This window comes from Onychomys torridus, chromosome X (assembly GCF_903995425.1).
Source record: "Onychomys torridus chromosome X, mOncTor1.1, whole genome shotgun sequence".
Lineage (NCBI taxonomy): Eukaryota > Metazoa > Chordata > Mammalia > Rodentia > Cricetidae > Onychomys > Onychomys torridus.
The window spans coordinates 94,914,680-94,986,768 of NC_050466.1; the positions used below are offsets into that span (position 1 = coordinate 94,914,680).

Consider the following 72,089-nt stretch of genomic DNA (forward strand, 5'->3'; position numbering starts at 1 on the left):
AATACAAGGAGATGAGGAAGGGGTAAATGCAGATAATGGACACAAATTATGAAAGAGGATATATCATTTTTTTCTAGTTCTGTGTCATGGATTCTTTTATTTTTCTGGTGGACAAGTGAATAAAACATACTAGGTACAGAAATATAAAATTTAATGTGACACTCCACAGTTTGCATTTTGAATGCCTATTCTGTTTAGAAATTCATTGAGTTGTGTAGACTTTGAGCTGATTAATTTTGGTGCATGATATTATTTATTTGCAAGTTTTTTTAAAATAATAAAGTGTATTAAAACCAAACCAACCAACTAACCAAAGGGACAAAATTGGGCTGGGGTTGCCTTCTAGTGCCCAAGTGGTAACAACACACCAACAATAGATTTGTGGCAAACCTGATCCTGGGTGCCACCTAGCGTTGAAATTGAGGAAGTGACTACAGACGCAATGAAGTAAGCCCCAGTTTAGAATTTCTTGGAAGACAGGAAAAGACATAGCTAAATTATGGAGATTGGAACAAATGCTCAATCCTTCAGTGTACAGATGAGGCTGAATACTAGCAAGGATTAAGACTTTAATGGAGTCATGATATCTACTGAACAGCCAAAATGAGGTGCTAGAAACTGAGGGTATCCAAGCTCGGGATGGGCCAACATTCTTATGGAGAATTCAAAACAGTTAGTTTAGGGACACAATTTAATACTCTAAAACTGAAAGTTTACAGATACAGAAACAATGAGAAAACACAAATAATAAGCCAAAAATACATTAAGTAAGATCAAATACACGATAAACAGAGCAATATCAGAACAGACTAAAAGAATAATACTTTAGTTATCTCAAGGATAAGCTATTTGAAAGTCAGCAGTTGTAAGGAAATCGAAAAGAGTGATGAGACAAGAAAAATGCTTATGGAAACTTTGGGACAACATTAAAAGAGCAATATTGACTGTTGATGTTCAAGGGGGACACGTTAATTCCAAAGGAGAAGAAACGTTACTCAAATGCTCATAACAGAAATGCCCCAAGGCCTAAAGGGGATGCAAATGCCCAACTTCATGAAGATCAAGCCAATAGTCAGAATTAAGCAAGCAGAGATTTTCCAAGGCAGCAAGAGGAAAGAAACAGTTAACAACACAGCAGAATATTAGTTCGCCCAGGAGCAGAAACCTACCACCCAGGAAGCAATTGTATGGAATTTTCACGGTACTGAGGCAGTAACAAAACCCTAACGAACTTAGAATATCCCCAAAGGATAAGGGCTAAGAAATTAGCTCTCCACTCCTCCTGTCTTAGAAGATATGTTAAGGGGAGCTCTCCAAACTTAGAGAGAAACTTAAGAAAGAGGGAAGCTCACTGCTATGTGAAATGATATAGACAATTCCGGAATGGTGTAGCATTGTAAATACAGTATGGAAACCATTTATATCTTCAGCATGAAGATAAAATGAAGCAATTAGATTTTAAAAAGTCACATCAGTGTGTCAAGAGAGAGGTAATAGAGACAGATGTAAAGTGGGATATTAAAAATTTTAATAATCTAAATGTGACATTGCATGCCGGTGATCCCAGCCGTTGGAAAGCAAAAGCAAGGATAATCAAGACATGTGGGTACAGTGAGTTCTAGGCCAGGCAGGGCTAAGACCTTGTCTCAAAACCAAGGCAAAGCAATGCAAACAAAAAATTCCAAATGGTGGGGACGAACAGAGTACAAGGGTAGAATAAACGTATGACTATATTTCTTGCCTTTTCTCTTTATTAATCTTGTAAAATTGCTATCACTTCAAAGTGGTTTGTTATAGTAATGTTTTAAGTTGAACACAAGAAAGAGAACATGTGGTCCTTGTCTTTTGGTGACTGGAGTGTTTAACCTAACATCCTTTAGTATCAGCCATTTGCTACAAACACGTTGTGGAATGTATGTGGAAGTTTGAGAACAACTTGTAGGATAAGATTCTCTCCTACCATGTGGATCTTTGGGATTGAATTTAGTTCATTTACAACCCAAAGCTAGTACAACCCCTACCAAAATATCAATGATACTACTCACAGAATTAAAGAAAAACACAATGTGTATGAAATCACACACACACACACACACACACACACACACACACACACACACCCCAAAGCCATCATGAAGAAAAAAAAAAGAACTAGGTATGAGGCTTTACTCTATCTGGTTAATTGCCCTGGTATTGTTTATTTTTCCCCATGGCCTCCTGGGTGTGTTTATCCATCTTAAGTCTGAAGTAGTCCTTCCAACATCCTTTGTAGAGATGGATTAGTGAGTGTAAATTACTTTAGTTTCTTTTTGTTATGGCAAGTTTTTATTTCTTTTTTTAATTATAGTAGATAGCTTTGCTGGGTATAATATTCTGTGTTGGCAGTTGTGATTGTTCAGAACTTGGAAGACATCTTTCCAGGTCCTTCTGGCTTTAAAAATTTGTATTGAATAATCAACTATTGCTATTCTAATGGGTTTATCTTTAATGTGATTTGACACTTCTCTTTTGAAGCTTTCAACTACCCTTATACTATACTTTCAGAATTTTAACTGTAATATATTATGGAGAGTTTATTTTCAGGTTTTGTCTATTTAGAGTTCTATAGGCCTCTTGTACCTGGATAGGCATTGCTTTCTTTAGGGAAAGTTTGTTGTATAATTTGTTGAAAATACTTTTTCTGTGCCATTGGTATGATATTGTTCTATGCCCACAATTCTTAGATTTGGTCTTTTCATGGAATCTCAAAGCACTCACATGTTTATTTCATTTTTCATATGTATTTTAAAAATGTGTCATTGACTTTTACTGAATTATCAAATTTTTTTACCTTGTATTCTTATCCTGATACTTTATTTTCCACATAATCCATTCTATTAGTAAGGCTTTCCATTGAACTTATCATTTGAATTTTTGAATTTTTAATCTTGAACATACTTTTAGTTTATATTTTCTTAGGCAGTTCTGTAAGTCTTTCTTCTCTTTTTCTTCCTTTCTTCCTTTTTTGATTCTGTTTGTATGTCCATGTGCCCCAGCATGTGTATGGGAGTCGGAGGACAACTTGGGAGCATTGGTTTTCTCCTTCCATCATGTAGGTCATAGGGACTAAATTTTAGGTGTCAGGCTTGGCAACAAGTACCTTCACCCACTGAAGCCTCCTCACTGGCCCGATTCTATCTCTTTACTGAGTTCTGTTTTCCTATCATGAATTGTTTTCCCATTTCATTCAGTTCTTCATTTTTGTTCTCTTGGAATATGTTCATGTTTTCTTTGAGTTGTTTGACTATGTTTATAATCATTCTTTTCAGTCTTTGTTCAGAAGCTCTTCAGAGTCACTCTTTTTGGGGACTACTACTGTGGGCCTGGTAATTTGTGGTGAGACATGTTGCCTTATTTTTGTGTGTTTTTGTTTCAGTGCTGGGACTTGTACATCTGGGTAGGCTCTGGCCACCCTTCTTGGTTGAAACTCTGCTGCCTAGGAGACTTTTCTTTCATGACTGTTTTCATAGATGGCCCATGTAGTGCTTTCTACTACACATTGCATTTTAATATCATTTAGAACCATCTGAAATTGGACCGTAATTTTTTCTTCATCAGCCAACTTGCTGAGGGATTTCCCCATTAAGGTTATTCCAGCCTACATGCTCTTATAGGTATGGGCTGAGGTAGAAAGTATAATGTTGGACTGGGAGCCATGGATATTTGGTCTACTTTCTCATGTAACCTACTTGGGTCTCAGAGTTTGGTAAGTTTGATATCAAGTATATATAACTTATATTTGATGATGAAATCTTATGCTGTAGATGTGTAATTATGTGACTTGATGGTCAGAGAACATTCATCATGATAGATAGCTCAGATTACATCTGTGGACCATGCTGATGGTCCAGTAGCAACTGCCAAACTAGTTCATAAAAGGAGCATAGTAATGTGCACAGAATAGTAGGGTTTTGCTACAAAATTCTAAGTGCTATGGTATGTACTCACTCATAAGTGGATATTATATGTAAAGCAAAGGATAACTAGGCTACAGTCCACAGCCCTAGAGAAACTAGGTAACAAGGAGGGCCCTAAGATGGATGCATGGATTGCTCTGGGAAGGGGAAATAGATGAGATCTCCTGAGTAAACTCAGGGAAAGCGGGGTAGGTTGAGGAGAGGGGATGGGGGATGGGAACATGAGGGATTGGGATCATCGAGTTGGGGGAGGGATGGAGAGGTAGAGCAATGAAAGAGATATCTTAATAGAGGGGAGCATTATGGGGTTAGGGAGAAACCTGGTACCACGGAAACTCCCGGGAATCCACAAGGATGACCCCAGCTAAGACACCTAGCAATAGTGGAGAGGGTGTCTGAATTGGCCTTCTCCTGTAATCAGGTTGGTGACTACCCTAATTGTGATCATAGAACCTTCATCCAGTAACTGATGGAAGCAGATGCAGAGATCCACAGTCAGGCACTGAGCTGAGCACCTGAAGTCCAGTCAAAGAGAGGGAGGAGAGATTATATGAGCAAGGGTGTGGGGGACCAAGGCCATGATGGGGAAACTCACAGAGACAGCTGATCTGAGCTTGTCAGGGACTCTAGGGAGCCTGTATGGGATCGACCTAGGTCCTCTGCATATGGGTGACAGTTGTGTAGTTAGGATCTGTCCCTGGTGCATGGGCTGGCTTTTTGGAGCCCATTCCATATGGTGGGATGCCTCACTCAGCCTTGATGCAGTGGGGAGGAGCTTAGTCCTGTCTCAACTTGGTATGCCATGCTTTGTTGACTCCCATGGGAGGCCTTACCCTTTCTGAGGAGTGGATGAGAGGGGCATAAAGGAGGTGTGTGTGGGGGAACAGGAGGAGAGGAGGGAGGGGAAACTGTGGTTGGTATGTAAAATAAATAAAATAAAATAAATAAAAAATTCTAAGTGTTAGAGCTGTGATAGCAGAGGACCTGTTGCAAAGCCTTATATTGTCACAGGACACATTCAAAACCAGTAACTTTTCAAGTCTTGTGGTAAATAGCCAGAAGTAGCACAAGTAACAGGAAAGGGTTGCTTTCGTAAGATGCTTACAGAACATTATTCCTCATTTGATATAGGACTGGATTTAGAAGGGGTAGCTGGACAGACTCATACTGCTGGCTCTCCAGAAAAGTTTCTAATGTGGAAGACTTGAATCTGGGTTGGATTTACACTCCATTCTCTGATGTTCAAATATCTTGACAATATATCTACTGTAGTTATTGCTTCTGTTTAATTAACGTAGTACCACTAATGGAAAAGTCCAGTGTGATATCTTTGGAAATGTGGAGGCAATTGAGTGTTCTTTAGATTAAATTATGACAAAGGGACAGAGAACTGATGTATCACTGAGGTGCGGATGGTAAAAAAATTGTATATTGCTAGGCTTGGTGGCTGTAAAATGAACTGCTTCATGGGCTTTTGAACAGATATGAAGATAAAAGACTTGGCATATAAATAGCTACAGACTGGATTCCAGGGGATGAGTGAATTGGCTGAAATAGCTAAAGCAGCTGAAGCTGGTCTAACAGCTGCAAGGCAGTCATCACCAAGCTAAGCTCCCAATACTGTACTGTTCTTCTTCAAGGTCCATCTGTTTTCTGCACAGGATGACTGTGAGTTTAGTGGAGTTGTGGTGGAAATCACAACCCTTGTATCTTTCAAGCTCTTGATGATGGCATTAATCTCTGAAATCTCTCCAGAAAAAATCCAGTATTACTTTATAGTTAGAGTTTTTGGGTTTTGTTGTTGTTGTTTTTTGGTAGAGGAGGTTCTGAAGTCTACAAGTTGCTGAGTGTCTATACATGTAATGCATTTTAGAATGTAAGAAATAGCCACAGCATATATTCAGTAATCCATTAGACTTACTCTTTGATAGACCCGAGTTTAAACTCTGTGAACATTGGATCACTGTGAGATTTCAATTTCTCTGAAATAACTGTCATTTTAGAGCCCGTGTCTAATAATCCTCCAAATGTCTGATTTTTCATTACTGTAAAGTTACTTTATGATATAGTGTACCCAAGAGAAAGCAATGACACATTTCTCTTTCTTGAACTGGAGGAAGTAGGGTGGATATTATTTGCAAAATGCCCTGTTCAGTCTGGTGAATATTTGAGAGATAACAGAAGTCAGATAGCGAAAAGGGAAAGACTTGGGATATGAGATCTCAGATAAAGTAACATGAAAGAATGTTACATGAAAAAATTGTCTATAAGAATCAAGAGTGATGTATTTTGAAAATTATGTTATTTAAAAATACCATATAACAGAATAACAGAATGAGTATCTATCTATCTATCTATCTATCTATCTATCTATCTATCTATCTATCTATCTATCTATTTCTTTATCCATCCATCTATGTATCTATCTAGACCCAGCAGAGACACATGCTTAGTGAAGACCCAAGGACCTTAACCTTAACCTTACACTCCACACTGACCTCAAGGCTGAGATTATGCCTTGCTAATTAGTAATAGTCTGTCTTGACTAAACTGTGAAAACTGGAAAAGATGGTTATACTTGTAAATTCCTAATAACCCAAATTCATAAGATATCCAAAAAGAAGGAAAAGAAAAAAATGCCCATTATCAAAAGAAAATAAACTGGCATAAAACATTTGGAGGGAAAACTGACAACAAACACGTATGTCAAACACTTTTGTTATTTATATTTGAAAAAAATAAAATTTTAGGTTACTAAGTAATGTAATGGCATCTTCACACATATGTGTTATTTGTCCTCATTCCTCTCCGACATTGATAACCTCCATGCTTCTTCTCCCTTCTAGCTAAGTCTCTTCCTTCCCTCAGTTAGTCCAGGCTTCTGCTCTCTTATTGTAGGTATTCTATGACCTTCTTTATTTCCCACACCTTTAAGATTTCTTTGTTCCTTCTCACAACCCACCTACTAGTATATACACATAAACACACATATATGGAATTTCAAATTTATATTTTACTCTTGGGAGAAAATATGAGGTATTTGTCTTTCTGAGTCTAGCTTAATGTAATGATTTCCAGTTGTATCTGCTTTCCTGAAAATGATTTAATTTTTCTTAGCAGTTTCATAAAATTCCATCTTTTCTATTTGTTTGTTGATGAATACCTAAGTGGCTTCCATTTTTGGCTACTCTGAATAGTGCAGTAGTAAACTTGTGTATGCAAGTATTTCTGTGATATATCTAATAGAGTCCTTTGGGTATATATCTAAAAATGGTATTGTTCATATAGTAGTTCTATTATTTTGTTTTTTTGAGGAACCTCTATTTTTATTTACATAGCAGCTACACAAGTTTACATTCCCACCAACAGTAAAGTTTCATCTTTTCCCACACCCTTGCTTGCATTAAGACAGATATTTTAACACTTTCCCCCTATTTTAAAATGATTTTTGAAGTAAACATACAATGTAATGAGTTTCATTATAGCACTTAGATTCATATACTTTAGACATCTGTCTTAAAACTTCCAAAGCACTAAGAGAAAAAAATGCACAAATAAATAAAGGGAATCAGGAGACTCACATATGAGAAAAGGAAAAAGTAAACAAAGAGATAAAAACTATAAGGAAGAATCACACAATTTTTTGGAGCTGAAAACACAGTAACAAAATTGAAAACATCATGCCTTTAATCCTAGCATTTGGGATTAAAGGCAGAGCCAGGTGGGTCTCTGTGAGTTCGAGGCCAGCCTGGGCTACCAAGTGTGTTCCAGGAAAGGCACAAAGCTACACAGAGAAACTCTGTCTCAAAAAACCAAAAAAAAAAAACTTTTAAAAAGTAGGTAATAAAGGTCTAACATGAGGTCCATGACAAGAAAGGAAGCCCATACTTGATGTTGCCTAGATGTTCAGGAACTGGAAGCTGGATGGCTGTAGGGTAAAACCAAACATGACTGGCAAAAAAAAAAAAAAAAAAAATCAATGAAATGATTCTTAATGGTATTCTGCTAGACTCATAGATTGGTGCCAAGGCCAGTTGTCATCAGAGAGGCTTTCTCCAGCAGGTGATGGGAGCAGATGCAGAGACCCACAGCCAAACATTAGGTGGACCTCTGAGAACCCAAGGGAAGAGGAGGAGGAAGGATTGTCAGAGCCAGAAGGGTTGAGGACACCAGGAGAACACAGCCCCCAGAATCAACTAAGCAGGGCTAATAGGGGCTCACAGAGACTGAAGCAACAATCACGCAGCCTGCATGGGTCTCAGCTAGGTCCTCCGCATATATGTTATGGATGTGTAGCTTGGTGTTCTTGTGGGACCCCTAAAAGTGGGAGTGAGGGTGTCTCTGACTATTTTGCCTGCTCTTGAGGACCCCTTTCCTCCTCCTGGGTTGCCTTGTCCATCTTTGATATGAGGGAAAGTGCCTAGTCTTATTGCATCTTTTTATGCTATGTTCAGTTGATAACCCCTGGAGGCCTGGTCTTTTCTGAAGGGAAATAGAGGAGTGGATCTGGGTGAGAGGGGACGTGGGAGGACTGGGAGGAGTGGAGGGAGGGGAGGTTGTGTTTGGGATGTATTGTATGAGAGAAGAATAAATTTAAAAAGAAGAAAAAGGAAATAAAGAGGCAGCATAAATAATTACTGAACTCAAGGCCAGATTATTTGAAACTGTTGTCTGAGGAGCAAAGGCTAAAAAGTGGAGAATAATGAATGGAGCACCAGGGACTTCAATGATACAATCATGTAGGTCTCTGAAGAAGAAAAAGGTGACCAAGAGTAGTATCTGAAGAATAATGGATGAAAACTTCCCCAATTTAAGCAAATACTAATACGTGTAATTTTTGCAGATTCTGGACATCAATTTCTTGTCTGATACGTAGCTGGCAGCTGTTTTCCTTTGTTCTCTAGGCTGTCTCTTCACTTTTCTTTGTTGTGCAGCTTAGATTCCATGTAATGTCATTTGTTAGTTCTTGGGCCTATTTCCTATGCTTCTTCAGAAAGTCAATGCCTACATCTGTGTCACAGAATACTTGGCCAATGTTTTTCTCTAGCAGTTTCACAGTTGAAGGTCTTCCATTAGGTTTGTGATCTATTTTGAATTAAAATTTCTGCAGAGTGAAATAAAAATATCCAGTTTAACTCTTCTACATGTTGATAACCAGTTTTCGGAACATCATTTGCTGGGGAGGATGTTTATTTTCCAATGTGTGTTTTTTGATACATCTATTGAAAATCAGGTGACCATATCTGTGGGGATTTATTTCTCAGTCCTTTATTCCATTACATTTGTCCACATGTCTGTTTCTGTACCATAGTTCTCCCTTTCATGTATCTGTAATGTAATTTGATATGGAACATTGCTCTTTCTACTTAGGATTGCTCTGGTTATTTGGGGTCTTTTGAACTTCCATATGAAACTTAGTTTTTTTCTAGTTCTGCAAAGAATGTTATTAGAATTTTGATTGGGATTTCATTGAATCTGTTAACTGTCTTTCATAATATAGCCATTTTCACTGTATTATTTTTTCCAAACCATGAGCATGGGTGCCTTTTGTATCTTCTAGTGTTCTTATCTACTCCTACTTCAGTGTCTTTAAGTCTCCAATGTAGAGGTTTTTCACCTCCTTTGTTAGGTTTATCATAGGTATTTCACTTTATTATTTTTAAAAGATATATTGAATATTTAAAATCACATGTGTGTGTGTGGGGGGGCATATACACATGACTGCGGGTGCCTGTAAAGGCCTGAAGAGGTCATTGGATTTCATGTATCTAGGGTTAGAGGTGGTTGAGATCCACCAAACATGGGTGCTGGGAACTAAATTTGGGTCTCCTGGAATAGCAATAAACATTCCTAAACACTGAGCCATCTCTCCTGCCCTCTTATTATATTTTTGAAGTTATAGTGAATGAGATTTTTCCTAATTGATTGTTTGACAAATTCATTATTAGTATACAGTAAGGTAACTGATTTTTGAATGTTGATTTTTAAATTTACATTTATTTATTTCTTTGTGTATGGGTGTACACATGTGTCACTGCTTATATGTGTGTATTAGAGGACAGCTTGTGAGAGCTGGTACTGTCTTTCTACTATGTGCATTCCAGGGATCAAACTCAGATTATCAAGCTTGGCAACAAGCACCTTTACATACTTAGCCATTTTGCTGGCTCTGTATGTTATGTTGATTTTGTATCCTGCTACTTTCATGTCACTATTTTCTTTTTGAGAAAATATTTTTTTTATTTTATGTGTATGTGTGTGTGCCTGAGTGAATGTATATGTACCATGTGTGTTCAGGAACCTGAAGAAGTCAGAGGAAGCATCATGTCTACTGAAACTGGAGTTCCTGATTCTTGTGTAATAATAAAGAATCAGCCTTAATAGTATACTTCCCAGGGACTCAGAAGAGAAACTACGAACAGTGAGAACTATTTTTGGGAAATGAATCTAAGTACACTAAGCTCTTTGTTTCTCTCTACATTTATCTGCTGTCCCCTCTAAGTTCTATCTTAATTCCTTCATCTTAGTTCCACCCCATCTAGGTTCTCGTCCATCTAGTTCTTTCCCATATCAGCTCCTTTCTCATCTCTTTCTTCCTCATCTTGTTCTTCCCAATCTGGCTCTTCCTCATCTTCCATTTCGTTCCTCTAGTACTCTCTTCTAGTCCTTCAATCTAGTTCTTCCCCATCTCAGTACGTTCCTCTCCAATTCTTACTCATCTAGTTCTTCTGTTCTCTTTTTCTCTTCTCCGTCTAGCCCTTCTCTGAAAATAAAACTGACTTTTCCCCCTTTGACCCTTATCTCTCCAAGCTATCTCTGCTCCTGCTCCATTGCTAGGCAACTTCCATTACAGCTAGATGTACCTGTAAGTTGGAACCCTTTAGTTCTGAGTTAATTGTTAAGGGTGGATCTAAAGCTAGAGATAAGACTTTGGAAAAGAGAAAGTTAAGCTTAATTGGCACATCCAACAGGACTTCTCAAATGGGTAGTCTGGATGCTTAAGGCTGTTCTTACAGAATGCAGAGATATCTCTGATAAGCTACTTTCCTTCGTCTGGGGATGCACCTGGCCGGATGCTGCCAATGACGATAATTATAGGGATTCTTGAACTGGGGTTCTGGCTGAGCATAGCTGTCAGTGCAGAAGGTTATCTAAATATTCCTGGAAGTGGTTAGATAAGGAGTTAAAGGTCTATAAAGTTAGTAAGGCTGTAAGAAAAGAGGGTCTGAGCTAAATTGTGTAAAGCTATTACTTAAGGTTTACCTGACCTAGGCGGTGTCTCCAGTGGAATTTACCTTAATTCAGGAGACTTATTATGTGGTGGTTTGTACTGTTGTTCCTGATAGTTCTTGAATGTGGCTAAGGGAGCTATCTGATTCCTGTGCTAAAAGGAGAAGAAATGGATGGGCCTGAGGGAAGGAAATCTTTTCTGATGTTCTCCAAATACCTTGAATGTATATGTCCAAATAGTGATCAGTCCACACTGTTAGCCCTTCTTAGGGAAAAATCAGTTGGGAAAACTCTGAAGGCACACATAATTTTCATAACAGAAGACAGCTGATATATAACAAGCCAAATAACACCAAAGCTTTGGCTTCCTGTGAAGGAATTCCTTGATCCCTTCAGGTAGTGGCTTTGCCATAAACAGCTGAGTTCTTATAATATATTCTTGCAGCCTGTAGCACCTGATAATTGTGAGTCACAGTGTGTGTGCTGGGGACCAATATCAGGCACTTTTCAAGAGCAGTAAATGCTCTTCTTCTTTTAAAGGGTTTTGTCATTTAAATTAATTATTTTAATATTGTTAAACTGAAATAGACTTCTATCACCTTCTTCCTTCCTTTCCTCCCTCTAGTTCTTCCTAGCTACCTTTCTTCAAACTCTGTACATATCCCCCCCCCTCATATTGACAGTTTCCTTGTTATTGTAATTGTTATATGCATATATATGTGTATGCACAAATATATATAAATACAACCTGCTGAGTTAGATTTTACTGTTTGTGTGATATGGTTTCAAGGCTGACGGCTCTGTATTGAACAACAAATAAGGGGGCTCATCCCTGGAAAAGGCTAATTCTTCTCTCAGCAGCCATTAGTTACCTATAGTTCTTTGTCTAGAGGTGGGATCTGGTAAAATTTCCCCCTTCCACATTAACTTGTCCATTGATACTGACACTGTTCTTGTCTTGTTTATGTGTCCATTTCTAAGTGAGACTGTTTCACAGTAGACTTCCAGGTATTTTGACTCTTACAATCATAGATGCAGTGTTATGATATAGATGTATCCATTGGGGCCATTCTTCCCATGATCTGTTGATCTCTGCACTGGGCTCAGTTGTGCTTTTATATAATGGTATGTAAAGAGAGTATGGTGGTTAGAATGAGAATAACCCCCATAAGTTCATATATTTGAATATTTGGTCACCAGCTGGTGGAACTATTTGGGAATGCTTAAGAAGTGTGGCCTTGTTGAAAGAGATTTTTTATACGGATATTTATGTTTTAATTTTACATATCAGCCATGGGTTCCCCTGTCCTCCCCTCCTGCCCCCGCTCCTGCCTTCCCCCCAGCCCCTCCTCCCCATTCCCATCTCCTCCAGGGCCAAGACTCCCCTGGGGATTCAGCTCAACCTGGTGGATTCAGTACAGGCAGGTCCATTCCCACCTTCCAGGCTGAGCAAAGTGTCCCTGTGTAAGCCCAAGGTTCCAAACAGCCAGCTCATGCAATAAGGACAGGTCCTGGTCCCACTGTCTGGGTGCCTCCCAAACAGTTCAAGCTATTCAATTGTCTCACTTATCCAGAGGGCCTGATCCAGCTGGGGGCACCACAGCCTTTGGTTCATAATTCATGTGCTTCCATTCGTTTGGCTATTTGTCCCTGTGCTTTTCCAATCTTGGTCTCAACAATTCTCGCTCATACAATCCCTTCTCGTTCTTGCCAATTGGAGTCTTGGAGCTCCACCTGGGGTCTGGCAGAAGATCTCTGTATCCACTTCCATCAGTTATTGGATGAGAGTTCTAGCACGACAGTTAGGGCATTTGGCCATCCGAACACCAGACTAGGTCAGATCAGGCTTTCTCTCAACCATTGCCAGTAGTCTACAGTGGAGGTATCATTGTGGATTTCTGGGGGCCTTTCTAGCATTTTGCTTCTTCCTGTTCTCATGTGGTCTTTATTTATCATGGTCTGTTATTCCTTGTTCTCCCTTTCTGTTCTTGATCCAGCTGGGATCTCCTGCTCCCCTAAGCTCTCTTTCCCTCAAAACTTGCCCTTCATTACCCCCACTCACGTCCAGGTTGTTCATGTAGATCTCATCCATTTCTCTGTCATTGGACGATCCCTGTGTCTTTCTTAGGGTCCTGTTTTCTAGGTAGCCTCCCTGGAGTTGTGAGTAGCAGTCTAGTCATCTTTGTTTTACATCTAGTATCCTCCTATGAGTGAGTACATACCATGTTTGTCTTTTTGAGTCTGGGTTACCTCACTCAGGATGATTTTTTTTCTAGATCTATCCATTTGCCTGCAAACCTCATGATGTCATTGATTTTTCTCTGCTGAGTAGTACTCCATTGTGTATATGTACCACGTTTTCTTTATCCATTCTTCAGTTGAAGTGCATCTAGGTTGTTTCTAGGTTCTAGCTATTACAAACAATGCTGATATGAACATACCTGAGCAAATGCCCTTGTGGTATGATTGAGCATACCTTGGGTATATGCCCAAGAGTGCTATAGCTGGGTCTTGGGGGAGATGGATTCCCAATTTTCTAAGGAAACACCATATTGATTTCCAAAGTGGCTGTACAAGCTTGCATTCCCACCAGCAGTGGAGGAGAGTTCCCCTTGCTCCACATCCTCTCCAGCATAAGGTGTCTTCAGTGTTTTTGATCTTAGCCATTCTGACAGGTGTAAGGTGGTATCTCAGAGTCGTTTTGATTTCCATTTCCCGGATAATCAGGGATGTTGAGCAATTCCTTAAATGTCTTTCAGCCACTTGAGCTTCCTCTATTGAGAATTCTCTGTTTAGTTCTAGAGCCCATTTCTTAATTGGACTGTTGGGCATTTTAATGTCTAATTTCTTGAGTTCTTTATATATTCTGGATATCAGCCCTCTGTCAGATGTGGGGTTGGTGAAGACCTTTTCCCATTCTGTAGGCTTTTGCTTTGTCTTGTTGACCATGTCCTTTGCTCTACAAAAGCTTTTCAGTTTCCACAGGTCCCATTGATTGATTGTTTCTCTCAGTGTCTGTGCTACTGGTGTTATATTTAGGAAGTGATCTCCTATGCCAATGCGTTCAAGACTACTTCCTACTTTCTCTTCTGTTAGGTTCAGAGTAACTGGGTTTATGTTGAGGTCTTTGATCCACTTGGACTTAAGTTTTGTGCACGGTGACAGATATGGATCTATTTGCAGCCTTCTACATGTTGACATCCAGTTATGCCAGCACCATTTGTTGAAGATGCTTTCTTTTTTCCATTGTACATTTTGGCTTCTTTGTCAAAAATTATATGTTCATAGGTGTGCGGGTTAATGCCAGGGTCTTCAATTCAATTCCACTAGTCCACATGTCTGTTTTTATGCCAGTACCAAGCTGTTTTTTATTACAGTAGCTGTATAGTAGAGCTTTAGGTCGGGGATTGTGATGCCTCCAGAGGTTGTTTTATTGTATAGGATTCTTTTGTTTTTCCATATGAAGTTGAGTATTATTCTTTCCAGATCTGTGAAGAATTGTGTTGGTATTTTGATGGGGATTGCATTGAATCTGTAGATTGCTTTTGGTAAGATCGCCATTTTTACTATGTTAATCCTGCCTATCCATGAGCATGGGAGATCTTTCCATTTTCTGACATCTTCTTCAATTTCTTTTTTCAGGGACTTAAAGTTCTTGCCATATAGGTCCTTCACTTGCTTAGTTAGAGTAACCCCAAGGTATTTTATATCATTTGTAGCTATTGTAAAGGGTGATGTATCTCTGATTTCCTTCTCAGCCTGTTTGTCTATTGTATATAGGAGGGCTACTGATTTTTTTGAGTTGATATTGTATCCTGCTATATTGCTGAAGGTGTTTATAAGCTGTATCAGTTCCTTGGTTGAATTTTTGGGGTCACTCATGTTAAGTGCAAGTGGATCAAAGACCTCAACTTAAGTCCAGTTACTCTGCACCTGATAGAAGAGAAAGTAGGAAGCAGTCTTGAATGCATTGAATGCATACATATAAAACTTTCCCATCTGAACTGAGAATGCTTCCTCCAAGTGAAGGGCTCTAGCAGGTCCAAGCATGACAAACACAGGCCTAAGCATGGCAAACAAGGTGTGGACAGTTTTTGTTTCTTTCTACCCTTCTCCCCTTTGATAAACCATTAGATTCCATTCCTAAAGGTAGCCCTCAAGGTCCAGTCCCTTATTTGGCTACTCTCTCATTCCTGAGACAGAACACTAAGGTCCAACAATAAAAATTCATTACTTGGCTAATATGTCCAATCAGAACTTACCAACTCACCCTAGCACAGACTCCCCACTTTTCTCCTAAAAATCCCACCTTTGCAAAAAACACCTGCTTGCTTGCTGCTCACTGTTGCTGCTTGCTTTCTGCCTTTGCAGCCTCCCCCTCCAGGGTAATAAATTTGCAGTCCAGGACTGTCCTGTATTGATTCTGAGGGGGGCAGACATCCCTTACACTAAGAGCCAAAGCTCATCTAACAAAAACACCAATACCAGGCATGAGAGTTGTTGGTCAGGGTTGTCCAAGAGACTCCCCAAACATTACAGGGCTACTGCTATTGCCCTGGGTTGTCCCCTAGAGGTAGAGGGTAAATTCTTATTGCTGAAGACACCATACACTTCAGATGCAGTGCCCTAGTTCCCTGAGGACTAGCTTTCATGGTGTCTTTCTTCCAAACACACACAACACTTATTGAAAAAAAGAGGCCATGAAGTTGAAAGAGAGCAAGGAGAAATATTCAGGAAGGTTTGGAAGGAGGAAAGGGATGGGGGAAATGATGTAATACTAATATCAAAAAATGAAAGAAGCAATTAAAAAACATAGAAAAATATACATGAATAGTTTAAGGAAAAGTAATAAAATAAAACTTTAGCATCTAAATTCCAGACCAATGAACATTAAAAAAACCCCAAATCTCCTGGCAAGTTATAATCTTCATCTTAGAAAAATGAAAACTAGTTTGAAGAGTGAGAGCAGTTTTCTTTGTTAATTGTTTGAAGCCATTTTTAAAAGAAAATTAGAATTAAATATTAATTTGCATTATTCTTTCTCAAAGTTGTAGAAAACATAATCTGCTTTTTATGGGCTGGAAGATGTTATTTCTATATTCAATGGTATTTTTAATATTTAATATTCATGATGTCTGCCCATGTTTCTACAATCATTAATCTTTAAGCTAAGAATATTAAAAATAAAAAACATGAAACCCACATAGTTATTGGTGTTCAGGAAAGGGTATGGTCATTTTTGTTTCCCTATAGTGCAATGAAACTGAGCAATAACAGATGTTAATATTTCCCATCCAATATTCAGCAATATAACTTTCTACATTAAAAGACAACTTACTATCAGGACAGTTAGGCTGTATTAAATATTAAATATTTAAGGTAGCACTAGTGATATGCAATGAATTTCCTAGATAAACTGGCTAGTTACTAGGAGAAACTATAAAGATCAGGTACTTGGGATACAAATTTAAATGTATTTTTATTGAAAAAATACAACATACTTTGACCATATTTTCCCCTCTCTCAATTCCTCCCAGACCCTTTTCACCTCCTTTCCTACCTAACTTTGTATTTCTTTTCTTTCTCTTAAAAAAACACAAACAATACAAAACAAAACAAAACAAAATCCCAAGAAACACTGTAGATGAATTTCTAAACAGTCTTATTAGACAAAAAAACACAGAGCCAAATATAGGGGTGAAAGCCTTAGAGATCAGGGAAATAGTGATAGCCATCAACCTTACCTCTCCAGCTCTGCATCTACCAAAAGTTGAAGCCACTTCCTGCCTACCCATGCCTTGATTGCCTTGCTGTTCTGTCCTCTCATTAGCTCTTAGCCAAACTACCTCATTTCTTTGTCACTGCCTGTCTGTACAGACCTTCGGGTCTCTACGGTTGGTACTGGGATTAAAGGTGTGTGTCACCATGCTTGGCTGTTCCCTAGTGAGACTCTGCCTGCCATGTGATTGGATTAAGGATGTATGCTATCACTGCCTGACTTTTGTGTTTACTTAATGGCTTGCTATTTCCTCTGATCTCCAGGCAAACTTTATTTATTAACATACAAATAAAATATCACCACAAAACACACACACACACACACACACACACACACACACACACACACACACCAGAACAAACCAAAAAGAGAAATCAAAATAAAGAAGCAAAAGATCAGTTTGACAAGACACTCTAACAAGGCAAAATGAGACAAAAAGTCTACAAAAATGCCATTAAATTTGTTTTGTGTTGATCAACTACTCCTGGACATGGGAAGTAGTTGGTAATATAGGAAGTGAGACCCCACTGGAAAAAATGATTTTTCCTTTGCCAGTGGGTTTCACTTGCAGATATCTTCTTGGTTAGACGTGGGAAGATATTTTACATAAATCTGTTTAATAAAAATTTAGGTCATGATTTTGTTATTTATGATAGAAATATATTCTTATGAGTTAGAAGTGATGATGTAAGGAATTATATAATGCAGAGAAAAGTGAAACAATGAGCAAACAATTTGTCTTTTGTTTTTCTCTAGAGTAACCTTTCTATCTTTGTATCAGGCAAAGCCAACTGAACCCAGGTTTACACATGAATAGAATTAGAATATTTTCTGACTGTCTAGTGTGATGATGCTTACTGGAATGTATCCCTTGAGTTTATATTGCTGTGATACTAATTTCACCTTTCAAGCATCTATATTTTCCACAGTTGGAGTCATTGATGTTTTAGTAAGAGAAAGTTATTGAAAGATACATTTGATTATTTTTAAAGGCCAGTTAAAATATAATTGCATAATCATTTTACTTTCCAGGAGACTATATAGCCAAGAAAACAAACTTACAGTCTAAGAAGAACACACAAAAACAATTATGTTTATTCTGAAAACTAAAATACAGAATATTTGATTAAGATCAGAAATGTTTTTAGGGATACAGAAGTGATACTTGATGAATGAAATAAAAAGTTAAGTGTGTAATGAGAGCTAATCTGGATAGCTTATGAGATTTGACAGTGCTGCTGGTGACCAAAGGGATGTATGTGAAGACTGTGGAATGTTAACACTATAGGCTATTATTATTTTGCCATTAGGAACTGCAAATATGACTTTCCTAATTTCAATATTTAAGTGAATCTATAATATTCTCATGACATTCTTTTGACTAAACCACAGGCATGTGTTCATATAATTTATATATTTAAGCATATACTTTAATGTATTATCTATTCATCACCGTCATCATATATCTCTCTCTATTTGTCTATCATTTATGTCTCAACTGTTTGTGGTAAGGACATAATATACCTGTCCCATTACAAAAATGAAAGGCATAGCAATATTGTTAATGGAAGGCATAATTAAGTATAGTGAATACCTCCTAGAGATTTGTCACGTCTGCCTATTTATCACCTATACCTGAAACTTCGTACCTGAAAAGGGTGGCACAGATGTCTAGCAAATTAAGAACATAGATTCTGGCAACAGAATACCTTGAACTGAACCTTGGTTCAGAAGCTTGTTGGCAAAATGAGGATGCTAATAGTACTTACTCTAAAGGGCATATGTATTAATATATTTATGCAGCTGAAGTATTTAAAACAGAGTATAGTGACAGAAGTTGCCATGATATGCTTCATTCTCATCCAGAACCGGGCAGGTAAGATGGGCCTGGCCAAGTGGTACGTGCAGTTTGATGATGATGAGAAACCGAAGTTGATTGAAGAGGTACACTCCATGGTCATCATTAGGGATACCGAGCACACCAACTTTGTGGAGTTCTGGAACTTCACAATCGTCTACTGACGCTATGCTGGCCTCTACTTCTGCATTTGTGTCAAGGCCATCCACAACTTCGTGGAAGTGTTCAATGAATATTTTCACAATGTCTGTGAACTGGACAGGGTGTTTAACTTCTAGAAGGTTTATACCATGGTAGATGAGATGTTCCTGGTAGGTGAAATCCAAGAAAGCAGCCAGACGAAAGGTGTTGAAGCAGCTGCTGATGCTGCAGTCCCTGGAGTGAGGTGGCCTCTGCCCAGCCTGGTCTGCTGGACTAAACTGCCTGCTCACCTCCTGCCAGGCCCGAGGCTCACCCCAGCAGCCCCTCCCTTCCGCCTCAGAGGAAGGACCCAGTAGGGTTTAAGCTGCATGGGAGGAGGCTGCAACTCACTGCCTCTGGGCCCTGCTGTGATGGCAGAGGCCACTTTGATGTCCTGAGTAACTGTGCCATTGTCATGTAATGCTGTGAGTGTGCATGTGCACAGCCCCCAATAAATCTATGGTCCTCTCTGGTCAACAAACAAACAAATGAACAAACAACCCCCCCCAAAAAACCAACAAAACAAAACAAGAACCCCAAACCAGAGTATAATATATATATTAAATATTAGATACCTCCATGTAATGATGCAATTTGTAACCTCAAGGAATTGATAATTCTACATGGAGCACTTCCCTTTGGGAGAAAATACTAACACACATGGAGAAAAATGGAAAAAAATAGTAAGAAGTGAGTTCGTTGTATGATATAGGCTATAGGAAAAGTAGTAAGAAGTGAGTTGTATGGCATAGGCTATAAAGACATAATTCAGGAAGGACAATACATTCATTGTGAGTTTGCAGGTGACTGAAAGTTTTGTGGCATATCTATATGGCATGCATGGGTACATATGTGAGTAGAAATGAAAACACAGACAAAAGCTTAGATGTATGAATAAATAAGCAACATGATTATTGATATGCAATAGAATTTAACTGTAGCCGTATTTTGTTCTAAGTCTTTCAAAATTGAGAATTGATACAATAAATATGAATCAGCACGTTTAACAGCCTTTTCTAAATACTTTAAAATGATATCTTACTATATACTTTAGGATAAAATTTTAGTGTATCTAATTGTATTTGAATTCTGCAAAGGCCCACAAGAAAGGCAAAACAACTATTATTCTCATCCTACAGCTGAGGAAGTTGGAGTTCTGTGTGTATAGGACTTGCTCAAGGTTACATAACTGTTAATAGAGACCAGCTTAGCATGCAGGTGTCCTGGCTTCCAGTTTTGTACCCTTCTACCACACTATACATATTGCTGCAAAGCAGAAATGTAGAAAATGAGACCCGATGTCTTATGACAAATATATTCGATATGTGTCTCAAGCAAGAGGAAACAACATAGGTGTGGCCAGTTTTCAGATGTGTCCAACAGAAATCAATGAGTTCTAGTTATCTCTGATCCGTAGAGGTCTCTCTTCATTATGTATTGTGTTTATTTCCCTGAGGGGCACAGCAGTAGAAGTGAAATAGAAATAGCTCACATGTGGCAGATGCAGACAGAACTCCATTCACGGTTTTCCTTTTTTCCATCTCTAACTATCATTTATTTCTTCTGAGGTAATGTGACTTTTGAAACTCAGAGTTAAGAACAGAATGAACTTCAGCAAAACTTTGCCAATGAATATCATATTTTAGTCACAACCAAGCTGTTTCCAATGGTTTGTTTTAAAAACAAAGCTTCCGCTATAATATAAAAATTACTGCAAATAAATGCTATTACTTTCAACATGCTAATAAAAAAGCAGAAAGTATAAAACACAATAAATCTAACAATTAACTAACTATAAAGGCATATCATAGAACAAGATAGATTACATATATTTGTACATAAATGCACTTCTTAAGAGAATGACAGATATTCAAAATTTTCTTCTGATATCTAATATAGTAAATTTTGATTACAATAAAACTTATGTAGAAATGTAGCCTTCTTTCAGATGAATTTTAATTGGTTTTGCTCATATATGGGAACGCCAGTTGTCTTACTCATTAAGGAAGGATTATATTTTGGTTTGGGAGTGACTTTTTAATAGGAACCTCAATGAGCAAGAAAAACATTGGGGGCTTGAGTCCAGCGAGGGTAGAAGAGGATTGGAAAGAAGCTGGCCCTTGATCATACTTATCTTGTTTAGTTTCCAGACTGTAAACTGCAGGCAGCCTATAGAGCTATTTAGCTGAGTAGTGGTCTGTCCTAGCACTTGTGGAAGATAGGGCTCCACTTTGCCTCACTAGTCAGTGCTACAAAGGAATAGGCTGACCGTACATTTCTGTAGCTTCTGGGTCATCTCCAGGTCTCATCTGATGGCATGCATGTAAAGGGACATGTTAGGATGACTAATGACTTCTTGCAAATTTTAAAGCTATATTTAAAAGCTGGACTCAAAATTGTAGTTCATATCCTTGGTAACCCCTTTTATTTGAAGAGGAAAAAATCTTGATTTCATATTCAGTTTTATAGTTCAGAACCACAAATATTTTCCACCTTCTGGGGAATAATAATAAAAAAAAAACCCTATGGGTTAGTTCACAGCGATAAACTGAATTTTGAACACTTAGGATATCAAATGATAGGATTTGTAAATGAGATATATTTAATAATTTATAAGTTATAATGGAAAACTTTTAAAATTGTGATTTAGGAAAATGCTTGTTAGGGAAATTCTTTTTGTTGTTCTGCACTGGATATGGGTTTGAATTATTCTTTACATATTTCATCTCCTTTCTCTGGCAAGGAAGCTTTCTTCTTGGGTATGTAAGTCATACTGGACAAAGAATGCTTTCTAAATGTAGACAGTCTTCTCCTAAAGTTTCCACCTGAAAAGAAATATAGGAGAGGGTCAAAGCAACAATTCGATGCAGCTAGAGATAAGGTTATGACCACTGACTTCTGCATCCTCAGGACAGAATCACAGGGTCTAGTTTCACTGTGTAAAAAGTGAAGGTGGATAGTTCGTTGAATATGATACGGCATGAAGCTAATTAAAAAGGCAGCTGTCACAACTATGATCATTCCTATAGCCTTTCTACGGCTTGGCAGGTTTTTCTTCATTGAATTTTTTAGTAAGGTCAGAATGATCATTGTGTAACAGACAATTATGACAACAAAAGGGATGATAAAGCCAAGGAATAATGACACATAATGCAAGACCAAAACAGATTTTTTAGCTTGATTGTCCTGTGGAGGCTCAAAGCATTTAGTATTGTTCCTCTCATCTTGGTAAGATTTAACCATTAGAAATGGAGAACTAATCAAAATAACAAAAATCCAAATTCCAATACACACAAACCTGGCCTTTTTCTGTGTAACCAAATTAATGTTCTGGACTGGAAAAACAATGGCAACACACCGGAAAAAGCTCATGGCTGTCATAAATAAGATGCTACAATAGAGGTTAACATACAAGGCATAGGTACTGAGGCGGCACAAAAAGTCACCGAAGAACCATTTGCCTTTGTGAACATAATAGACCACACGGAGAGGCAATGTACATACGCACAGTAGATCTGCTATGGCTAGATTAATCATGTATACTTGGAAGGCTGACTTCTCATGATACGTTTTTATGAGGACATAGAGCACAAAGCTGTTGCCAAAGAAACCCACAACAGAGATCATAGAGTACATTGTGGAGTACACTTGATTGCGGAACTCATCGATCATGCCGTGGCATGTGTTATTACTGGCAGAAGATACTGTCAGATTTTCAGCTCCATCCATGTTCTCCAGGAATGTTTGCCTGGTGCCTACAACATATGAAGAAGATCTTATCAATTAAACTAGTTCTTTAAATTGTAGTGCACGTCAATTCACTTCATAGTGTCACTATACTTTTCATGTGTAATTAAAATATTTAATAGATTTTTATTATTCTTTGAAAATATATATTCATACATATACACAATGTGTGTTTTGATCATGCCTGGCCTCCACCTCACCGTCCAAGCCCCTTCCAGCACGTCTTTCTCCCAACTTCATGTTCCCTGTTTCTCTCCTTTTTAAAAATAACCCACTGAGTCCAATTAGTGCTGCTCACATGCACATCCACCACAGCTGGAAGCAATTGTTGTCACGTTATGAGGAGAGAGTCACTTGAACTTTGACCCCAGGAGGAAGGTCTGGGTCCTCCAGACAGGAAGAAAACTTTTTTCCTTCTCTAACATCCATTTTTTTTTCTGAGAGAATTCTTAATCCCCAAAACCTAGGTAAAATATCCTCCTCATATCATAGATTTTACTGCTCTAGCACTGTTCCATAAAATTTCCCTTGAAATGAATTTATGATTATTCACTTAGAGAAAAAACTTTAAATATACTAGTTATATATATGTATATATATATGAGTGTGTACATATGTATTTATCACAGTCATCAATCATCATCATCTAATTATCAATGTATTGCTTTATAAGAGTTTTAAGTTCTGTTAGCAGCTAAAATTGGTACAAAAATATTTGCTTTCCCCTAAAAGAGAACTATGTAACATCTTGTGGATGCAGGTCATACCCAGGGCTAATTCATGTTAGTGAAACTCACTCCTGTAGGAGAGATTCTTAATCTGGAATGAACTCTATTTAGAACCACAGAACACCACAGCAGGAGAAACCTAGTGGCCACATAGTTATAATAACGATGACAAAAAAGTTTCAGAGAGGTGAAATTTATAGTTGAAAATTCTGTACCATAATTTAAGGCTCTTGGGAAAGATATGGCCTAGTTGGTCAGAATATACTTGTTGGGTGAGGAAATTGTAGCTGTTCATGCCCATTCTCTTCTCAGACTTGTACTCAAAGCTTTGAGCTTAGCCACACATAGTTCTTTCACATCAAAAGATTATTTGGTCTATCCAAATTCATTCCAGAAGCTAACAACTTCTGATTAGAAACAGCTTAGGGATGAGATAGCATAGACATAGTCATTTCTTCAGTGTTCTGCAGATCCTTTTACTTACTTATCAAAGTGGAAGCTATTCAATACTTAGTCTCTTATTGATTTGACTTTTCTATAACTCATGCTCCCTGGTAAACAAGGTGTCTGGAAGAATGCTCAAGAATTCAAGTGCAACTAGTGTGGAATATCCACATAACAGGGACATGGATACAGACAGCTCTGGCAGTGTTGCGGGTGGGACAACTTGCCATGTTTCTGACCAGGAACAGTTTCATCTGCTGTTTGTGATGTGTCATCTATCCAGCTTGTCATTCCAGCTATCTATATTTTTTTAGCATTGAAAATTGCCATAACCAAGAGCTATTGATATAAGATTTTTTTTTTTAAATGAAGAGGAATAATTCTAAGGCTATAGAGGAAAAACTAGCCCACCATTCCTAATGCCTGCATTAGTTTTCAATTTGTGCTCCAGGTTTCTTTTCCTATTGGTTCTCTGAATTCAGGTAAAGGAAGGGAAACTTCCCCAAATTAACCCAATTTTTTTTGTTGATACTGTTTTAGGTATTTTCTTCAAACTGAGCCGTTTTATGCTATGAGGCACTAGATGGTGCTATTGGGATTTTTGATATAGCTTTTCCCTTTTTAGTTTTAGTCACAGTATTTGAGAAATCAATGTAGCATGCTTTTAAATATGTGTCTATAATATGATATACAACAGGATCTTATATTGTCACCATGAAATGATTACAATCACTTCCTGAATGATGAAGATTGAAATCTGTATGTACTGTGAAATGACTGCCACTAAGAAGTAGGTTAGTTAACAGCTCCACCTCAAGCCCACCTTGGTGGTACATTTCTGTAACCCAGCACTTGAAACGCTGAGGCAGGAAGATGGTGGATTTGAGATCAGCTTGGGTCCCATAGGAAGACCTTGGCTCAAAACCAATACACAGACCAAATTAAAACCACATCTACCACCTCATTTCCGTTCTATATTGTCCAGACTGAATTGCACCTTTTAAACTATGCCTTCTCTCGTTGTCCATCCAAAGATATTTCTATCCTTATACAACTCCTAGAGAATTTTCAGTCTGATTTGCACATCAGTGATGTGTTATCTTTCCTTTCAGACTCTCTGGTTGATAAATAAGACAGTGCCTTATACAGGACCAGTTATTCATCTTCTTTGTTCATAAATGCTCAGTGACAATTGGAATGATAGAAACCTTACCATTTGAAAGTATAATTATCCATTTGAAACCACTTAGAGTGACAGTCTCATTGCACTATAATTTAAAGTCTTTTCAACCTTAAACACTAAAGATGTGGATGTAGACAAATTGCTTCCTAAAGTACTAAGATTCTAAATTATAAAGCTTAATTTTAAGGGTTAAAAAATACCCACACTGTTGATATACAAATTATTTCTTTATCCATTGCGCATTGCAAATAAATTTGAAATTCTCAACTGCTTGAACAAAAGATGCCAAAAAGAGCTGATAAATAACAATGAAAAGTACACAAAGAAATGAATGCCATCTAATTCCATTCATAACCAGCAGAGCTCTTTGAAACAGAATAAACTTCCTTGTAAATTTCAGTAGTCAAGTTTGATTCTTTCTTTACACACAAATCAAACCAATTATTTATATTAAGCTATAAAAAGAAAATTATAGAATTTTCAAACAAGGACTGGATTTTAAAGGGGTAGAGATCATTTAATGTAAAGTAGTCATTTCATATATAGTGACATAAAATTCTGAACAGCACTTAATTAGGTTTTGCATAATTTACTGATTTCCCTAATGGTATGACCCCTAGGAAATGGATACAGAGAGTTCCTTTGGAAGCCTGTGATTTCTTAAGAGCCCAGTTCTGCCTTCAAACAGCTCACAGTTGAGGAAGGCAGTGGGTGCTGAGGAGTAATAACTCAGTTGTTTGGAGTTGCTTGTCATAAGTCTAGTAAAAGCCACCTTAGCACAAAGCAAAGGAATTATGAATTCATTAATGAAAGGAAGCAGTAAGCACAAATGGTGTCGACTTTATTTCAGTACAGATGATGAAGAATGTTACTTAAGAAAATTGCAAATTGAACAAACTGGGTTCATTCTGAAACTGGAGCCGTACCTCTCTCTGGCACTGCAGTACCTTCACAAAGTTTTCTTCGTATTGTGGCCACTGTTCTTATGTTGGAACATCAGAGTACACCCAAGCTGAAACCATAGATTACAAAAAGGAGTTAGTGACCGACCTCAAGAGCAGTCTGGAAGGGTCATGGGAACTTAGCAGCCTCAAGTACAGGTCCAGAGTGTGATGGCACATCAAAGCTATACTGACAGATTTAGGACTGCCCATTGGCTTCCATGGCTTCTTGTTTTTCCTTCATCCTTTTTTACATTTCCAAGGGGAGGGAGTCTTGGAATAGGAACCATGAGTGGTCACAGATGTTTGCTGATGTATGTGTTCAGCTTTTGCATCTAAAGATGAACATAGCGTTTTAAAATAATTCTTTCGGTGAAAACACATTTTCTCTATGAAGATTTAATTATAATTATAAAGTTCAAAGAGGGAATAATATGGAAATTCTCATCCAAGGACTTAGTTTGCTACGAATAGGAGTTAGAATATTAAACAAAATTTTCCTAATTTGCTTGGAGCACAATGTTGTTTAAAAGAAGAATGGCTTTAACAGAGCTTGAACTAGATTCCTGGACTCAGAATAGTACTTGTTGGTATTGCTCACTAGTTTCACATATATACTTCTGGAGAGCAATAGTTTTAGAGTCTTGGATACTTACACTTTAAGGGATGTATGTCCTTTCAACAAAACTACTGTTGCGAATCAAACAGATACAACAATTATGTCAGAAATGAATAAAGAAAGGCTTTCCCGAGGCAGTAGCAACCTGACACTTCTCAATTTTTGTTGTGCTATGGCGACCCTCATTCTTGTCTGCCAGCATGATTCCCCAGAGGCTGCCACTTTTTCTTTATGTGTGGTCCCAATGTTAATAAAATAAACATCTTCTTCCAGTTTATTTTTATAAAGTAGACACAGGCCGGAACTTTCCAAAGGAAATCTACTGACAAAAAATGGAAGTGAAAAAGAAAATAAAGGAAATTAAAAGGTATAAAATGTGTTCACTCTGTACATCGATAACCATTTTTCAGAGCGTCTCCAGCTTCTTCTCCCGGTTCCATTGTCCTCCTTTCTCCAGGTAAGGAGTCGACCCTCAGATCCTGCTATAGTCTGGGTCAAGTGTCTGTTGCCAATTGAGAATTACTCAGAGTTGGCTCTTAAATTTTGTTAATCAGGCAGTAACTTTTTTTTCTCATTTGCTTTTCCCATGTTTTAACACACTGATAAAGATACACTAAATGAATATTAAACATATAAAGTATTTCTGATCATAAAATTATGTGATTCCACTCATCTGGTCTAGAAAGAAAATTAATTTTGGCATTGTCATAAGTTTTTGTTTAAACAAAGCTGGAGTTTCTCCTTAGACTGCAGCAAAAAGAAAGCTTATGAATTTCTAAAATGCATATATGAGAAGTATAATCTTACAAATTTAACATACAAAGGAGTTATTTATCTCTGTGGTAATTGTGCAATTTTAATGTAGCATAACATTTCTATGAACAAATGAGTAAGTGTCTCATTGTCTGCAGCATAGTGTAGTTTCTTTTCCTCCAGGTTCACAACTGTGAGGCAATGCCAGTTTCTTTTGCTTTGCATACAGCAGGCAGTGGATACTCAGTCATTGCACCTCTTTGACTTTGAGTCTACTTGCAGACTCTTGTTTCTGGAATCAGCTTCTGTTAGTCTAAGGTGCAGCCACTTGGAACCATATGCAGTAGAGGTGTTGAATGAGAGAGAGAATTGGGTGATTTTTGTGTGTATGTGTGTGCTGAATGTGAAACCCAGGCCCTTACCAATGCTAGGCGTATATTCTACCAACAGCCTCGTCAACAATCTCTCTCTCTCTCTCTCTCTCTCTCTCTCTCTCTCTCTCTCTCTCTCTCTCTCTCTGTGTGTGTGTGTGTGTGTGTGTGTGTGTGTGTGTGTGTGTGCTTGTGTCTGTGTGTAGTATATACATATGCTGTGTGTGGTGTATGCATGCAGGTCAGAGGAAGGTATCAAGTGTCTTCTATCACTCTCTGCTTTAGTCTCTTAAGGCAGGGTCTCTCACTGAACCTGGAGATGTTCTTTTTTAACTGGGATGACTGGCCATCAAACTCAGGAAATCTTTCTGTCTTTATCCCTCTATCCCAAGTGCTAGGGTTATAGGTGTGTGTGGCTATGCCTGGGTTTTTACATGGGTGCAGGGATTTGAACTCAGGTTCCGATGGTTGTATAAGTGCTTTTACCCACTGAGCCATACTTCCCAGCCCTAGAGACATGATTCTGATTCAAATCATTTAATTTTTTTTACTTGGCTCATGTTCTGTCAATAAAGTTTATAGAGCCCTTATTCTTATAAAGGAAAGGGCATTTTCTTATAAGGGAGAGAGTATTTGCTTACTAGACTTTGAATACATTAAAAACAAGTAAGAGAATAATTAACAAAGTAAATAAGATATCTAAGAAATGTTGTAAGAACACAGGGGCTCAACTTATGTGCTTATAGTTTTGTAGATGTGACACACACACACATGCGTGTCTCTATATATACATACATATGTGTGTATGTATTTATGTATGTATGAATTAATTATATATTATTTTGACCTAAGGAGTCCCAGGGCTGGTATCTTCTACTAAAACAAAATGTCATTCTTGACCATCAACCCAATTTAATATTTCTCTCCTTTGATATGCACATGATGTGATATGTTGTTTGTACCTTTCTTGATGATTTTCATGTATTGATTTGTCATGGTCATCTGTGATCACTCAATATAATGTTCCTTATTGTTCTTGCTGGAGTTCCACTAGCTAGCACAAACAGAGCAGTAAGCACATTTCATTAATTAATTTTATATTTCCTGCTGGCCATAGTATATAGTGCATTTTAAATATTGGTTGATTTGAGTTAATCCATTTTCTATATCATTTTATTATGTGTGTTCAAAATGAGAGGGAATTCTTGTAAGGAGAAAGACCATGATTGGAAATCTGAAGGACTGAGTGCCAGCAGACCTGGATCATACCTCAGGCTGTGGTGGGTGATTAATTAAGTGATCTTTGGAAAATCACTTCCTCTCTGTCAAACCGTTACTTATTTGTAATACAATAGGGTTAGATTTTATGACCTCTAAAGTCCCTTCTAATTTACCATTCAATAAATCTGAAAGATCAGGACTATTTTTCTTCTTGAGAGCATGTAATATAAGTGATTTATAACTGCAGTAAAGAACACAGACATAAATTGTTTTTAATCTAAAGGAAGCATGATAGTTCTAGATATGATGCTGTTTTCTAAACTAAGTGATAACTATTATGATTAGAAGTTGCTCTATTTGCCAGGGCTCACAGCTACCCCTCTCTGTGCTTACTCCTTTTAAAGTTACACTTCTGGTTCTATACACTGAACTTTCTAAAATACACTACAGAGTTACATACATTCACTCTCTAAACCTGAAGATAGTTCTGTAAAGTAAATGCCACTGTTATCCCAGTTTCACATTTGGGAATACCAAGCCGAGGAGAAACAACTAGCTTTGGGCTTCATTAAACTCTGAAGTTATTGTTGTTTGTTCCTTTTTATCATCTCCTGTATCAGGTGCCCATCTTGCTTGATTGCATGGCTCCATGGTTCCAGGACCAGTTATTTATCCACCCAGATCTTAGCAGTTGCTTGAAATCTACTTTGCACAGTTTAGAAGAAAGAGGCTTGGGTTGCTGGGAAAGAATGTCTTTTCCTTAATGGGACAATATTTGTTCCTGAGCCTTTAAAACCTAAATAAACGAGTCATTTTCTTCCCAAGTAAAAAAGGTTTTTAAATTTGTTTTATTTAAACTAAGTGGAATCCATGATGTAAAGATCCCAAATTTCACTTAAGACAACTGTTATTTCCTGTGCGTTTCTGGAAAATTTCTTAATCTTCTGGGATCCAAAGTGCAGAATTAGGTCATTTTTTTAAGATAATTTTTGAGTTCAAATGCTTAGAAGCAAGCAAACTTGCTCCCTTCTCCCTAGTGATGCACATTGTCTCTTACATCTCTGCTGTTTGCCAGCTGTATCTGACTACCTTTGAATACGTTTCTTATAAGGAAGCAAAAACTGTTGATTAGATAAATACAATAAAAATAAATGTTTTTGTGTTACAAAATGACCACATAATTATTCATCTTGCTTGAGTGAAACAATACATTTGTTGACTTCTTGTATCCCATTCCCCCATTCCCTGACAACTGCCTTTTACTCTTCTATCCTGTGAATGTGACTGTTTTAGGCAATTCATGTATGTGGAATGATGCAGCAGTGTTTGTCTTTCTGTAACTAGGTTACTTTACTTAGCATAATGCCCTCAGTATATACTCATGCTATTAAAATTCCTTCTTTACTAAGGCTGAATTTTACTCCATTTCATGTATATACTGTCTTTTAGGTATTTTTTTGTCAATGGAGGCTTTCAGTTATAGTGTATATTATTATTTATAATAACTTCCTTGTTTTATGAAAGAAGACTCTTCTTATTTATCCTAACTGGAAAGAGTGCTAGTATAGTCCCCCCACTACCCCAAATGATGCAGTTGAGTTTCCCACATTGGGGAAATCACAGGGGTCAGCACATCTGGAGTGCAATGGATGAGTCTAGCCCTGGGAAGACCACCTTCTTGATCACTGTGTCTTCCTTGTCAGGTTAAGTATGAAGACTACTTCTTACAGAGAAGACAAACCGTTCTTTTTTCAAGAAAATAGAAAAAAAACCCTTAATTTTCTAAGTAGGTAAGAAAAATAGACATAGAGGTAAAACTATAGTAGTCTATTAATGAGAAGAGTTCTACATTTGGATCATAGTTGCATCTATACTTAGCTGTGTGATCTTGGGCAAGTTGCTTAATCTTTCTGATCGTCTGTTGTCACTTATGTAAAAATAAGGTAACAAAACTAAAGGCAAGGATCTCTCTCTCTCTCTCTCTCTCTCTCTGTCTGTCTGTCTCTCTGTCTGTCTGTCTCTCTGTCTGTCTGTCTGTCTGTCTCTCTCTCTCTCTCTCTCTCTCTGTGTGTGTGTGTGTGTGTGTGTGTGTGTGTGTGTGTGTGTGTGTGTGTAAATGAGTATAGCTATTGAAAAAGTAACAAGATTCCACTGCAAAAGAACCCAAGAGGGAAGCACTGTTGATCTGAAGAAGCTGTACCGTATGTCTCCAAATGTGGCAAAAACAATAGTACAAGTAACATGTCTCTGAGGCACACTTAACAAGTTGGCTGTTCTTAATGGACAGGGTAAATTGAAAGTTAGCCTGTGGCTATGTAAATAAATGGCACATGAAAGTTACAAATCGAATTAACATGCATTGGACAGAATTGGCTTTGCCCACACAATTAAAAACCTATGGTCTAATCATAAACAGAACAAGATGAAATGCTTCATGAAGCTTATCTAAATTACTCCAAACTGCTAGCTTAATTAATTTTAATAAATGTACTGAGATCCAACTAAATTTTTAATGGCTAGGGTTTGATACTGACTCTAAATTTACCTTTATTCTAGAAAGATGTTTTTATATAGTCTCAAGGTAAGTTTATACCAAATGCTAAAGCATATTAACAAGAAATTAGTCATTTTTATACAAACCAATTAGCTTAGTTTAAACTCCTCCCCTGCATAACAAAGCAATACATATAGTACAACTATATATATATAACATATAGTATATAACATATAGTATATAGCAGAGTAATTAAAAATGTTTTCTAAGTGCCTATGTGTCTATCTATGCATTTTACTTAGTTTAACTGAATCTATTTAGGAGAGAGAGAGTATATCTTATACATCTTACATTCTTAGCAAGTAAAATCCGGGGCTTAGGACACACTAAGCCCTCAGTAGGTGTTCTGTTTGGCATTGAATTGGTAGCAGGAATCACACTTGAGGATGACACCTGGTTCCTATTGCTCCAGGAATAATACAGCAACTGGTGTAGCCCTAGCTACTTCTGTGCTATTCATATCTTGAATAAAAGAAAGGGAATTATGCAGATGTTATCAACTGGTGGGTGGGGTTAGAATTCTGAATAACTTTGAAAAACTTAAATGAGACAGGTGATATTACTAAGGTTGCTAGCAAGCATATTTATGCAATTTGTTAAATACCAATCAAGAATGTGCTGAGTAGAGGAAGGAGGGTAGGAAGGGAAAGGAAGAAGGACAGAGAGGAAAAAGAGACAAGTGAAGAGGAGAAGAGGAGGGGCAGCTGAGAAGGAGAGGAGAGACAGGAGGGAGAGGAGGATGGGAAGGAGGTGGGTCGGTATGGAATGCAAACTTCAATTTTTTCATAAATCAGAATTGCAAAGTTAGTTGTGATTAACACTGTATCATTACACTTTCTCCCTCAGATCTCTTGATAGCCTATAGCAAGAGTAAAAGTCTCACTCAATGACAATTTTTGAAAGAACTATGAATATGTTATCATAATATCAAATTTGCTTCTCTAATGCATATTCTATTATAAAATACTACTCAAAGAGTAACCAAATAGTATCGTGCTTCAGGATTTCATGAGAATCCAAGACCACACATTATCATAGAATGAATCAGAAGGAACATAGCAATAAAATAATCCCTAATGACATATTGCTAAACACATAGATCAGTGCATTGCTCAACCCTCATGAGAGAAACTTCTTCTTTCAGTGAATGGCAACTACCAAAGAGACACACGACTGGACAGTGACAGAGAGTGAGAGACTTTGGGACACTCAGCCATAAATGTCTTTATCAAATTCCTCTTTTCAAGGCTTAAGGCTCTATGCAGAAGAGATTATAGGACTGTAAGAGCCAGAGGTGGTGCATGACTCCAAGGAAACAGGCCCAACAGGACCGATACATATATGAACTCACAGAGACTATGACAGCATGCATAGGACCTGCACAGATTCAAACCAGACAAAGTTCCAGCCCTGAGAAAGAGAGGTAGACACAAATTCCCACCCCTAACCCAGAACCTATTGAGAATTGATGCCTGTTGGGAAAGGGGAAACCGGTTTCTCTAATGGAATGACACTGGGGTATCAACCATACTCCAGAGCAGGCCCTGTGTCTAGCACCAAACAGACCCTGTGTTTTTATGAGCTCCTTGTTTTGCGTTGATATTTTTTAATCTCCCCCCTCCCCAAAAAGAATATAAAATTTAGTGGGAAGAATCTGGGAGGAGTTATGGGAGAGGAAAGAATATGATCTGAAAAGATTGTATGAAAAAGAAATTTTAAATAAAAAAGAAAAGGGATGAAAACTGTTTCCACACATTGTAAGCCAATGAGAATGAAATATGCGTTAGAATATTGAAAAGAATCTCAGAGCGACTCAGTAAAACGGAAGCTGCTGGAAGAGGCTGTGAAAAAGGATGCGATGTCCCTGAAAGAGGAAAAGAGGTTGTGGAAGCTGCAAGTGGAGGATCAGAGTAGTCAGTCATAGATGATGGGAAGAAGGTTCACTAAATCACAGCTTGTTCCAAAGTGTCGTAATATTTAACACTTTATATGGTAGTTAAAAAATTGACAATTAAAGCCGGGCAGCGGTGGTGCACGCCTTTAATCCCAGCACTGAGGAGGCAGAGGCAGGCAGATCTCTGTGAGTTCGAGGCCAGCCTGGGCTACAGAGCGAGATCCAGGACAACTAGGGCTACACAGAGAAACCTTGTCTCAAAAAAAAAAAAAAAAACCTTCCCCCAAAAGATTAAAAAAGGAGCTGGGGGAATCCTGTGGAGGACAGGGAGGAACACTGTAGGAGTCAGAGGGGATGGAGAACATTGCCCACTGAATCAACTCAGCAGAGTTTACAGGGCCTCCCAGCAACTGAAGTGGCAGTATGGGGATGCGGGGGGAGGGGGGGTGTTGCGTCAGGTCCTCTGCGGGCCTGTTATGGCTGTTAGCTTGGTGTTTTGTGGCACTCCTAACTAACAGTGGGAGTGGGTGTGTCTCTGACTCCTTTTGCCTGCTCTTGGGGCACTCTTTTCCTCCTGTTGGGTTGCCTTGTCCAGCCTTGATATGAAGGCTTTTGACATGTCTTATTGTATTTTGTTTTGTCATGTTTGGTTGCTGTCTTTTGGGGGCCTGCTCTTTCCTAAAGGGAAATGGAGCGGGACTGGATCTGGGAGAGAGGTGAGGTGAGGAAGAGGTAGGAAGAGTGAAGGAAGGGGAAACTGTTTTTGGGATGTATTGTATGAGAGAATAATCTACTTTCAATTAAAAATGTTTGTTTGGAATGAATTTGTTTTTATTAGACATGGAAGAGCATCCAGAGAACATCTAATGGAACCCCATTTTCTTTTTTGAACCCCATTTTCTTTATGACCCAGAAAGACAAAAGCATTGCTGGAAGTAACACAGGAAATTAGTGGCCAAGCCTGGACACTGGAATGCTCTGGTGATCCTCTACAGCAGCACATGGTTATGTTTCAGATGCCTCGAGGTATATCACTGAAAACTGATGCAGAAGACAAAGCCAGCACTTATTCCTTTCAAGGGTGTCCAAGGAGCGCTCAATTCAGTTTGAAGAACTATTCAGTAGTACAAAAATATTCCATTTTAGCCTTGTAGTCACTTTCCCATTGTTTATTGTGTGGACAGCTTATGAACATGGCCTTCTGACTAGCTCTTTTTGTCTTTTGATTTTTTTCCTTTGTTTAAGCCACATTGCGATATATGAAGTATTCTTTGTCCTCATCCATATCTGATGTAATTCAAACCATCATTAAGCCAATCTCTTATATCATATTCTCCATAAAATATTTCTCTATCCTTTGTGGTGATATGCTAGTTATATTAAAAGATACTTTATTAGCCATTTAATATATTTACATTCTCTGTTAGGTCTTTGAAAAACAATATATATCCTCCCCATGAAGACTTTTCTACCTTCCAGAGAAAGATACAGATGTATTAACAAGTTAATGTACAATACTATTACAGATACTGTAATGGAAATATAGACACACAGATAAACAGGGCATGATGGTTCATGCCTAAAATCCCAAAACTTGAAAAAGTCAGGAGGATTGTGAGTTCAACACCAGCCTGGGCTACATAGTAACTTCCAGGCCAATCTGGGCTACACAGGAAGTTCCTATTTTAGAAAACCCATATCCAAACAAATGAACATGAAACATAATAAACTACTTTATGAGCAGTGAGTATATGTGAGAAAATGCCTTGGAAAAGAGAATGGGAGGGCAACAAGGAGAAAGCAGTGGTATGAAACAGCCTGGCATGGTTTTGGGATATGGAAATTTGATTGAGCTGAAATGTAAGATGGCAGGTTATTTGTTTGCATGCACGTATATTTGTAAGTGTGGGTGTCTGTGCTTGACTGGAGTATGAGGATCAAAAGTGAGAAATCAATTTGGGGAATAGAGCAGAAACTAGGACACAGAAAGCTGGTAAAGGTCCTGTATACCATTCTATAAAAGCTGAGTTCATCTTGTTGGTAATAAGAAGCTTACAACAAGATGCAGACTGAAAAAGGAATACCGACAAAAGAAAAAGAAAGTGTGTCTAAGTGTGGCAGCTGAATTACTGTTTACTGTAGCCGAAAATGGGGCCAGTAGGTTCAACTATATTGCAAGTTCCTTAAAAACAGAGGTGACATCTTCACATTTCCTCTTTCAACTATTTAATTTCTCATTCTACTTCCCCAGTTTCTCTCTTGAGTGGTTAGCAAAATCTGCATTTACAACAGAAACACAATGAATGACTGGTAAGATTCTATGCTTTAATGTTAAAAGAAACTTACATTATTAACTCATCTATGGACAATATGCCCTTTGTTATTTCAAGAATTTTCACTAGTTTGAGGTGGAGGGGTCTTTGAGTTCACGTTCCAGTGGAACATGTGGCAAAACTGAAGACTGGAGTTGGAAATAGTGTGATGATGGCTTTCTCAGGAACACATAATTAGCCCAATGCAGTGACACACATCTTTCACCCCCAGCACTCAGGAGGCACAGAAAGACTATGTAGAGAGTTCCAGGACAGCCAGGGGTGCTGAATGATACCCTGTCTCAACAAGCAAGCAAGCACCATCCTTATTGTTTTTCTTAATCTCATCAGCAATGTATTTTGCAGATAGCCTTTTGAGGTGGTCATTGGAGTTCAGATATGCAAAATGCCAGCATTTGTTTCTCTATTCTTCTCTTTTTGTTTTGTTTTTGAGACAGGGTCTCACTATGTAGCCCAGACTGGACTTGAACTCACCATCCTTCTGCCTTAACCTTCTGAGTGTTGGGATTACAGGTATGCACTACCATGCCTGGCTCAGTTTTCTGTTCTTTGCTTTTCTTCTGCAGTATTTATCAACTTTCACGTGGCTGACAGAAATCTCGTACCAACTAACTACTTGCTTAAACTTTAGTCTCTCATTTTCAGCTGTCTATTCCACTGCTACCATCTTTTCTCTCAAGTTACCTCTCCAAGCAACTTTTCTGTTGTCTTTTTTCTTCATTGTGCAAGTAGCTTTCTAATTATGGGTGCATAGAATCTAGTAGTCACATTTGATGCCACCACCCCCTTATCTTTCATCAGACCTGTTGAGTCTTATTTTGAAATACTTGACTCTGTATTCTTAGTTCAGGATCCTTATCTCTTTATTCCTTGTCTACTTGAAGGAACTTGAACACTATATCCTTTTGTACTTCTATATAGCTACAGGTAAGCCTGGGAGCTTAAGACATCATTGCTTACATTTCAAGTTTGAAGTTGTCTTCTGTGAATGCTTCCATATAAATGTTCTACTACCTCATTCATCACTGTGCGGTAATTATTCTTTTTCTGTGAGTATTCTTGTTTACATGACTACTTAGGCAGATATGAGCCCAGTAATGAGAGTGAGTGTACTTTATTCAGTTTTGCTCCTATTCTTCCTAATTGGTCAGTTTCAGAAGGGTAACTGTAGTTTTGAGTGCTTTTTCATATTAGAGTACTTAACTTCCAAAGGTCTAGGGGGTAGAACAAGGACCATATTTTTTTGGAGTGGAATGTGGGTGCCATTATGGAGGAATATAAATAATTATGTAAAGTGGAAATAAAATTTGGATGCCTCTAAGGAGGTAGAGGCTATTAAAAATACTTGAAAAGTATTTTAAAAGTGCAGAAGAAAATGAGTTCAAAACTGACTAGGTCTGAGGCTGATAAGAATCTAAAGACCCAATGATGTGTTTGTCTATGGACCTGGGTGAGGCTGATGATGTGTTTTAAAAATAAAAAACAAGGGAGATCAAAAGATGAAATCAGTAGCTGGATGCACTTTTGTAATTGTTTTGGGCTCAATGCTTCCTCAAGACTTCCTTTACCTTTCTAGTAAATGATGGTCTGTGTGTGTGCTCTTGGGGGACTGCCAGTGGGGTGTGGTGGTGGCTAGGCTAGGGCCGAAATAGAAGGGGAAGTGGGGAAGGCTGTGACTCAGGGTTCAGTCTCCGCCGACAAATACTTCTTCTGTTTCTTCTGGGCAGAGGCAAGATCTAGGTAATATATTTTGTGAAGGTGCAGCTGAGTGAAGCCCCAGTTTGTTTGAGCAAGTCCCAAGTGCCTTCTTCTCCACAGTAGCTTATTACTGTGACATGAAAAATACTGTAGTGTTGTTAATCTTGTAAGTCTGAGGTTATGGACAGAAGGAATTTTGTATTAATCTTTTGATAGAGCAGCCACTCGCTAATATTTGTTGGATGGATATATAAATTAATAGGAAGATCAGCAAATATGAGTGTTTTATAAACTGAAAACACTATAGAAATACAAAAGTCTTATTTTTTTTTCCTACTCATATAAGAATGAATTCAGGTTTTACCTTCTGATGATGATTTTGGCTGCCTAATCCCTCACTTCTCTCATTTTGTACTTACATTATGCCTATTATCTGTACCAATAATATAGCCATTTATATTTTAATATCATACATTTTCAGCACATAGGGATATTGTGTCCCTAGTGAAATCATCTTGGGCAGAAGAAGAAAAGCCTGTTATTGTCTTCCTAAGCATTATGACCTCAAAGCCCCATCCCAGTGTTTGCATTTATAAAAGTATGTAATAAAAACACTTGTTGAGTGATAGGCTATTGATTGTTTGGAACAAGATAACCCATCGTTCATAAGGACTGACCTATATAAAGTCAAGCTGTAGCTACAATTCCATGGCTTTTCCCTGTGGTAATAAAAGATCTTGGGTCAGGGACAGAACGATATGCCTATACTATCATTCCAATAAGTAGTGTTTTTCCTCTTGGTATTTCCAAGGCTGTGGTTCACAGCATTTTCACTGCTATTGAAAGCTCTAGGCATGTGCTGGTGACAGCTCTCAGATGTTGCTTTAGCAAGAGCTTCTTCTTCTTAAGAAGACAGGTACTCTCCTGTTGGCTAGTTGGAATGCAAACACAGGACACTATGAAGGTCCAATGAGTCTTAGGTGGTGGCATTCAGAGCTGAGGATACTGTGTGTCTCACTGCACATAATAGGCAGATCAAAGCTGTATGTAAGACCTAATCAGAAGGGAAATGCAAGGCACAGAAAGGCTATGGAGATCTTGATGAATGCATAAGTGTGGGTATGTGGTGGTGGTGGTGGTGGGTACTTCTGCCCCTCGATTAGATGATAGAAATATGTTACAGAAAATCTACACACTTTTGAACATTTTGTAAGGACAAACTTGATGGCTCAGTGTCTTCCAGACTTAAATAATTATGTGCCAATTGACAGCAATTTGGAATCCCTTGAAACACTATGGCTATTGCTCACTGCTAGTTCTTAGTCATGCTCTTAGCCTCTTAGTTTTTGGACCCTTGAATCTAGGAAGCAAGTTATCTGTTATCAAGGGAATAATTTATGTTAAATAAAAATTCAAGTTAAGATTAAGCATAAAGTCTAATCAGTGTGGAATGAAAAGCAGCTTTTAATCCCGCATGAAACCCAGAGACTTCCTAGGAAGATTGGAACAAGTACATAGGATATGTCAGAGCTTCTGGAGTGTTGTTATTGTTAGCTAAGCTTCATTTAGCCTGTTTTAGTTCATGACAGCACAAGCATAGGCCTATGCAAAAACAAAGGCTACAGATCTGACCCTGAGAAAGCTTATTCAATCTTAGGCTTTAAAAGTAACAGTTGTGATGCCAAATTATATTCTCCACTCCTCTTTATAGACAGGGAATTAATGAAAAATAAAAAACCAAAAACCAAGCAACCAAACAAACACAAAATTAAACAAACAGACAAAAATCCTTGAGTGGCCCCGAGACTCCTTAAGTCTGTATCTCAACTCTTTCCTTTTCTGCCAAGTCTGTTAAAGTGGGACCTCAAATGTTTGGAATGTATTCATTCCACAAGCATTAAAAAAAAGACATTTTGTTCATCTAAAGGGAAACCAACCATTAGGTGGAACAGAACGAATAAGCAGAGTACAAGACTTAGTCAGAGGGCAAGCTATGTTTAACTACCCATCTATGAAGAATTCTGAAAGACAAAAGTAATCGTAATTTGAGGATGTTTTAGGACCACAATTGTAATATGGATCAATGTATGTATGATGTCTGCATTTCTCTAACTGGATTAAATGGTTTCCTCTATTGGCTTTTTGTGGGCATGAGGATATGCTACTACTTGCAATGGATCTGCCGGACTTTATAGTTATATTTATTCACTAAGGACCAACATATTAGCACTCTGCCTTGTGAATCAATCTCTTTTGTAGGGCTGAGTAGTATATCTCTCAGGTGTTCGTTCATGCTAGAAAAATTTTTCTCAGTAGTCCTTGAATTGTACTACATAGATGTTCACGTGGTCAGAAATCCAGTTGATATTGAGGTAAGGGGTAAAAGTAGCTGTAAGGTGCTTATATTTTACTATATGATTGTAAATATATGATATATATTGATTGTAAGAATCAGTGGGTTTAATGAAGATAGGCTAATAAAAGGTAGTATAATCAAGCAAGTTCTTCTTCAATGCTATTTTATTCTTAGAATTTATTTTGAAGCATACAGTTACTGGCATGCAGTGTTAGTGATAAGCCTGGGGCTAGATCACACCAACAGGCCTTTGCCCTACAGGTGTTGCACAGAGAGCAGGAAAGCAACTAGCTCTGCACTCTTCCACATGCATTCAGTTGTGCGATGCGTTTATTTCTGAATTGAATGCACTTTAAGCAAAACCCTTTGGATGGTGACTTGAAGTGTGAAGGTGCTTTTGCTTTTGTCTTTGTAATAGGTTTGGAAACAATACCCCTATTGTTATCTTAGGGCATTTTATAGGCAAAGAAACCAAGATATTCAGTAACTTGTTAGAAAGAACACAGCTGGTTGAACGCCAAAGTCAAAGCTAGGATGAACGCCTAGTTCTCTGGCCTAGATTTCTTCCTATTGAGAATTGCCACAGGACAGTTTGGAGTAGCTGCAAAGAACTTATGAATTCAAGATGGAAGATACCTTGAGGCAGACATTCCCAATGCTTGACTATGTTGGAGTATTTAATGGCCATTTTTGTGTTCACAATGTGTATGAGACACCAGCTAGTTATTGCTGGGTGAGGGAGTTAAAAATAAACCTACTTGAGAGAGAGAACAAGAAAGGGTGTATTTGAGAGGTTGGAAGGAGGAAGGGGAAAATGATGTAAATGTTTTTAATTTATAAACAAACAAACAAACAAATAAATAACCTGGTACCTTCCCCCAAGAATCTTGCCTTTTGAGAAGAATAATAATTATCTTTTCATGGGTCACACTCCTGTGGACTCTCTTCTTTCTTTGGCCTGAACGTGTAGGCACTGCGACACTGCCTGTTTCAGTCCTAGACTTGTTTACTGAAAATATTTTTTGAGTTTTTATTACCCCTTGTTATCACGCTCTAGATTAACATTGGTCTCCATCTCTTATCTGCCATTAACATCCTGGGGCCATTAATTTCTGATGACAATAAGACATTTCTCCTTGGATTCTTGCCATCTCCTCAAACTTAACAGGTTAAAACAAGAGCTCATCATGTCCTACATTCTCACTTTTATCCCAGGTTACCTGTTGCTACAAATAGCATTAACACCAGTGCCTACATTCTACAGTATTAGTATTTTGGAGTTACTTCTCAGCTATTCTAACAATGTCTGTAATCTAATCACTTCCCAACTTCCATTTACTCTTTCTTTTACAGGTCTTTTCAGTTCTTCTTCATCTCAACCTAAGCTTGAATTTTTATTCAAGTTTCCTTTCTGTTATTTTCCAGCCCAGCCAGTTCCTGTAGCCAGGTTAAGATTCTTGCTGCATCCCACAGGTGTTAATCTCACTCCTGAAGCTATTTCTGGTACCAAAATGGAATTCAGACACTGCAGTATCTTTTCCATTTACCACAGGCAAACTTATTCAACATAGTCTCAAGTTTTACCTCCTTTCTAGCCTTCTCCATGTGGTCTATATTTTACCACTGGCTTATCAGTTTAATTATCTCACATTGTTACATTCTTTATGTTTTGTAGTCACAGCAGTATTGTAATTTCCTCTAAGCATAGGGTCTATGTCTTATCTACTTTGGAGGTAAGACTTTGTTTGTACTAAGCTTGAACAATACTTGCTTTATTGGGTTATAATAAATTTGAGATATTTCAATTGGAACACAGAAATTGTAAAATAGATGAAAGTAAGCTAGGGACGTAGCTCAGTGGTGGAGTAGTTGCTAAGCATGCTCAGAAGCCTGGGTTCAATTCCCAGCGTTTTTCCCTCCCCCAAAAAGATAAAAGTAGAAGTCCACAGAGAGCTATGCTAATTGAGAAATTATTACAGTTACCATTCATGGCATCAAGGAGCATGCCGCTTGAGTGTCAGTGCTTTCCCTCATCACCAGTTCTTGGTACCCCAAATGCCAAATTATCAGTGCATGGACCATGGAAGGATCTTTCTTCTCAGGTAGAGAGTTTATAAATGCATTAGAAGTTTAATTAAAGGTAGGGGAGAGAGCAGGTAATGGGACGTGAAAATGTGTCACAGTAAATTAGGAAGACATTGACATGGCAGATTCAGCTTTGCCCCAAACTGTGAACTTTCTGTTTTAATTGATTGGATCATGGTCTAGATTATTTTTTTTGTGGGACCTGAATGACAAGCATAGTTAGGATTTACACAGAATGAGAAACAGTATTTTTTAAAAGAGATAGATGTAAATATAATATATGAAAATGAGAAACAGTATTTTTAAAGGACATAGATGTAAATTGGGCTTATTTACTATGTAGGCACAGGTAGCTTTTAGTCAAAATTGGTGTGTTAATTGTAAAATAATGACAGGAAAGAATTTTTCAGTGACTTAAATTTGATGCCACAGATATGATAAACTTAAAATTGTGTAGACACAAATTTCAGCTAGAATATACTGTGGCCATGATACTTAATAAAACATAAAATGTTTGCTATCATTCTTAAAACACTCTACAAACAAATCCAAGTTAGCTGCCCTCTAAATATATGATTTCAAAACAATTGTAGGGACAGGGATTTAGATCCACTGGATTTAAAGAGGCAGCACCTGCCAGTCTATCTGGATACTGTTGAAATAGTCAGCTAATCCTGACTGCTAAGAGGAAAAATGCTCTTGCTTTAAGCGTTTGATTAAATCATGTGATTTCTTAGCTCTGTGTTAACCTAGTGTGTTTTATTCTAAGTTACAAAGTAGATCGTAGGCATTTCTTCTGTTTATCTGCAGCCGAGAAGGCTTTCTTTTTGCAGTCTTTAGTCAACTGGCCAATTTCTAGCAGCGCAGTGTGCTTCAAGGAAATTGCTTAACCTGTTTGAGTCTCTTTTTATATTTGTCAAAGCGAAGGGGGAGGGGAAGGGGGAGGGGGAGGGGAAGAAGAGAATGAGAACCAGAGTGAGAATGAGGGAGTGAGGGAGAGGGAGAAACATCCTGCCTCAATTATAGAATGCTGAGAAGTTTAAATGCGTGAAACTTCATTGTGAAAATTCTAGGTCAGCTCTCAACTGTTCGGTTTACCTTCAGCAGTCACTGTACCCTTTTATTCCACATTAAAGGCAGCTAGAACTGCATTAGAGTAGCTCCGCTGCAGCCTTAAGATAGGAGCTTAAGGGCTGTTTTGCACTTTTGGAGGGTTGGGGAGTGTCACCTCGAGTTTGCCATATTGCGCCTGCAGCAGAGGCAGTGACAGGCACTTGTTGACAGGCTGATTCGATGATCAGATCTCTGGCCAAGCACCAAAGCAGAAAGAATTCAGCTTAGCAGCCTAATTTAAAGCAGATAAGGCAGAGCAGGTACCCTCAAACTCTGAGGTAAAATCTGGCATCAGTTGAACTTTACCCAATTTCCTTACCTGCTGATTCCAAGCGTCACAATGTAAGGTCCTGTCGAGCTTGCTCCCTGAAGCGAGAGCCAAATCTTCAGAAAATCCAAGCTGTAAGTCCCCTGGAGAGCTGGCCCTGGATAGTGAGCTTCAGAATAAATCTGGGTCCTCTGGCTGGTCCACTCCATTCACAGGGCGTCTGCTCTTTAGGAAAGCTGCTTTTCAAGAGGAGAGAGGTCAGGGCATGGCACGTTTGCTAGCCAGTATATACTGATTCTTCTTCCTCTTTCTGATTAGTCCTCAAACTGCTTAAACTACAGCAGTGTTTAGTTTCCCTGGTGCAAAGCGGGAGAAGGGAAGGAACAGAGAGGGAGAAAGAATAGAAACTGGAGACTTGCAGGTTATATGCATAAATGAGTGTTTATCTCTAGCTACTGCAATAGAAACCTCAGGAAGTCATGCAGCTGCTCTGAGGTGGGAAGTAAGGAGGAGTGTGTGCTGTTCAGCTTAGTTCTCTCTGATTTTTATGACTGGAGGGTGGTTAGGCTATTTGTAGGCGGGGAAAGATAATCCTAGTAGTATATGCTAATATAACTGGCATTATGTGAAACTCAATCTTAAGATAAGATATATTTCCTCTCTCTCTCTCTCTCTCTCTCTCTCTCTCTCTCTCTCTCTCTCTCCCACCCTCCCTCCTTCCCCCTCTCTCTGTCCCTCCCCCTACATCTCTCCCTCTCTGTGTGTGTTTCCCTCCTTCATGACATTTGTGAGTCTATAAAAAAATTTAAAAGACCATTTATTTTTGGTGCCTTATGTCCTAGGAGAAAAAGGACATTCCAATCTAGTATGTGCTTCTTAGAGCCCGAGGCAAGATTTTGATGTTGAAAACAAATTGATAAGACTATGAAGTAAACAGGACAAATGAACTACATGGAATTTTACTATCAAAATACCGTGTTGCGATAGACATGTATATCAACGCTTTGTAAACATAGCCTCATTATTAATAACTAGTTTGAAGGATTTGTAAATGTCAGGATAACAGTCCAACAATCATTTTCTGGCCGGTTATGGGCTACAAGAAAAACAGCGCTCCAATTTTGTCGCTTCAGGTAGCAGAGTGACTTTATAGCCTCCCTTCATCCTCTTCCACAGCATCTTTGGATGTGGTGGTGATGATGAGGCTTGGGGGAGAGGGTCCTTCAAGCATATTTAAAAGAGAAGATAACCTTTGGACTCAAGACCAGACTCTAATCTTATCCTTGGGAAGTTTACCAGCTGGTATTTTAATTAGTATTTCTTCAATGTAGTTGGGCTCCCCAGAGATCTATAAGGAACTTGGATAAGAGATACAAAATATGCACTTTTACTTTTCCTCTGGTGTGAGTCGTTTACAAGCATTTTGACTTACGGTAGAAGGGGAATTTATATCTAGACATTGAAGAAAAGAGCTTTAAGATAGCAGCACTATTGTAGGGGTGACAGTGAGGGGATGCTCCCCTACTTGTTTACTTCTTTAGTCGTGTCCCTGTTCCTGGGTGATGGGAAGAACAGTGTAACACTCAGCCCCATGGGGCCTTATACAGCTGCTTGATTCCTACTTATCGTGTTCTCTGTTATTGACTGTATTCCATTTTCCCTTTCCTATCCCTCACCTCCTTTATTGTCTTCTCCATCCAATTTCGTCTATCTCCCCACACTGCCTAAAAATGATGAACTGGGTAAATTGATACTTCTCTGCTGTTATCTCCCCACCTTTTCTCACTCTCCTAGATCTTTTCAGTTCTGACTTAAAAACATGGTAGAGAAGACCAAGTAAGGAGTGCTGAGTGAAATGGGGACTCGCATGTGTGTTACATGGGGAATCTGTGCCAGTAAAGCACCACTTGGGTAGAAGGTTGAGTGGTTTTCAGCCATGTGGTAGTCACACAGTAACTGCAAGTCACCAGATCTTCTCTGGAGATTGCACAAACTCAGAGCTGAAAGGGGCCTTCAAAATGACCTTGTTTAGATTTTATATTAATTTTAACTCAGACATGGCGTACCTGTTTTATTATTGATTTCTCCAGGTGTTAGCTCATGGCTTTATTTAGTTTGTTTAATAAATAATACAATTCAGCTTTCTCATATTGCAGATAAGAAAATAGGCCAAAGGAAAAGAGGCTCTCACAAGGTGTCCCCCACAAGCTCAATTTTTAAATTTTTATTTTTTTTATTGTAAAGAGAGTTTTTTTTCCATACAATATATTGTGATGACAGTTTCTCATCCTCCATCTCCTCCCAGATCCTTAACAACCCCCTGTGCCTTTAACTCCATTCCTTCTTTCTCCCTCTCTTAAGAAAACAGACAGGCAAATAAAAAAGGCAAACAAGGATAGGAAAGAGAACCAAACAAATAGAGAAAGAGCTTGAGAAATGAATATACACACATACTATGAAGGAAATAAAAGATGTCTGTACACACTTCCTTCTAGCCTCTTGCAATTTAGTTAGTTCTCCTCATTGCTTGCCCTGTGACATTACCAGCAGATTCCCTAAAACACACACACACACACACACACACACACACACACACACACACACACACACACACAGAGTCACACACACACACACACACACACAGTCACGCACATACACACACACAGTCACGCACACACACACACACACACACACACACACACACACATAGGGTGAAAAGGCACAATGTATCTATGGTTTTTGTTTACAGAAAAATCAGTCTGGCTTTTGAAATATGGCCTTCACCAATTAATTTCTTCTTTCTGCTCCAGTTTCCAGCCTGTAAGTACAAAGCAGTGCTGAGTTATAATTTCTAGTGAGTTAAGGACACTGTGATTGCATTACAGTGAGTGAAATTGAAAATCCTGAAGAACAGAATAGCATATACCACTTAGGACAGATTCTGACCATCTAAGCAGTTACTTAAACTTGAGTATAAATCAGTACAACATAAAAGCCTATCCTTTGTCCCCCTAGCTATATTTCAGGTGCTCAGTAGCGTAGCCACATGTGGATGTGACTACTGTATTTTAAAACAATGATTTAGAACAAGTGTTATAACTAATACCTGGCTTGTGGTAGAAGATGTCACTAGTATAATGTCATGTATAAATAAATGGCAAAGTTTCCCAAAGAACCCAGATCTCTCTCCTTTCAGTCAAGTGGAAACAATTTTATTTCAACCCACTATGGATTTATTTCTATCTTAGTATGTATATGTGAACACTACTCAAGGTGGAGTTTGTGTAGGCTTTGAAGGTTTTGCTTTGGTGTGGGGAAGAGGAAGGTGTTTCGTTAGCATGATGAGGGAGGTCCTTTGCATAGTTCTTTTCTTTCTTCCCTGATAGACCCAAATGAAGAAATACACATTGTACTGCAAAGAACAGGTTATGCAAAATAGAAGCTGTACTAATTATGATGATCTCTCCAGTTTTACCTTCCCTTACACAATGTTTTGTCCCTGTGTCTAGCTGGTGGTGATCAGTGGGGGCGCAGAAGTAAGCTGGTTTGGTGGGTCATTTTGGTGCCTGAGTCTGTTGGGTGTGTGTGGTCAGGAAATTTGAAAATAACCACCAGACGTAGGAACTAGAGTGTCTTAGTTAGGATTACTATTGCTGTGATGAAATATAATGATCAAAAACAACTTGGGGAGGAAAAGGTTTATTTCACTCACAGTTTGTTATACAAAACAGTGAAGGCAGGTATTCAAGCAGGGCAGGAGCCTGGGGACAGAAACTGATGCAGAGGCCATGGAGAGTGCTGCTTACTGGCTTGTTTCCCATGGCTTGCTCAGCCTGCTTTCTTATAGAACTCAGGACCATCAGCCCAGGGTTGGCACCACTGACAATGGGCTGGGCCCTCCAACATCAATCACTAATTAAGAAAATGCCCTATAGGCTTGCATTCACCCCAATCTTATGGAGGCATTTTCTCAATTGAGGGTCCCTCATCTCAGATGACTCTAGCTTTGCATCAAGTTGACATAAAACTAGCCAGCACACAGGGTCAGTTGGACTTGTTTTCATCTTAGCCTTTGATCCAAGGGAGTGACTGTAAGGCTGGAATTAGCCAAAGGCCATCTAATGACTAGAGGCTTTTCCTTAACTAGATGTATTATCTGCCTGATAACTACTTAAATTTTTGTCAAGTTTAAGGAAAATGAAAGGGAAAAAAAAGATAAATCATTGTGCTACAAATTCCTAGTAAACGAGATGCTATAACTGATCTCTTTTGAGAGTTATTTTAGGAAAGTCTAAGTCTGTAGCTCCTCAAATCCCTTGATAGTCAAAGTGACTTGGCATTACTTAGCGATTCCTTATATGTGGTTCATGGCAAAAGTCCTCTCATAGATGACTTTAAATTCAGATCCACTGAAGAGAAGAAGCAGGACTGACTTGCACAGGGAATTTCACCTACTGTAGGTGGGAGAAATTGTATGGAAAAGTCAGACTTTGAATTACACAATGATGGGCTGGAGGAACTGAGAAGTCTATCCTCCTGGGAAGATGAGCTCATCAAGGGGATGTAGAGAGGAAAGGTTGAGATTTCAAACTATGTTTCCCATGGTGAATTAGCAGCTAGGTTTACAAGACAAAGAACTTGGATCTGGATTTGACTTTCCCTGTAACTCATGAATTTGTACTCATGTAGATTCCATTCCCATAGAATGCTGGAGGTAGATAGAACCATGGAGGAAACTATGATGCAAATTAGCTGTAGTGTTATTATGTCTGATTTCAGGCTAAACCTAGCTCAATGTTCTTATATGGCAGATGAAGAAATGGAGTCCATGCTCTCTCAAAATGAATTTTGTCATCCCTGGATAAGCTATTCTGTCGATGTGTGTCTTAGTGTTCTCATTAGAAAAAAAGATAACACCAGTTATGCCTATTTCACAGAATTTAAAATTCAACCAAGGAAGGTATGGAGTTGGTAGAGTGCTTACCTAGAATGCTTGAAGCCCTAGGTTTGATCCTTAGTACCACATGTGTGATTGTGGTGGCATATATCTGTAATTTCAACACTCTGGAGGCAGAGGCAACATGATGAACTCAATGTCATTCTTGACTACATAACAAGTTTGAGGCCTGCATGGACTACTATTGTCTTTCTGCTTCTCTCTCTCTGTCTCTCTCTGTCTCTCTGTCTCTCTCTGTCTCTCTGTCTCTCTCTGTCTCTCTCTGTCTCTGTCTCTCTCTGTCTCTCTCTGTCTCTGTCTCTCTCTCTCTCTCTCTCTCTCTCTCTCTCTCTGTCTCTCTCTGTCTCTCTCTCTCCTCCAAAGGAAACAAGAGACCAGAAAGTATGGTGCAGATAAATTTTCTTCATTTAAAAAATGTTCATCATCTTCCTACAAAGTGCCTTCTTTCACTCCCAGTGTTACTTACATGACTTGTTATAAGGCTTTGAAGCGAGATGACTTGGGATCACAGAGAATATTACACTGACAGTGGAAGGGACCAAGGAACTACTTTATGTCTGGACCTATGTTTATCACAATGTCAGCATCTGCCAGGTGTATTTGTATATTCTCTGTCTTTGTCTTTGTCCCTTTCTCTGTCTCTCTTCTTTGAAGCTGTAGCTTAAGGACTACTGAAACATTATTTGTAAAACTAGTGTATGAAGGTAAAACAAACCACTCATTTGAGTTAAAGCTGGAGTTGTAAGATCAAGGTTTATTGTATCCCCTTTGGTGTGGCTTAGATCATAATAAGTAACTTAAAGGCTATGACAGCCACTTTCCCCTATTATAATGAATAAAAATAAGGGGGAAGTAATGATACTTCATAGCTAGGATGAGAATCAAAGTGGGATAATGCATGTTAAAGGCCTCGTGAACTGCAAATAGCTATAAAAATAATCTCATGAATATTTCCTAGTAGCAGGGGGAATCCCCCAGGGATGTGCTCATAAATTATCTTTGACCCGCTTTTCCTTTATCTCATCAGCAACCAGTAAATTCTTTAGAAAACAAGCAAAATTTGTTTAACATTTGATTTGTGGCTTAGTACTTAACCTAGCTTCACCTCTTTTGTCAAGAAGCCCTGGCTTTAAAAAAAAATACCAACAGGATGTAGTCCACTATGCAAGGCACTGGGTTCAATTTTTATGCCTGCAATAAGAAGCTTATCATATATTTAAAAAGACAAATATGCATCTACATTTTAAGTCTGGGTTTGTACCTCCCTGTAGAGTGCTTGCTTAGCCTACACAAGTTTCATTGTACCATCTCTAGCACCAAAATGGAAACAGAACTAGACCTGGGCAAAAGTTTTGAATTAAATCATTTTTTCAGTGACTGTATTTTTTTTTCCATTTTAGAACTACTCCTCCAGAACATGGAGCAAGAGATAGAAGGAACAGAGTTTAGTTACCTTAGTAGATAGTTAACAAGTTAGACTTTGAAGGTAGATCTGGGCTGAATCTTCTTTCTACAATTGACTGTTGACTAGTTCTGATTTTAGATAACTGATTCTGGTTTCAAGTCCTAAGAATTTTTCCACATCTTGGACTTTCTGGCTTGGTGATTTGAACAGGTGAGCTCTCAGATAATATTGGGCATCAATTTGTATACTGATTAGGATCCTGGTTTTTAAAAATATTTCCACAGCCACTTGATTTTTCAGGGTATATTTTTACTTTTGCTTATAGATGATCAGCAATAATTTTCTTTATCATTATCTTTTGATAAATATGTGAGTCTATATTCTGTTCAGAGGCATCTTAGTCTTGGCCAGCTGGAGCCGAGATTGCATGATTGAGGTTTTGACTTTAATTAAAAGAAAGAAACTCATAAACAAAATTTTTTCTTCTTGCATTTTAAAGAACAGAAAATATGATCTGTGCTTCATGGGGCTCAGCTAGATCTCTAGATGTATAATTGATATGTTTATGAAATCAAGATTCAGTTTGTTTAATTTCATTATGTCTGACTTAGGACATGCCATTGTGCATCAATCTTAAATGAATTTAGTTTACAAGCTGGGTTAAATCATATGGGTAACTGGGATGATTTGAAAGGAAATCACTCCCAAAGGGAGTGGCACTATTAGGAGGTGTGATCTTGTTGGAGGAAGTATGTCACCATGGGGGCAGGCTTTTTGGTCTCTTTTGCTCAAGCTTCCCTCAGTGTGGCAGTCAGTTGACTTCCTGCTGCCTCTGGTCAAGATGTAGCCAGCACCATGTCTGCCTGCATGCTGCACTCCTCATTATGATGATAATGGACTGAATCTCTGGAACTGTAAGCCATCACTTCAATGAAATGTTTTCTTTGTAGGAGTGGCTGCAGTCATGGTGTATCTTCACAGCAATAAAAAGCCTTAACATAAGACAGTAACTAACAGATAACTAGTTTTTAGTTGAACATGTTCCTCCTGAGAATAGGAAAAAAGAGAGACTGCAGAATGTCCAATAAGAAGTGGAAGTTTACATGGCTGTATTTGTTAAATCTCTTAACATGGGGTCTGAACTATTACTTTTCTCTTTCTCATTGTTAGCCAGATGAGGTTTGTGAAGGTGTTTTGAATCTGAGAGCACATAATTCTGAGATTATTATTGCTGTCATCTTAGTGTTGGTTATGGTAATTTTGAACATTCTCGTTTGCACCAAAATGTTATGGGTATCTCCCTCCTCTGAAAAATAGTTCTAATCTGCTTTAGTTCTAAATGAAACACATTCTTGTTTGTAATAACTATCCATTTTCTAGGCTTTCTTGAGTCCAGTATAATTTAAACAAGCAAACAAACAAATGAACTACAGCCAGGAGCAGTCCAAATGGAGGTTATGAGAGCTTGTCTTTTTGTTCCCAAGATAAAACCACCCTTTCATTTGACTCCTTTGGGGTTTTTAGCTGTCAGTCCTTCCCTTCCTTCCTGTTTTACTTGGGAAGTGCTGAGCATTCTATAGAAATAAGTATCCCATATTGCATAACTGCTGCCACCTCTCTGGAGAAACTCGGGCAAACCAATGTGAATGCTTTCTTACACAAAGAATAAAGGGAGCTAGAAACATTGCTCCCATCAGTATGTCTGCTGGATGCTTTGTCTGCCAACTGCCTGACATTAACTCTAAACTCACTGATCCAACAGGGACAGTCCTGAGGAATTAGGGAATAAAAAGAGTCTTTCTTGACTTCTGTTTCATATAGAGCTATCTTTTCTTTCATTTTTATCCCTTTTCTAGTTTCCAACTATGCAGTGCTTATATTCCTTTTAATTTGGTCCCTTTTAACAATAAATATTTGTTAGAAAGTTACTTTTTGTTCTTAATTTACGAATTCACAATTGGAAAAGCTTTCTCTAATAACTGTTATTGAATAAATTGCACTGTTCAAGTTCAATTTCTACTTTTTATTTTGGCACATCAGAAATGAATGCAATCATTAACTTCAATTTGTGTGATTTGTTTTCTTTAGATAATTAGTGCTGTATTTTATCCCTGTGATATTGCTTATTTAAATGTTTATTAATGCTCTTCCATAGCTCAGTTAGTTGAGCAGAGTATTGTAGAGATGTCACCTTAAAAGTTCATTGAAGCTGGGTGGCGCACACCTTTAATCCCAATGCTTGGAAGTCAGAGGCAGGCATATCTTGGTGAGTCTGAGGCCAGCCAGGTCTACAAAGTGAGTCCTGGGACAATTAGGGCTGTCTCGAAAAACCAAAAAAAAAAAAAAAAAAGTTCATTGAAGGTAATAATTCTAGAATTTATACACATTTATTTAAAATACTTTGTTAAGTTTTTACATGAACATTGAAATGATATTTTTATAACTAATGATAACTGTGTATCTTTAAATCTCTAAATGCAAAAGAAGAAGAGGAGGAGGAAGGAGAGGAGGAGGAGGAGGAGGAGGAGGAGGAGGAGGAGGAGGAGAATAAGTAAACAATTATGTCATATGACTATGTAGACTGCCATACTTTTAACTCTGGGTTGCTGGAAATTAAAAAAAATGAACTCTTCAAGAATGAAATACATTCTCTATTTTAAAAAATATTTATTTTGCATCTCAGCTGTAGTTTCCCCTCCTTCCTCTCCTCTCAGCCCCTCTTCCTACCCCTTTCTGTTGTCATCCCCAATCCACTCCTCCTCCGTTTCTGTTCAAGAATGGGCAGGTCTCCCGCGGATATCAACAAAACATGGCATATCAAGTTGCAGTAAGACTAAGCACCCGCCCTCATGTATTAAGGCTGGGCAAGGTGACCCAGAATGAGGAGTAGGGTTCCAAAAGCCAGTAAAAGAGCCAGAGACAGCCCCTAATGCATTCTCTTTTTTTCATGTTTCCCCTAACTCCTCCAAAACCCATGCCCCATTTCAAATTTTCTTTTAAATAATATAATAATGTTTACAAGATTGACTCCTTTCCTGAGGCTAATTATATATATATGTATGTATGTATACACACACACACACACATATATATATATATATATATATAACTATATAGATTTTGTGTCATTACAGTGTATTCTAACACAATATTACTGTTTAACATTAAGTATTAATAATTTAAACATTGGTTAAAAGAAGAAAACATGACAACATAATTTTTGGACTTTTCCTTTTATGGTTCAAATTGTTCTAGTATTTCTATTTACAAAATGTTACTAAAAAGTAGATAATAAAATTTCTCAAAATCTAGATGAGTCTTGCTTTTATTTTGTTCTGTGCAACATATTATTTACAATTTTTATGCTTTATTTTCAAATGGTAGGTTTTCTAACTCTCAACAAACAGTCTTATTGTCTTAACTAGTAGTTCTTTTCATAGGCAGAATGAAATTCTAACTAAATGAAATTGGATATCTTAAGTTACTAACTCTTCAGTGTAAATGCATATTTAAATTGTTCTTTTTTTCTAAAGTGACTTCATTTTACTTCAGTTATATAAAATCCTGAGAGATCATAAAAAAATTAATAAAAACCTCCATGATTCCACTGCATTGAATTAACCCATTCTTTTTTCTTTTTCTATTTTTTTATTGAAAATAATTTTTTCATAGAATATGTTCTGATTATCGTTTCTCTCCCCCAACTCCTCCCAAATCTTCCCCAACTCCCTTCCTATCTGACTTCCCGCTTCTAACAAGTGTCTAAAGATAATAATAAGATAAAATAAAAACAAACAAATTGGAATAGGGCATAGGACAAAACAAGCAGACTGAAGAAAAAGAGCCAAAGAAAAACACAAGAAACACACGTAGATGTAGAGACACACATTTGTACAAAACCTGTGTGACTCCATTAGAGAAAACCCAAATTTTCCTTGCAAGCGTATCAGTTGGGTGAGGGACAGGGGCTTGTGTTCGCTTCCCCTTTTAGCACTAGAATCCTCCTGGCCCCCACCCACACAGGCCCTACTCTCTGAGTTCATATGTCTATCAGTCCTCTTGATTTAGAAGGGCATGTTTCCTTGGTGTCTTCACTCCCCTCTGTCTTTTACATTCTTTCTGTTTCTTCTTCTACATGGTTCCCTGAGCCCTGAAGGGAGGGAAATGATGGAGACATACTGTTTAGGGCTGAGTGTTCCAAGGTCTACCACTCTCTTCACATTGTCCAGTTGTGGGTCTCTTGTGTTCCCATCTGCTGCAAGAGGAAGTGATATGAGTATAGCAGAATGTTGTTTGGAGTCATTAGCAGAACAGTAGTATTTTTTTCCTCGGTCCATGCCCTATCCAGTCTTAGGTCCTTGGCCATATGGACAGTGTTGGGAATTGTGGGATATTTGATTGCACTGTGAAACCCTGAGACTGTGTTAAAACCAATCTTGGATCAGAGAGGCCGAGAAGCAACCATCTGACCTTCATTTTGGCGGGAGACCCAACGAGAGAGTGTCTCTCCACTTGTCCCAAACCAAAAAAACGACAGAGAATTCCCAAGTCCCTCTCTGTTTCTTCCTGTGTAGTTTTGGCTCCTCCATTCTCTCTTTGGCTAATTCTTATCAGTTAGTCATTGGCTTTGCCCCCTGATCCAAGGCTGATTTTATTAACACAGTCTTGGGGTTCACAGTGTGATCAAATATTCAGCGACAGGGGATGAGTTCTATTTCATGGAATGGACCTTGCATCCAATCAGATAGTGGTTGTTTACTCCTACAATATTTGTGCTACTATTGTACCAGCATATCTTATAGGCAGTTCGCCATTGTAGATCACAGGGTTTGTAAGCTGGATTGTGTTTTCTTTATCCTTTGGTAGCATGCAGAGTACCTTCCAGTGCCATGAACACTAGTCAGCAGGGCAGAAGTCTCTAGGTTGGCATCATCTTGACTTTTCTGTGTTCAATGAGTTGTGTAGGGCCTTACCATCAGTTTGTGGAGAGTCACCAATAGCCTTGGCGATAGCCTGGATTGTTTGGGGGTTTCCATGAGGCCCTTTGGCCAATAACTTAATTAGATGTAACCTATTCCAGGCATTGAAGGTATCATTTGGTGATGAGAGATGTCTGGTTGGGGCTTTGTCTCCCCCATTATTTAATGATTCCATTTAGATTTCTTTCATATCTAAATATTTTTAAGAAGCTTCTACTGTATTAGGTTTCCATATGACCCCTTAAATGCCCCTTAGGCTTAGCTGTTCCTCCCCACACTCTATCCCCCCCCCTTCCCATTTGATTTATTCTAGTCCCCCATATCCATCCATAACTATCTATTTCATTTCCCTTTCCTAGGGAGCCTTATAATTTCCCCCTACTCCCTTACTCTATACCTAATCTCTTTGGTTCTGTGGATTGTAGTCTGCTTATCAAAGATTTAACAGCTAATAACTATGTATCAGTGACTGCATACCATACCATAGTTGTTGCTTTGTAGCCCACTTTTAACATTTATGTGTATAATCTTTTATGTTTTTTTAAAATATATAAACATAGATATATTAATCAAGTGGGATTAGCTTGTACATATTGCTTTCTTATTTGACCTTAAAACAGTATAGTATCAATTTTTTACACTAATAGTTGTTCATACTTTTTCTGTATGTCTTAACTTATTTCTTTAAAAAATATTTATTTGTTCTATATGTATGTATGTATGTATCTGTGCCCATGTGTAGGTATGTGCATCATATGTGTAAAAACCTGCAGAAGTAGGAAGATGGCATCAGATTCCCTGGAACTTACTGTTAGCTGTCATGTGGGAGCTGGGAATTGAACCTGGGTCCTCTGCAAGAACAGTATGTGCTTTTAATTCATGAGCCATTTCTCCAGGCCTGACTTTGTTTCTTATCAAAAGTTTATGTTTTTGAATTGTAGTAGTTTTAAGAAATAACACTAAGTGTATCAGTCCTGTTATATCTGGAAGAAGCTTTTACCTTGGAGACATCTGTAAGAGACCTATATCTCTTACAGTCTTTCCACACTCTCTTCTGTATAGATTCCTGAGCCCTGACAGGAAGGGTTTGGGAAAGACATCCCCTTTAAAACTGTTTCACATTCTGTCACTCTCTGCCGCTGTCCAGTTGTGAATCTCTTTGTTAATTACCATTTATTGCTAGAAGAAACTTCCCTGTTGAGGACTGAGCAATGCTCTGTTCTATGGGTATAACAATAGATCATTAAGGATCATTTTATTGTTATGTCCCTTTAGCAGAATAATAGGTTTTCCTGTAGGCCTATGAGTTATCTAGTCTCAGATTCTTGGACACTTTAGCAATGTTAGATATGGGCTCTATTTCTGGGAGTGTGCCTTAAGTCCAATAAAAAAATAGTTGTTGGTCCTCAACAGAAGAATGGATAAAGAAAATGTAGTACATTTACACAATGGAATATAACTTAGCTGTTAAAAAATGGCATCATGACATTTACATGTGAATGGATGAAACTAGAAAAGATCATCCTGAGTGAGGTAACCTAGACCCAGAAAGAGAAATATAGTGTGTACTCACTTATAAGTGGATATTAGCCATTAAATAAATGATAATCAATGTACAATCCACACATTCAGAGAGGTTAGGTATAGAGGAAGGGACTGGAGGGGGGCATATGGATATCCCTGGGAGGGAGAAATAGAATATATTTCATGGGTGGACTGTGGTCAAGGGAGGCCTGAAATGGGAGGATCAGGTGGGAAGAGGAAGGGAGACAGAATGGGTTGAAGGAAGAAATATGGGGAGAGACAGGGGCATTTGAGGGATGATATAGAAATCTAGTGCAGTAGAAACTTCCTAAAGTATATGAAGGCGATTCTAATGAGGCCTCCTAATAATGGGGAATATGGAATCTCAGCTGGTCATCTCTTGTCAACAAAAGAGGCTTCCAGTAGTGGGATTGGGTTTCATTCAATTGAGTTGTTGAACAAGGGAGTCCTATGGAAATCCCTAAACAACTCAGGTGGTTGCTAAGACAGTGGGCTGCTCTCTATAAACAGACAGTGGAGCCCCATTGCCGAGGACAACACCCATACAACTCATTGAACATGGGGAAGTTGAGCTGGTGCTTACATGGAGCCTTCACCCCTACATTGTAGTGTCTTTGATTCAGGAAGCTATTTTGTAGGCTACCAAAGAAGAATTGTAAACACCAACCCAGTCACAAGACCTTGACCTACAATCTGTCCTCCCTGCAAGTTATGCTAGGGCAATGGTTGCACAGAACTTGTGGGAGTCACCAATCAATGTCTGCTCTGACTTAAGGCCCATTTCATGAGATGGAACTCATACCCAATACTGTTTGGGTGACTAAGAACCAGAAATTGGACACCCTAGAAACCTAGGGTATAACTCAATACTACTGTTCTAAAAAAAGTATCAATAAGATGACTCCTAAGGATATTCTGCTATACTCATAGATCAGTGCCTTATCCAGTCATCATCAGAGAAGAAATATGTCAACTCTATCAACTTCATGAACTATATAACCTTTACTTATCAGTCAACTAGAGAGGAAGGAGTTAAAGCTGTTTTCCCTATTGAATGAGAACTAAAGCTTATTTTTTCAAAACCTGAGTTGAACCCACTAAATGTGTCTATTTTATGATTATCTTTTTGTTAAAATATTCACTCTGTTTCGTTTTAGAAATGGTACTTCATACAGCACCTCAAAGACTATTATGACATGATCTTTCATTTTTTCACCAGTTAATAATGACTCAGTTTCTACTTTTCAATTATATTTTGAAAAAAACCTGATGGCCATTAACTGTATATTTCTCTGTTGTTGTGTCTTAGTTTGTGCACTTGTACATACTATAGAGAGAAAGAAGTACTGATTGAATGGACTTTTTTACCAGCTTATTCAGTCACTTACAAGCTGGTCTTAGTGACCATGTAGAGCCATGCACAAAACTCCAGACTTGGAAGCCATTCAGCTTTTCTTCAGACTCAGGTAACTATTGGCTACTAATGTGAACAAAGGCATGCTTTTTAATGAGCTATTCTTTTGAGAGTTCAAAACCGATTCTGTAATTATCTGAAGGGTCTCTTTTAAGCCTTTTCTTTCTGAAGCTGAAATATTTTCTTCTGCCCTTACAACCTGTTGCTTGTCCATTTCAATGGTTCCTCATTACTGCTGCCTGTTCAGTTGTCTGATTAGCATGTTCTCGTAACTCCTTTTGATTAAGGTCCAAGTGCTTGATTTGGTCTGATTAGCTTCCAGTGTATGTTTATGTACTTCAAGGAAGATTTCTTTGGAGTAGTTACTGTGGAACATGTCAGTCTTGGGTTGCTGTTATTTTAACTTCATTATTTTGTCCTTGTATTTTTAAAGTAAAATTAAAAAATTTGAGATTATAATATAATCACATCATTATTATACCTTGATCATCCTTTTTCACAGTCATTAACTATGTATTTTATTTATATTTATTTGTTTTCTTATTTATTTTGTGATTGTGTGTGTGTGTGTGTGTGTGTGTGTGTGTGTGTGTGTGTGTATGTGTGCCTCTTTGTCACAGTATGCATTGGAGGTCAGAAGACAACTTGTGGGGTCAGTTATTTCCTTCCATCGTGTGGATTCTGAGGATTGAACTCAGGTCATCAGGTTTGGTGGCAAGCACCCTTGCCTCTGGAGCCATCTCATCAGACAACAATTAACAATTTAACATTTGTCTTTGATAATGCACAGTATCTTACAGAGGTTATGCATTTCTTTGATGCCCTGTTGCAATTCTTTGACTCATTTGTTTTCTTGCTGGATTCCTATAACTAATGTGGACCATGGCTGATATTTTATAAGTTTATTAAGCTTTTAGATCTCTTTCTGACACTACTTCAGTTCTCTTATTCGAGTTCTGAGAGCTTTGTTCTGCTCAGAGACTCTGCTGCATTGTTACTATCTCTCAGTCTTTCAAGGAGGGCTTTAGTGCCAGCAATGAAGACCCTGACCCTCTGCCAACAGGGACCTATGTACCCAGATGGAGGATAATTCTGTTCCACCTCCTCACTGAGCGGACACAGAACCTCACAGACACAGGGGTAGGGGTCCTAAGGGGCCAGCTTGGCTTGGCTCAGCCACCAGCCTGAGGGATACTTGGTGCTCCAGTAACACAGAAGTGTTTTCTGTAATAATTCATATTTCAGGCCCAAGAAAGAATCTGGTTTTCAGTTTCCCAAAAATATTAGTTATCTACTGAGCCAGAGAGCAGTCCCATAAAAGGAATAAAAACGTCTGGCCAACTTTCCTGGAAAAAAATGTTTAGATGCAGAGTTTAGTACACCATTTCCAAGTGCTTGTTGACTGATTAAGAAGTGTAGAGGAAGCTATTTTAGGGAGTCAGAAATCAAATATGATTTATTTTTTCAAATATCACTTTCTTACATTCATTTCTGTGCACTATTCTCCTCCCCTTTTCATCTCTTTGGATTCTGTCAGTCTTCTTAGTGCTTACTCTTTACCATTTTACTGTTTTTGATGATTGACTCACTACATCTTTGGATAGGAGCTGATTTGTTGATTTTAACTAGGGGTTGTCTGGCTCCTATGATGATATATTGTCATTAGGCCAATGTTTCCTTGCTTATTTCAGCCCAGACTTCTTGTGGCAGTGTAGGATTTTGGTTCACACTCAGTCATTCACCAGTCTGGGAAGAGCTCCTCCCCTAAATGATCTTAACTGCCTCTCCAATTTTGATTGATTGCTGCTGTGTTTGCACTTACTCGTTTTTTTTTTTGCCTTCACACCTCTATCTAGTCTACTAATCAAAGGTATCAGGAGATACTAAAAGATATATTAACATTATAACATGCCAAGGGAATCTTTACATTATTCATTACAGCACTTACCAGTGTTTAATTGCTAGTAATTGACTTCCCCAGTAGACCATGAACTTGAGGGGAGCATCAGTGGCTTCAGCTACACTCAATGATTGGTACAGTATGTTATTGGTATGAAACTTAAATGAACAAAAAGCAGAAAAGGGGCTTGTAGTTGCTAAAGAGCTTATCACTTGTCCACCAAATGCCTATGTATTAAAACAAATCCAATAACTTTGCAATACAAAACTGGAAAAGAATGCCTGCCTTGAGAGTACCTTAGGAATTGGCAAGACCACACTCATCAAAGGTGAGCTCAAAGCTCAGGGTGCAAATTTATTGTAGGGATTTTCATTTGAGAAAAGAGCTCCGGGACATGTACTCACACAGGAACTTTCAGGGAATACCCTGTGTGCTGCCAGAGAGGCACTTAGAGTCTTTTGTAGCAGAGATTCAAACATCCTCAGGTGTAGGTAGCTTATAAGATAGCTTGACATCATCCATGTGATGCTTATTTTGCAGATTTGCAAAATGCAGGAGTTATGGGATCATGGAAGCTTCCACCAATATGTGGCTGGGTTAGAGTCCCTGAAGGGGCACCTAACAACATGATGCTGTAACTGTGATACTGAAGCCAAAGAAGCAGTGACTACTTCCCAGGAAGCAGAGACACAAGGAATTTGGAACATCTGTTGAGGGAATATGTAGGCATCATCCACAGCCAGCCCAATAGAGTGTCCATGTAAGATGTACTCAGTAGTCATTGGCAGGTTGTGCGAACTCTTGGGGACTTACTTGTTCCCTGCTATGGTATTTTGTAGACACAGTGATTTCATGTTTTTCCTTCTGTATTTCAGTTTCTTATGAGTATGGTGTCACCTTTCTATGTTCCTACCTCTCCCTTTTGTACTAGAATATTTACTCTGGCCACTGTATCCTGGAAAGGAGGAACTTGATCTTTTGTTCTCACTGGGGCTTCCAGTTGCATTTGCCTGGTGTCTCAGAGGATCAGAGTTTGGATTTGTACTTTTGAGCAATGCTGGAATAGATAGGACTTCTGGGATTCTTAGATATGGACCAAATGAATTTTGCATTATGAGGTGAACAGGAACAGAGGTGGACAGGATCAGAATACTGTAGTTGAGACCTGAAATGTTCCCAATGGGGATGTGCCTTGAAGGAGAGTTTGTAGAGATTGATTCTTTCACTTCTCCCTTACTTCCTGTTCCCTTGAAAAAAGCAAATTTGTTCTTTTGTGAGTCCCCAGTCATGGTGTACTGATTTGTCACAGGCAATGTCCTTCATCAGAGCGATACTTTAATTGCAGATGTTAAACTTGGATTAATATGCCTTTACCCAATGTTTATAGTTTATCTTAGGAATACTTTTGGAATTGAATATTTTATGGTTTGATACAAATGTATAGACATTTATCCATCATCATAATTCAATACAGAGTGTTTTCATTATCCTGAAAATCCTCAGAGCTGTACCTATCATCCTTCCTCTCCACTACCTCTTGGCAACTGCTGGCCTTTCTGTTTGTATAGCTTGTTTCTTCCAAAATGATACACAGCTTGAATCACACCATCTAGAGCTCTTTTGTATTGGCTTTTTTCACTTAATAATGTGTACACCATAGTCGTCTTCTTAGCTCAAAATACTCCTTGGATTCTTTCTACAAATAACATTAGTGTGCATGTGTTCGTGTGTGTGTGTGTGTGTGTGTGTGTGTGTGTGTGTGTGTACTGTATGGGGGTATATCCAAGTGTGTTATCGGATGCATATCTATGCATATGAACATAAGAGGTTGATTTTGGGTGTCTTCCTTTGTTATTTTCCACTTGATTTTTTTTTTTTTGAGATGAGCACTCATTAAATCTGTAGATCACTGGTTGGCTAGACAGGCTGGTAAGCAAGTAGCCCATCATCCTCCTGTCACTATCTCCCAGCACTGGAATTACAGATATGCTGCTGATCTTGCCTTATTACCTGGGTCCTAAGGATCTGAACTTGGGTCTTTGTGTTTGCAACGCAACCACTTTACCAACTGAGCCATATCTTTAGCCCTTACATTTCTTTTTACATAACAGAATTAGGCACATATAAATGTGTAACAAAATGAACAAACATAAATAAACCTAACAAAACCCAAATCATAAAAAATTCTCTGGTTTCACTTTTATCTTTTTGAACGCAATCACACAAATACTTGCTTTCTTACAAAAATGATACAATATCCACACTATTTCTGTAACCTGATTTTTCACTTATGAATATACCAGCACAATTTTGTGATTTTGATTTAATATTTTGTATATATAACAGAGTTGCCGAGTTCAAATTCAAATGCTATAAAATGGTGAATGTTTGAGTGACATATCTTCTCTTTTATCAATGTTCTCCTAGTCACTTAATTTCTAGTCTTTGCTTTACCTCAGGTAACTGATTACTACTTTTGTGCACATCTTCACAAATATTACAAAATTACATTTTATTTTCACTTTCCCTCACCTTTTAAAAAAACAAAATATGACATTCTAAATGTGTTGTTTTATATGTTTCTGTTCACTTCACAGTAAATCTTGTGGATCTTTGCCCAGCAACAGCCAGAATGGTTGTTTATATATGTTCACAGCACTTTTTATTTTATTGTATGAGTGAATGATCATTTGACTAGTCTTCTACTGCTGAATAATTAGTTATTTTGAGTCTTTAGGGATTAGAAATAATGATGCATAGTGTAATTTTAATAATATTCTTTATTTTGTCTTATAGATATAGAATGTTTTATTTAAGCAGTATCATATTGTTCAATATTAGCTCCTTTCAATATATTTTTTTAAGCTGGGGATCGAACCCAGGGCCTTGTGCTTGCTAGGCAAGCGCTCTACCACTGAGCTAAATCCCCAACCATCTTTTCAATATTTTATTAAACATCATGCTGCAATGAACAGGTTTCTAGTATCATTAGGCATATCTCTATTGTCCTAGAATGGCTCCCTACAAGTTGTTGTATTTTGTAGTAAAAATTCTTTTAGATGCACGTGCACTGTTATAATTTAGTTGTACACTCCTCTGAGGAAGGAAGCTTTTGCTAGTATTCAAAGGATACATTCATATTTGTATAAGAACCCAATTAATACATATTGAGTGTAGGGATAAATTTTGGTCTAAGAGTATTGCCTTATATTAATAGTAATCAAAGAGAATTATACTTCTTAGCCTGGGGGTGTTCAAGAAACATCTAACTCTGAGGCAGATAACAATGGCCAGCCACTCTTCTAAACATAGCAAAGAGCACAGTAGAGCCAAGGGTACAGGAAGTCAGTGGAGTGAACTAAGATGGTGCTCCCCTCACCTCTTCCGAGAGCACCACAATCAGACTGGCACTAGAGAAGAGAAATCGTGGTCCATACAGGGAATCTAGACAAAAGCCACCCCACTTCTACACACAGATTGTGATTCATTTAGAGTTATTTCTTCACTTATGAAAATGACATATGCCACGTCCCTTTTATAATTCATGAATTCTCGTAGGAAGGTGGCTGTCCAGTTATAATGCTGAAGCCTAGAGAAGCAGCCTCCTGGTTACACAAAGTCCTATAATCTTTAGCACCACAGCATAGTAATCAAAATGAACTGGGTAGAAAGATAGCAGAGGCATGCCAGAAATACGTTAGGATATGCTCAGAAGAAGGTAAAGACAATGAGTGTTTCTGTGGCCAAGATTTCCTTAAACTTCTAAGTCCAGATGTCTTACTAGATCCATGCTGACATATAGAAGCTCATCCTAGAAAACACACCAAACAGGGTGAACAAGTTTGGGAGCAGCTTGTGGAAGAAAACACGTTGCTTCTTGTAGACTCTTGTACTAAATGCTCTTGCTGGTAACATTTTATGTACTGGAAATGCTGAAATGTCATTGTAGCTTTGAGTGGCAGAGAAACTTAAGATTGTCTTTTGTGCCAGAGGCATATGGGCCAAATTACATTTGAGAAACGTTTTATCAATATTTCCTTTATTATTTGTGAAGATTGAGAAATGTAGAAGCCAGATAATGTTTCTTCACAACTGCTTAAATCTCTATAGTGCTTTATGAATGTACTTCACACATGCTACTTGGGAAAGGGTGGGGCAGGATGCTGAGAAATTTCAGCAGAGCTTTCATTGTTGAATATCCCTCCAGGTGCCCGATGTTTGAAAATATCCTAAGATCTCTACCAAGGTTAGAAGTTACTTCAGCACTCGAAAAATGGAGATTCTTTCAGCTCACACAATGACCCCACAGTGTTTTTTCAGACATCTTAGGGATAATAAATAATCAAATCTATTAAATGTTTGCTATTCTTTAACAACAACAACAAAAAAAACCAACCCAATTTAAGTGGTTCTGGCAAGCTCATTTTTCTTGTAAATGTTGTTGAGAGGAAGCTGGAGTGTTGCCATTGGCCCTTTAATCTTAATCAAGATTGTATAATATGTAAATCTAGGAAGAGTTACAAAATAACATAGTTCTCTTGACTCTCCATGCTGCTTTATTGTGGCTACAGTTGCTCACTCGTTTATCTTCATTGCTGATTAACTGTGGATATTTTCTTAAAACTCAATATCCCATTGTATCTTTTTTCCTCAAGGACCCTTAAGCTTTCTTGATCTCAACCATCTCTGTATGGTTACTTAATCAGCCTTCATGCCTAACTATTTTAGTCTCTATTGCTATATTTCCCACCTCTTTCTGTTTTTTGCTTGAAATACCATTCAAGTTCTTTCCCTAGGCCTCACTGTTATATTAGAATTTGATATGGATCCTAACATATTCAACTCAACCCATCCAGTGATATTATCTCTGCTGTAAACATTTGACACTTAGAAAGCAAGCAAAAAATTCCAGCAGATAATATCTTGACAGTATGCTGTTCTGTCTCACTCCCTACCTGACTGCCACTGTCATTAGTCTATGTGTAACCTCTGGCATGGGTCTCAGATTACATTGGCAATTGATATCTTCAGGGGAAAAAGGGCAGATAAATTCAATGTACTGAAGACATGCATTTTTTTGATATTTCATATCATTGTATGTATTTTTCATCTGAATTCTTAATGTTTTCTATATTTTTCTTAAGCATTTCTTACAGAAACCTACCCAAATTCTGTTGTAGTCTTTAATATAGTAAGAGTGGACCAAGACAGGCTCAATTTTATACTAGAGGTTATGGGAGGGTTGCTTGGGTTTGAGACAAAGTCCCTCAATTTAGTCCATACTGGCTTGGAAATTGCTGTACAGCTTATACTTAACTCACATGATACCTTCTGCTTCAGCCTTCTGAGCACTGGCATTAAAGGCACTTGTCACCACTCAGCAGGGACTATCGCCTTTTTTAGAAATGAATTGCAGATGAGAACCACCTTAATATTTGAAGGATTGTTTTTGGATCAGCTTAAACAACTGAGCATTAGTGTGGAAAATACCTTTTAGAAGCTACCTTGCACTATGGCTCTACTGTCTAGGAGTCATCTGAGTAGACAATCATAACAGTATCATTGCCATGATATTGTGCTGTGGCTGCACAGACATGAGAAGTCTAATTTAGCTCATAGTGACAGTGATCAGGGCTACTTTCCAGTTACTCCACACATCTCAGAGAAGTTTGCTGAGATTGTTTTTAATTATAAAAAAGAGTAAATTGTTTACTGCATCCTTAGTTTAAGAAGTATATAAGAATGAAAAAGCAGAGTTTAGAAAAGGATTCCATCTAAAATAGTCAAAATAAAGATTTTTGGTTTCGGTCCCAGGGAACCATGAGATTTACAAGTATGAGCCACCATGTCTAGTAAGGACTATGTATGTGAAAAAAAAAAGATTTTACTATTAGTGGCATGATAGCAAAATGTTTGATTTGGATTGTGCTGCGTGTCTGCCTTACTTCCTTTCCTCATATTCAGGTACTTTTTGATTGCTAAGAAGATTACAATTGCATTTTCTAGTTTTTTTTTTAAGTTCCTGGAACTGAGACAAAGATTTAGGTCATTGTAGATTATGGAGGTGGGTATATATCTCCCTTAACAATGCTGGTGCCATTCAGTGGTCAGTTGGGATAATGACTTGGCTAAACTATAGGTGCATCTTGTGGATTTTTAAACTCAAAGTGTTAGAATAAAATTAGATCATGGATGTGAAAGTACTTAGTTTGCTTTCTTTTGCTGTAATAAACACTGTGGCCAAAAGCAACATGGAGAGAAAAAGGGTTATTTCAGTTTACAGCTTACAGTTCATCACCATCAGAAGTTAGGGCAGGAACCAGGAGGCAGGAGTTGAAGTAGAGACCATGGAGGAATGCTGCTTTCTGGCTTGCTCTCCATGGCTTGCTCAGCTTGCTTTCTTATACAACTCAGGCCCACTTGTTCAGGTGCAGCACCACCCATAGTAGGCTGGACCCTCCCACATCAATCATTAATAAAAAAAAATGTCTCACAGACTTGCATGGAGGCCAGTCTGATGAAGGAATTTTCTTTTTTCTTTTTTTTGTTTTATTTATTTATTTATTTATTTATTTATTTATTTATTTATTTAGAGACAGTATTTCTCTGTGTAGTTTTGATGCCTGTCCTGGATCTTGCTCTATAGACCAGGCTGGCCTCAAACTCACAGAGATCTGCCTGGCTCTGCCTCCCAAGTGCTGGGATTAAAGACGTGTGCCATTGTCCTTGGCCTAGGGAATTTTCTTAACTGAGGTTTCCTTTTCCTAGATAACTCTAGCTTTGTCAAGTCATAAACAAACAAACAACCTAACCACCCCAGTACTTTATAGAGTTTAATACAAAAACTCATTATTATTATTATTGCTATTTTAGTAGAAATATTTAGCAAGAACTTTGAAATAAATTGCATCTTCGGTAAGATCACATGATTAGCAATAGAAAGTTAAATTACTCACACAGAGGGGATCATTAGAATTATTTTAATAGGTCAAATGAAAACTAAACAGAAAATATGAATTCTTCCTCTTCCTACATAGTTTCCCAGTGGCTACACTTCTAGGGAAAATGACACTTGCCTCCTCCATCAACCATTATTAGTCATTAGCTCCTCGGGAAGAGATAGGGCCTCATGGGTATCTCCTCTACCCATGATGGAAAGTTTCCATAGCTGCTGTGTGCTCATTGTTGCAAAGGTAATGTCATATCAGGACAGCAGCATTTCATGACCCCCTTCTCCATCTCCTGGCTCTTAAATTCCTCTGCTCTCTCTTCTGTGATGTTTCCTGGGCTTTTGTGGGATAATATATATATATCCTATGATATGTCACCCTCTGCAAAAAGAAACTTCTCTGCTCCAGTACTTGTCTATGTACAGAAACACAAATATTTAGAAGGCAGTTCATTTATTGAACAATGTTAATGTGTTACTCCCATGGGCCCATGTGCTCCCCCAGCTATAGACTTTTGACTGGATTTGTAGTACCTCCACGGAACAGTCCTTTAATTCAATCACCAAGTTGTTGAAAATAAGGTATTGGGGACTGGAGATATGGCTCAGCAATTAAATCACTTATTCCTGTGGAAGACATGAGTCCAATTCCCAGCATCCACACAGTGACTCCCAACTATCATAACTCTAGACCCAGGAGATCTGACACCCTTTTCTGACCTATGTGGGCACCATGCATGCATGTGGTCCACAGGCATACTTGTAATGGTAAGGAGTGCTATTTATGATGTAAACCAACCCCAAACTTTAAAAATTTTGTGTAGTCAGTTCAAAGATAGCAAAAGTGTCAAATTATTATAGCTCAGTGATAATTTAGTCTCTATGGGAACAGATTATTTTACAGTATTCATGAAAGATGGTTAAGCGATTAAAAATTTTAACTTGTCAATATAAGTTGGAAGACAAGACTAAAACTAGTGTTTCTTTTTCCATTTTACTTTGTGTATTAATAAATAAATCATGTTGTGAGTTTATATCTGGCAAAAACCAAATTACCATCATCTTCTAAATTACAATGTACCCATGAATAGCCTTGATTCTAATACTTCAAATTATTAAAATATTCAAACAAATAAACTTGAATTGTATGTAATGCCATATTTATATACTTATATCAGTAGAAATGAATTTACCCATTTGGTATAAATCTTCATCCTTTATTCTTATTTTCACTGCTAGGTTTCTCCTCATACAGTTTTCTTTAGTGAAGATACAATTTCTCCACATTCTTTACACCTGCTAACATTTGCTTTGTTTTCAAGCTCCTGCCTAAGCCCTGCACCTTCAGTTCAGTACTTCCTAAACACCCCAGGCCACATGAATGTCTCTCTTTCTGATTGCCTATCACTTCACAAGTTACAATGTAGTGTACACAACTGTCACACATCTAGACTCTAGAAGGTCAGGAAATCTAGATTTAAATTCCATAATTATCATTTTCAGCCCTTTAAGTTAGACAACTTATTAATATTGCTGAACATTATTGTTTCTTCATGTGTAAAAAAGAGTAGTAAAAGGATGTATTAATCATTAATGAAGTCATTAACAAAGAGAAACTGGATCAATACATATAAATTATGTAGATTGATGCTAGCACACAGTCAGTGCTTAATATTTGTTAATCATATAATGCACATACACTTGAGTTTCCAACTAAGGATAAATGAGAGCCCTAAACATTAGAAGCTCCATTTTCCTTAGAAGGCAAATTCTTAACACTGCTTGCCAGCTGAGCATGATCTGAATCTCCATCCTCACTTGAACAAGCTTATTAAAGAGAGCTATCTAAGCAGCCTTCATGATGCGCTGTGACTTTTTATGAACTGGAATCCTTTGCTCAGTAGGCTCTCTTCTGGAGTAGGCAGATTTGCAAAACTTAAAATAAAAAAACAAAAAACAAATGGTAAGGTTGGAATTTCAGGTAAGCAGGGGTAACTTTAGTTAAAACTTTTATTTCATGTTAAAATTTTTCTTTATCTTAAATTCCAATTTACTTGGAAATTTTCACATTTTATTGGAGAATTATATAACTGCTGTGTCTTCTGATGCTGTATTTGTAAGGCTAAAGAATGGAGCCTTATGATGCAAACTGGGAAAGAGTCACAGGTCTGTAGGAACCCAGCCAGGTACAGGGTTCCTACATCATCTATTTTGAAGGTAAATAATTCTAAGAGAGTAATCCATGAGTGAGAAAGGCTATCTCAGTCTGGGCTCATCTGCCTCTCTTCCTTGGGAAACAAAACTAAATGTTTGCTTAACTTTAGTTTTAAGTTATTTTCTGTTTAATGTATGTTGTATATATTTGTTATAGAGGGTGTTAGAAATACAGATGGGATTAGTGACAGAAAAAAGAAAATTAAAACCACCCATAGAGTGAAAAATCACATTTAGCTTTAAACATAGTATTTGGTGTTTTGAATAGTTGAGGTGTTCACATAATTGAAAAATAAGTATGTATATATACATATATAAATTAGTGCATAGAGACTGGAGGGAGAGATGGCTCAGTGGTTAAGGGCACTGGCTGCTCTTGCAGAAGACCCACATTTGGTTCCTTTCACCCACATGGTGGCTTATTCCAGTTCTAGGGAATCGGACCCCTTCTTTTGAGGGTACCAGGAACACATGTGCTGTAATACATACATGAAATGACTCTAAAATAAACTGGACAAAGTCAATTAGTTTATATCATGGAAATTCTCTTTTATCTTTGTTCACCAACTGCTCAGTTCTCATTGTTTCTCACAGTTACCACCTTTGCTTTTTAATGCAAATATAAGCAAATGTGCCTTTATTATTTATTTTAGCCTTGGAAGGGTAGTTTCAGTTGAAGTTTCTACTTCTGCAAAAAAAAAACCAAAACAACAAACAACAAACAAAAAAACATGACCAAAATCAACTTAGGGAGGAAAGGGTTGATTTCATCTTATAGCTTGTAGTCTGCCATCCAAGGAAGTCAGTATAGGAGCTCAAAGTAGAAATCTGGAGGCAAGAACTGATGCAGAAGCCATGGTGGAGGGCCGCTTACTGGCTTGCTTAGCTCACTTTCTTATAGCACCCAGGACTCTAGGGGTGGTACTATCCACAGTGAGCTGGGCTCTCCCATATCAATCAAGAAAATACAGCATAGGCTTGCCTATATGTTGGGAGCACAAAGGTCTTGCAATCACAGATAAGTACCAGGGAAACCAGGATTGTTAAGTGCACAGTGTTGTCTCTTCTACGAAAGAGATGCATAACCTGTTTTCTGCCCAGAAAGCTGGGAGTTGAGGTGGCTAATAATAGCCTAGGTGACCTTTGCGCTATTGTAGGACCAGGCCATACCTAGCTCTCCCAAGCTCCCATAAGCAGGACCAGAGGTGGCTAATAGTCTATGTGACCTCTGCACTGTCTGTATGGCCAGGGGCTCCCCCAGGCTCACTTCTACAAGCAGGACTGGAGACAGTTAATGGTCTCGGTGACCTTTGCACTGTATGTATGGCCAGGGGCTCCCATAAACAGGATAGAGATGGTTAATAGTCTAGGTGACCTCTGTGCTATCAGTATGACTGAGACCACACCAGATCCTCCCCTAGGCCCTTAAGATAACAGATGTAGTCTATCTTTAGAACTCATCTTCCTGGAAGAAGTGGCATGGACTTTTGAGAAGAGTTTAAATGTAATTGTGCCTCCTTGTGCACATGGGTTTGTGTTACATTAGGAAACCTTTTTCTAAATTGTACTGAACTTACATATACCTAATATTAACCAGGAAGCCGGACTTCCTTCTTGCCTCACATTGATTGCTACTCTGCTGGCCGTGGCATTTGTAGAGACCCCCACACTCAGAGAACAGTGTGGTGGGAACATTTTCTTAATTGAAGACCCCTTTTCCAAAGTGACTCTAACTTGTGTCAAGTTAATAAAAAAACAAACAAACAAAAAAAACCAAAAACAAAACAAAACTAGCCAGCACTGGTAAAATGCTCTGGATTTTGTTACTTTCTTAGCTGATTTTGGTTTGGGTATTCTATAGCTCCAGATGACCTGGAACTTGCCATGTAGCTCACACTGGCCTCAAACCCTTGACTTTCTGCTACAGCCTCTTCAGTTCTGGGATTGCAGGTATACACCACCAAGCAGGGCTTTAACTCAGCTGTTTTTTTTTTTTATTTTTTCTTTTCTTTTATTTACATAACATTTTTCATTTATTTTACATAGCGAGCACAGTTTCCCCTCTCCTCCCATCCCCCCACTGCTTCCCATTCACTCCTCCTTCCTCTCCATTCAGAAAGGGGCAGGCCTCCCATGGGCTTGAACAAAGCATGGCTCATCAAGTTGAGATAGACAGGGTATTCATCATGGGGGACCCACAGAGACAGCTGACCTGAGCTCATGGACTCTGAAACCAACAGTTAGGGAGCCTGCCTGAGACCAACCTAGGCCTCTGCATGCGTGTGACAGTTGTGTAGCTTGGTCTGTTTGTAAGGCTCCTAGCAGTGAGATCAGGATCTGACCCAGGCGCTTAGCTGGCTTTGGGGGACCTGCTCCCCAAGCTAGATTACCTTGCCCAACCTTGGTACAGGGGGAGGAGCTCGGTCCTACTTCAATTCAGCTGTTTTTCTAATTTGACATTATTTCACAATTATATGTTAGCATTTAAAATGCTTCCTTATCTTTATTTTTAAAATGTAGCATGTTCCAGCTCATGCAATTTACTTCAGTTTACGTAAGCAGCTCCTTATTGTTGGAATATTAACTGGTAAAGCCCCTGATTTCTTGAACTGTCACCACATCATTTCATGTCCCGTTTTACACAATCTTCCTCTTCATTGGGAAGCAAAAGGTTTGGGGACTTCAGTTTTTAAAGTAAATCTCAGGATGTTTCCTGAGATTGTTTTAGATGTATAGATAGATGTCCTACAGCTTATTCATTAAGAAAATAATTCCCATTGCTTAATGGGGAAATGGATAAGTAATGTGGCTTGATGATATTTATCCCTGGCATAAAAATAATCAGTGATGTTTTATTTTATGAAGAAAATCAGCTAAGAAATTAACAAAATACAGAGCATTCTATCTCTGCTGCTTAGCATCATGATTCTCATTTTTCTCCTTTTTTTCCAGATGAGGAAACAGGCCTACTATAATGTTTTTAGTTGCATAATGTGGTCTTAATCTATCAGAGAATCTATAACTTCTGGTTGTTCATGGTTGTTTTCTCCCAATTCATATACCCTCTCAATACTTTGTGAAGTTATAAAGTTTGTTTGGTCTTAAACCTGTACAAAATACTTTCTGAAAGGGGTTCCATCCTAAATTATGATCATCTAATGTTTTAGATATATATTGACAACTCAGTGGGAACAAGGGCTGGTAGATATGAGACACAGACTACAGGACACTGACCAGGTGTGTGTGTGTGTGTGTGTGTGTGTGTGTGTGTGTGTGTGTTTGTGTGTATGTAGCTGAACATCTAAATGGCCTTATTAAATGAAAAACCATGGAGCCAAATATAGGGGTGAAAGCCTGAGAGAGATCAGGGAAATAGGGAAAGCCACCAGCCAACCTTACCTCACCAACTCTGCAG

At 38.2% G+C, this 72,089-nt stretch overlaps 1 protein-coding gene, 2 non-coding genes and 1 pseudogene across 3 annotated transcripts; 1 reads left to right on the top strand and 3 right to left on the bottom strand.

Moving 5' to 3' along the window:
- Positions 1-18,807: 18,807 nt before the first annotated feature.
- On the top strand, positions 18,808-19,207 carry LOC118573583 (annotated as a pseudogene).
- Positions 19,208-21,673: 2,466 nt separating this feature from the next.
- On the bottom strand, positions 21,674-43,571 carry Cysltr1 (cysteinyl leukotriene receptor 1). Its single transcript, XM_036175516.1, has 3 exons — positions 43,363-43,571; positions 26,032-26,117; positions 21,674-22,758 (listed from the first exon to the last, which is right to left on the bottom strand). The coding sequence occupies exon 3, from the start codon at positions 22,730-22,732 to the stop codon at positions 21,710-21,712; it is 1,023 nt and encodes a 340-aa protein (XP_036031409.1). The 5' UTR covers positions 22,733-22,758; positions 26,032-26,117; positions 43,363-43,571; the 3' UTR covers positions 21,674-21,709.
- Positions 30,558-30,722, bottom strand: LOC118574933. Its single transcript, XR_004943807.1, has one exon. It is a non-coding gene; the product is annotated as a U1 spliceosomal RNA (small nuclear RNA).
- Positions 43,572-62,368: 18,797 nt separating the features above from the next.
- Positions 62,369-62,435, bottom strand: Trnaa-agc. Its single transcript has one exon. It is a non-coding gene; the product is annotated as a tRNA-Ala (tRNA).
- Positions 62,436-72,089: the final 9,654 nt, after the last annotated feature.

Bases quoted from the DNA above. Each gene is read 5' to 3' on its own strand.
- Cysltr1 (XM_036175516.1), bottom strand. From the start codon at position 22,732: ATGGATGGAGCTGAAAATCTGACAGTATCTTCTGCCAGTAATAACACA.